Source organism: Amia ocellicauda, chromosome 3 (assembly GCF_036373705.1).
Source record: "Amia ocellicauda isolate fAmiCal2 chromosome 3, fAmiCal2.hap1, whole genome shotgun sequence".
Taxonomy (NCBI): domain Eukaryota; kingdom Metazoa; phylum Chordata; class Actinopteri; order Amiiformes; family Amiidae; genus Amia; species Amia ocellicauda.
In genome coordinates, this window is record NC_089852.1 from 30930745 (window position 1) to 31000092 (window position 69348).

General features: G+C 49.8%; 3 protein-coding genes across 10 annotated transcripts in view; all 3 read left to right on the top strand.

Annotated features, from left to right (window-relative positions):
- sh3kbp1 (SH3-domain kinase binding protein 1) overlaps positions 1–11296 on the top strand; it is a 56057-nt gene extending 44761 nt beyond the window's left edge. For 2 of the 6 annotated variants that reach the window (XM_066699046.1, XM_066699048.1), the window contains exons 10-18: positions 322–373; positions 1853–1924; positions 3745–3910; positions 5348–5460; positions 7453–7562; positions 8878–9015; positions 9281–9552; positions 10025–10088; positions 10431–11296. In XM_066699046.1, coding sequence (XP_066555143.1) covers positions 322–373; positions 1853–1924; positions 3745–3910; positions 5348–5460; positions 7453–7562; positions 8878–9015; positions 9281–9552; positions 10025–10088; positions 10431–10472 — 1029 coding nt within the window. In that variant the 3' untranslated portion in view covers positions 10473–11296. The remainder of the gene's footprint in view (positions 1–321; positions 374–1852; positions 1925–3744; positions 3911–5347; positions 5461–7452; positions 7563–8877; positions 9016–9280; positions 9553–10024; positions 10089–10430) is intronic. The other 4 variants (XM_066699049.1, XM_066699051.1, XM_066699050.1 and 1 more) reach the window with 4 other exon arrangements.
- Positions 11297–14744: 3448 nt separating this feature from the next.
- map3k15 (mitogen-activated protein kinase kinase kinase 15) lies at positions 14745–42031 on the top strand. 3 transcript variants are annotated; one of them, XM_066699053.1, is made up of 29 exons: positions 14745–15689; positions 17317–17456; positions 18838–18861; positions 21362–21555; positions 21837–22005; positions 22759–22865; positions 26624–26794; positions 27304–27416; positions 28019–28178; positions 28372–28522; positions 28665–28772; positions 29222–29271; positions 29509–29604; positions 29710–29797; positions 30033–30166; positions 30396–30523; positions 30670–30800; positions 31307–31412; positions 33310–33467; positions 33933–34116; positions 35518–35695; positions 36613–36787; positions 37252–37437; positions 38042–38147; positions 38990–39218; positions 39321–39433; positions 39888–39994; positions 40428–40504; positions 40726–42031. In XM_066699053.1, exons 1-29 carry the CDS (start codon positions 15383–15385, stop codon positions 40829–40831), a joined length of 3996 nt encoding a protein of 1331 aa, XP_066555150.1. In that variant the 5' UTR covers positions 14745–15382; the 3' UTR covers positions 40832–42031. The 3 variants fall into 3 exon arrangements, with proteins under 3 accessions (XP_066555150.1, XP_066555152.1, XP_066555151.1); XM_066699054.1 differs by having other exon boundaries at positions 14747–15689; positions 40773–42031; XM_066699055.1 differs by lacking the exon at positions 18838–18861.
- A 1751-nt stretch (positions 42032–43782) lies between these two features.
- On the top strand, positions 43783–59168 carry cfap44 (cilia and flagella associated protein 44). The gene is made up of 35 exons (XM_066699056.1): positions 43783–44024; positions 44229–44354; positions 44614–44721; positions 45196–45430; positions 45553–45715; positions 45834–45936; positions 46308–46524; positions 47204–47318; positions 47418–47582; positions 48009–48164; positions 48254–48301; positions 48531–48630; positions 49050–49144; positions 49319–49528; positions 49853–49963; positions 50495–50647; positions 50867–51094; positions 51287–51435; positions 51560–51836; positions 51973–52028; positions 52277–52439; positions 52745–52875; positions 53194–53387; positions 53694–53862; positions 54083–54260; positions 54576–55067; positions 56011–56214; positions 56557–56752; positions 56849–56959; positions 57109–57239; positions 57560–57676; positions 57877–58069; positions 58185–58351; positions 58445–58579; positions 58808–59168. Exons 4-35 carry the CDS (start codon positions 45255–45257, stop codon positions 59066–59068), a joined length of 5364 nt encoding a protein of 1787 aa, XP_066555153.1. The 5' UTR covers positions 43783–44024; positions 44229–44354; positions 44614–44721; positions 45196–45254; the 3' UTR covers positions 59069–59168.
- Positions 59169–69348: the final 10180 nt, after the last annotated feature.

The window sequence follows — 69348 nt, forward strand, 5'->3', positions numbered from 1 at the left end:
GGCTGTATTCTGAGAGTGCGATGACACTCTTACTATAGTGACAGGGCGAGTGGGGTTGCGTTGAGCTCATACGGGGGGGGGTCTGGAGAAGAGCTTCCTGATCCTCATCGGAACTATTAGGGTTTCTATTGTTGGTACAGAGAAGTACACCGTGAAATGCTTTTCTTTTATGCGTTTTTGCCATTTCCTCGACCACCTGCTTCTTACTTCCCCCACTCCCTGTGCGGGAAGTCGGAGAGTGTGTGTGTGTGTGTGCGAGTGTGCGTTGGTGCGTTGGTGAAAGAGGATGTTAATCTCTCCAGTGTTCTGTTGCCCTTGCAGAGACCGAAGAAACCACCCCCCCCTGCCGCGCCCACAGGTAAGCAGAGCACAGGTAATCCCCCCCTCCCTCACTGCGCCAGACTCCGCTGCAGAACCGCTTGATTGGCATGATCAAGTTATACATTTATACAGATGATGTATTCAGAGTAAAGGGATTAGGCAACAAAGTGTTCTCTCTCTGTCTCTCTCTCTCTCGCTTCCTTGCCTCTGAACTGAATGTCCTCCAGTACCATCTCAGTGGTACTTCTGTAGCTTATTGCACAGGGAATCAGTTTGGGTGTTTATTTGTAAATGTAGTGGGTCCTGATTGTAACTGTTCCTCAAAGGAGGCATTCACTGATAGCATTTGTGTGCGTGTTGTCATCTCTATAAATGTTCATAAATCACTGTGTGGACTCTTCTCTAAATGTTTCAACAAGACAATGTGTTGTTGATCTTGATTTTTTTCCCTGTCTGTACTAAAACAACCTCCCCCTCTTGTGCAACTGGCGTTTGTGAGCCTCATGCATCGAGCTGCACTGTGATTCAGACATGCATGTGCACTTTAACTCGTTCCCTGCTCCTCCACCTTGCGGCTCTAACCCCCGTGGGGATGGTCCTCATAGTATATCCAAAGCTTTGGAATGGCACCCCATCTTCACCCATCCCCCCCGAGGAAAGGAAAGCAAATCAGCTGCAACGCGATCACTCCACATGCCCGCCTCCAGCTCCGCAGCACTTAGCATGCAGCTACGGTGAGAGCAGGCACCCAAGTCGGCTGACGGCTGACCTAAATCACTGGGAGCACAATTTGCATGTTAATTTAGCTCTGGGTCCGGGAGACTGCAGTTGCATGGTCGACAGAGCAGACAAAATGCAGTCCGTGCTCGCTGCACCATCCCCAGGGCCTCCGCCTCCTCCTGCAGAATTGCTCTGTAATGACCTCCTGGCTGTTCCTGTAATTGCCTCATAAAACAGAGTGTAAATTCCCCCGTCATTTCATTAATTCGATCGTTTTACATGCATAATAAATGGCCGAGCAGCCTGTTCAGACTGTCAGAGTTTTATTTTATTTATTTTTAATTTTTTCCCCCTCGTTAATCCCCAGTGCAGGTTCTCCTCTGCACTGGAAAGGCTCCTGCGGTCACTCTCGCCCCCTGGTGCTGATCTTTGCTCTTCCTATCACCCTCCCCTCCCATGCGCGGTTCGTATCCCTCAGCCACCTTAGGCAGGAGCGGAAGGGGGAGGTTCTGTCCTGTGACCATCAGCCAGCCCCTCGGTGTGTAGCAGCTGGCCTCCTGTGCGGTCTACCCCCTGGTGGTCCAGGCATCACCCCCCAAGTCTCTGCAGCTGACAGCATTTGAGAATCGCTTACCTGCCATGAGTTTTTAACCATCCCCCCCCCACTAACCAGCAAGCGGGGCTCAAGGGCAACCCTGCATGCGCACACTAACCTCCCTACCAGACTAACCGAAACCTCCCGTCAGTCTGTCAATCACCCCTCCTCCCCAGTTGACCTGCCCACTGATAATGCCGTTGTACCAATTCTCAGACAAAAAGACGGACGTTAGAAAGGTGCCCCCGGAGCGTCCCGAGTTCCTCCCGCTCAGAGTAGAGGACAAAGGTACACCCGCAGGCTCTGCAGGTTTCTTGTTGTTGTCTGTATGTGTGTCCGGCTGCAGCGTGCCGTGACCCGGCTGGGGCGGCACAGGACAGTGGCGTGGAAGGCCAACGTGCTGCCCCACAGCTCCCTGCCCCGCTGGAGTTATTAGATGATGACCAAGCAGTAAACATGAAGATACTTGGGAACTTTGAGAGTGTGTGTGTGGGCGAGTGGGCGAGTGTGTGAGGGTGTTTTGCGAGGGTGAGTGAGTGAGTTTACTGTTAGAGTGAGAGTCAGAATCAGTATGGATATATTCATAACAATCTAAGGTGCTCCGTTAGATTGATATTAGAAACAAGTGTGTGTGTGTGTGTGTGTGTATATATATATATATATATATATATATACACACTCACCTAAAGGATTATTAGGAACACCTGTTCACTTTCTCATTAATGCAATTATCTAACCAACCAATCACATGGCAGTTGCTTCAATGCATTTAGGGGTGTGGTCCTGGTCAAGACAATCTCCTGAACTCCAAACTGAATGTCTGAATGGGAAAGAAAGGTGATTTAAGCAATTTTGAGCGTGGCATGGTTGTTGGTGCCAGACGGGCCGGTCTGAGTATTTCACAATCTGCTCAGTTACTGGGATTTTCACGCACAACCATTTCTAGGGTTTACAAAGAATGGTGTGAAAAGGGAAAAACATCCAGTATGCGGCAGTCCTGTGGGCGAAAATGCCTTGTTGATGCTAGAGGTCAGAGGAGAATGGGCCGACTGATTCAAGCTGATAGAAGAGCAACTTTGACTGAAATACCCACTCGTTACAACCCAGGTATGCAGCAAAGCATTTGTGAAGCCACAACACGTACAACCTTGAGGCGGATGGGCTACAACAGCAGAAGACCCCACCAGGTACCACTCATCTCCACTACAAATAGGAAAAAGAGGCTACAATTTGCGCAAGCTCACCAAAATTGGACAGTTGAAGACTGGAAAAATGTTGCCTGGTCTGATGAGTCTCGATTTCTGTTGAGACATTCAGATGGTAGAGTCAGAATTTGGCGTAAACAGAATGAGAACATGGATCCATCATGCCTTGTTACCACTGTGCAGGCTGGTGGTGGTGGTAATGGTGTGGGGGATGTTTTCTTGGCACACTTTAGGCCCCTTAGTGCCAATTGGGCATCGTTTAAATGCCACGGCCTACCTGAGCATTGTTTCTGACCATGTCCATCCCTTTATGACCACCATGTACCCATCCTCTGATGGCTACTTCCAGCAGGATAATGCACCATGTCACAAAGGTCGAATCATTTCAAATTGGTTTCTTGAACATGACAATGAGTTCACTGTACTAAACTGGCCCCCACAGTCACCAGATCTCAACCCAATAGAGCATCTTTGGGATGTGGTGGAACGGGAGCTTCGTGCCCTGGATGTGCATCCCACAAATCTCCATCAACTGCAAGATGCTATCCTATCAATATGGGCCAACATTTCTAAAGAATGCTTTCAGCACCTTGTTGAATCAATGCCACGTAGAATTAAGGCAGTTCTGAAGGCGAAAGGGGGTCAAACACAGTATTAGTATGGTGTTCCTAATAATCCTTTAGGTGAGTGTATATGTATATATATATGTATATGTATATATATATATATATATATATATATATATATATATATATATATATATATATATATATATATATATGAGAGAGTGAATGAAAGTACATCTGACTGCTTCTGTGCTCCTGCTTGACACTACCTCCCTCCCTCCCTCTTGCTCTCTCTCTCTCTCTCTCCCTCCTGTCCCGCCCTGGTCTCCTGGCCTAGCTGCAGATGAGAAGCCAGAGAAGGATACAAAGGCCGCTGACATCCCCAGACCTGCCCTGCCAGCAGTGCCTCCCAAGAAACCGCTCCCCCCCAAGACCAACTCGCTGGGCCGCCCCGCTGCCCTGCCTCCCAAACGCCCCGAGCGCCCCGCCGTGCCCAGCATCAGGTGGGTGCTTCCTGGGAGAGGGAGTGGCGTCACCTCTCACGTGTGTCACCCCCCAGGTGTCGCAGTAGAAATGTGTTTTCAGTTGTTGTGTTTTTTGGGGGGATTTTTACACTTCGGCCCTCGGCCAGTAGGAACATTCAGGAGAGGGGAAAAGACACAAAACAAACTGTGGATCGGACAAAACCAAACTTTGATCTTTGCAAATGACAAAACCTGAACTCGGTCATGGTAGTTTAGTTTATTCTCAGAGGCCACTTATTACTGCTTTTAAATAAAACCGTGAGGAGATGCAAGTTTGCAATTTGTCATTGTGCTGGTTATGTCTAAATAAAGCCAACAACACCAGACAGATTGTGAAGCTGAGCCGCTGGCCTTTCTCTGCATTCACCCTATTGGATTTTTGTATATTTTCTAATACTGGAGTCATTTATTTGAGACTGATTGTCTTCCCCCCTCCTCTCCAGTTCTCCAAAGCTGTGTGTTTATTAATGACGCTGGTATTCCCAGTGCTCCTCCCCCGCGAGCTGTTTGAACAGTAGAGTTTCAGCAGCCTGTCGCTCATGCTAATCAGTCTGCAACAGAGCTGAACTTCACAACTGCTCTGCTTCACTTGGTCGTTTTCATGCTCTTATTAATACCATGACTGACAGCAGTGCCGCTGCAAAGACAACCGAGAATATCTCTACAAGGATACTTATGTTTGGTTAATCCTGATTGGCTGCTGGGGCTGAGACCTGGGACAAAACTAGGACTGATGCAGGAGCTCTGGTGAGCAAAGTGAGGCAACACCAGTGTGGCCCCCGTGTACCTTCGCAGCGCAGCGGTGTTTCCTGTATTTGCATGGGCCCTGCGAAGCCTGCAAAAGATTTTGTATCATTAACAACACTTTCCTTCTCAGATTCGCTGCCATCGCTGTTTTTTATTATTTTTTTTTATTTTTTTTTTGTGTGTGTGTGTGTCTGTATGGGAGTGAGAGAGTGTAGTTGTGAAGGTGTGTGTGTGATTGTGATTGCGAGTGTCTGAGTATTTTTGGCAAGCTGTTTAGTGCTCTGAACTTGTCCTGCAACTGCCAGAAACACATTTTTGGAACCTAAGCAAGTTGTGTGTGTGTGTGTGTGTGTGTGTGTGTGTTGTTCCACACAGACACCCCACCGCCTGTTTTTGCATTTGTGGTTCCACCCTGACTGCAGGCCGGCTCTGTGCTCTCTATATGGAGTGTGGAGGTCAGCTGCAGAAAGGTCTCTCTCCGCAGAACAGAGGGAAATACAGCCGAGCCGCAGCAGGGGGCTGGGTGAGCTGGTAACCCAATAGCTGCTCTGAGTGGAGAACAGTGCCCTGTTTTTGTTGTTGTTTTGATCCTCCTCCTGGATGTGACAGTCACACAGGCCTGATCCAGAGGTCTTTTCTCTGCATTGTGTATGTGTGTGTGTGTCCCAGGTGCGAGAGCCCGAAGACGGACGGCGGAGGGACGACGACTGCTGACCGCGGCTCCTCGGACAGAGTCAATGACATCGGGGAGAAGCCTGGCCGCCCCAGCGCACTGCAAGTCGGTAAGGTGGCCTAAAAATAACTTCACACTCACCCTGCCAGCTCCCCGGCTGCTCTTCCTCAGTTCTGGGCTTCCGTGGTTGCCAGCGCCAAGGTTATCAGGACCCTCTCCCTCCCTCACTCTCACTCACTCTCCCTCTCTCTTATGGCAGTGAAGCAGTTTGTTAGTTCCCTCTTCAGTTCTTTATACCTACTAATAATAGAAATCTTGTAGATTGCATGCTGTCTTCACACATTTTTTGTTTTGTTTTAGTTTTTGTTGTTTTTAATTGTTTCAAAGTGTGCCAGGAGAAGTGAATGCCTCTTGTTTGCAAGGAACAAATAAAAATAGAAAAGCGAGCGACTGTGACAGGTGGCCCAGCCTCTCTGGGACACTCGGGGGCAGCTGAAGGAGCCAAGGACAGAGTTTCAGAAAAGGAAAATGACAACTACATAAAAGTAGCATTAGACTCCCTACTTCGTGTGCCAGTGTGTTTAGGTACCAGACCTGCACTGCTCCTGTGCAGGGGAAACCTGTCTGTCTCCTTCTCCTGTAACCTGCCAGAGCCTCTCTCCTGCTGTGTGCTTTCAGTATTGTGTTTCTGTGTATATATGTATTTGTGTGTGTGGAAGGAGGTGTGTTTGTTTGGGGGGGCGTGGGTGAGCTGTGACCTTTAACCCCTGCCAGAAGGATGATTAGAAGTCAGATACATCCAGTCAGTGCCCTCCGTGGCTTTCTGGTTTCCTGTGTCAAGCGTGGGCTCACAGTTCAGGGATCGTTGTGGAGGCCTTGCTCCTTTCTTTTTTCTTTCTGCTTTGTTCTTTGGAAGTGGTCAAAGGACAGGACAGAGAAGTACAGCACAGCCCTCACGCTCAGTCCAGTTGTGTTGTGCTGTCTGTGTGTTCCTGCCACGCTGCGGCCAGGGCTGTGTGGTAACTGTGTTCTTCTGTCGTTGCTTCCAGACTTTTCTTTCTTCTTGTGCCGGCTTTCTTTTCCTTCCATCTCTCATCCAGCTCCTAACACTCTCTGCCCTTTACCATGGGTAACTACAGCTCTGCATTCACCGCTGGTAAGGCCACCTCCTACTGCACCCCCACACACCCCCTCTCTGCCTCTCACCCCTCTCCCTTCTCTTGTTCTCACTTCCCCCATCCTTTCCTGTTTCTCCCTCTCTGCCATCTGACCTCCCCCCCCTCTTTCTGTGCCTCTGATTGCCCCAGTCTTTCTCTCTTCTCCCTGGCTCCTTCAGTCTTCTCTCCTCCCTTCCTCTCTCTCTCTCTCTCTCTCTCTCATCCCAGTGTCTTTCCTCCTGTTTCTCCCCCTTTTGCTTTATGTCTCCTGTGTGTCCTGTGCATGCTAAAGCATCTCATTCATTTTTATGCTGCGTGTGTTGCCATGAGAAGCCTGTGTACGGGCCAGGTGGTTTAATGTGGTGTGGTTTCGCTTAAGCAGTTTTCTGACTGCTGTAGCGCTGTAGGAAACTAAAACTATCAGGTGTGGTAATTGTCTTATTTTGTACTGCGTTTTGGAATAGTAACATTGAAATTTGCTGTTTATGTATTTAAAATTGCATTGGACTACACTGAGGACAGGAACTAATAGATCTTTACTGTTTCAATTGTTCAAGAATAATAAAAAAAATGTAATTGATTGATTTGATTGATCAATGACTCGGTCTCAGTGCTCTCAAAGCTCGAGTCTGCAGGGTGCTGTCCATGTCCCATGTCTCTGATTTCCACATTGCCATGCGCATCTTTTCTAATCCCTGTCCTTCACAGTTCAGGTTTTCTCCAGACTTTATTCTTAAAATCAAAGAGGATTTAAAGGGAAAAAAATTACTGAATGTCCCTGTAATGTCGGTGTGAATATCTCATTGAGGTGGGCTGCTGGATGTATCTGTTTTCAACCCAATTTTAAAATTATTTTTAGTTATTTTGCAGATATTTTATTTCCTCATTTTAGAAACTCCCTGATCACAGTCTCAGTAGATTGTTTTCTTTTTCTCTCCTTTCAGATATCGAAGACTTCGACTCCATAGTGTCGACTGCGGAGAGGCTGAACCACCCCACCACGACCAGGCCACGTGTGACAGACAGACGGCCTCGATCACAAATCTTCACCTCGGTGAGTGAGTGTCTGTCTGTCTGTCTGTCTGTCTGTCTGTGCGCTTGATACAAAAAATGCCAGAAACCTGGAAATGGGATTCATTCAGTCCAATTAAGGCAATATCATACCCAATTAAGTAATCAGCTCCACTGGAGTGAACTGCACTGATCATAGGACCCTCATAGCACTGCTGTTGGCAGCAGAAGGGTAACACACCTTGCGCTTATCAGCCTGAGCCTTCCTACACACCAGCCCCTGTGGCCCCGGGGCCCAGCCCTGCAGTGCAGTGTGTTAGCGTGGGCCAGGGTGCTCGGGATGGGTCTGTGTGTCTGGTTGTGTGCAGACTGCAGTCAGGCTAGCTGCTCGTACCCAGCTCCCTTTCTGAGCGTCTCCTCCCACCCTCCTCCAGTACAGCTGCTCTCAGTGGGCGGGGGGAGTTTGCTGCCCCAGGAGCTGCTGCAGCGGGCTGGGGGGGGCGGGTAGCAGCAGTGTTTGAAGTTAGCATTTCAAGAGGCCTTTGTTTTGAAGTGTCCTGGGAATACTTGGTCCTGCTCCCAGGATCGAGTGGGCATGGAGGGGGGGATGGATTCCTCACCCCAGCCCAATTCCCACTTGCTCCCCGGGCTCCTTGCTCTGATTGGGACCGGCTGGCCTCGCTGTGGGGAGGCAGAGCTGCTGCCCGTACTGCGCAATTCTCACAGGAACTGAGAACACTTTTTATTTTTGTATTTTTTACGCGGCTGAAACGATCCTGAGCTGTACCCAGCGCCACTTCTCCAGCCTGTCTTCAGGTTTTCAGACCCCCACCTAGTATCTGCCCCCCCCCCTCCACATATCCATCCCTACCTGGTCACATGTCACAACATGGCTGTCGTTATGAATGTGCTGATGACTCAGAGAGCCACCACAGCAGCCATGCCTCCTGATGGGCTGCTCTGTCATTCCCTCAAAGGTGTGGCGGAGTTATTCTGGTGACGGTCACCCCCGGCACTGTGGTGTGTAACATGTAAACCGGTGTAGGGTAGCTGGTGAGGGGCTGGTGAGACCTTAGCGCTCCTAAGCTAAACAGTCGCCTCAGTCGAGACCTCAAGGAAGGTGTGTGTAGAACATTTGTTTGTTTTGTTTTATTTTCATTGCCACTACTTGAAAGCCCTTCAGTGTCTCAAACAACACTTTATTTGTGTGACCCCGGCTGACTCGGGGGCATCAAAACGCTGGAGCGATAGAGGTTCCTGCTTAAAGAGGAAATGACAAACAGGTCTCGCCAGCAGGCCGTGTTGCTGTTCTTGGTCATATGCAGCGCAGTCCTCTAATGCTCTGTCTGTCTCCGCAGTCCTCCCTGTCCAGCCCTGACCTGCTGGACTCCCTGAGCCCTGAGGATGAGCGGCGGGAGAAAGAGGAGCAGGACTCGGCCTCTCCCAAAGCACCGGACACCGCCAGGAAGGCCCCCAAGCCCGTCCCAGGCCCACCAGTAAGTGAGGCTTCTCACTCCCATAGCTCCCGGGAAAGGGAGGCCCAGACCCGGGCTGGGTAACTCCAGTTCTCAGAGGCCGGATTCCTGACGTTCCTAATCATGTGGCTTCCAGTGAGCAACTGCCTGCAAAATAAGTGATTCGACTTAACATTAATCAATTAAATAATTAATGCCTGGATGGTCTCTATCTGATAATTTTTTGTGTGTTTGTTTTTCATTGTTTCTTCTGTGTTTCCCCTCCCCTGTTGTCTTGCCTCTGCAGGGTTTGGAAAGCAAGAGCCCCCCTCCCCCCAAACCAGGAGCGCCCCCCTCGTCTTCCAGTGGCCCCTCTCCCCCTCCCTCCTCCTCCTCGCTGCACCCGGGGGGCCCTGCCCCCGGCCCCGGCCCGCGGCCCGCCTCGCCCTCGCCCTTCGCCCCCGACACCAAGCCAAAGAACGACCTCGCGGGACAGGCAGGGCCCCCCACCATGGAGGAGCTGCGCACCCAGCTGCGGGACCTGCGGGGCGTGATCGAGCTCATGAAGAGCCAGCACAAGTACGTGCCACTAAGGGCCACAAGTACAAGAGGGGTGACCCTCCCCTCTGTGCCCTCAGCACAGGCTCAGGGGATTGTGGATGTGTTGCTAAAAAACCCTTGGCAGCTGCCAGGGAGGGTGTGCCCTAATCTCCTAATCAAAGCTGGGCTAATGAATTATGGACTGGCTGCTGGGCCTGAGTCACTCAGAGAAAGCCTGTAAAAAGACATTCGATCCCGACGAAGGGAGCGGCGCCGCCCGCGCTGTGGTGATTTAGAAGCTCTGTGTTTATTCTAACAGCCAGATTCCATCCAGATGTGCTCCTTTTTGCTTTTGTGCAGCGCCCAGGGTGTAATTAAAACGAATTAATTCCAGGACTCGTTAGCTTTCGTACGTAGTGGAAAGTCTGCACCCCTGACGCAGGGCAGCAGTCTCTGTACTCTCCGGGATATTCATTACCATCAATGTGTTTATTTTTTCCTTGTTTCCTAGGAAGGAGATTAAGCAGCTGATGAATGAACTGGATGAGGAGAAGAAAGTGCGCTTATCATTACAGGTAAGGCAGTAAGAGTAGCAATGACAAAGCACTGGCTCAGGGACTAAGCACAGAGAAGCATCTCACATGATTGCTGCTCACAGTATTTCTACACTGAAGAATTCTGCTCAGCTTCTCTTCAGCGATCTGCAGTGTCTGAGTTACTCTGTTCTGGAAGCCCTTTGTGATGCGGCTCCCTACTCGTTTCAGAGAGCGTTGCCGAACTGTTGCAGTGTTAAAGAAGCATCTGCGCACCAGGCACGCTGCTAAAAGAGTGAAATACATAGATGGATGCACAATAACACCAGATTTGATGCCTGAAATAATGCGATTCATTCTGTGTCTTGTTGTTGTCTTTTATAGATGGAGGTAGAACACATAAAGAAAGTTCTCCATTCAAAGTGAGGAGCACAGGGATGGATGCGTTACTTCACAGTACAATAAGACCCAGACTTGAAATCACGCCACAGCCAAATTAGTTTTGTGCCAAAAAAGAAAGGAAAACAAACATGAAAACAAAACCTTTTTCTAATAGTTTCCCACTTTCCCCTTTTTATTTTTTATTTTTAAGACAACCAATCTTTTTGTAATGCATGAGTTTAAGAGGTGTGAGTGACGGCGGGGGGGGGGGCTTGCTGTCTCCGTGTGACAGCGGGTGGCTGTTGCCGTGGAGATTGAACCCGAGGCTGAGACAGGCAGGCTGTCCTTACTGGTACTATTTCAACGATATTTTTTCATAAATAAAAAGACAAACTGTTGCATTTCACAGTGTACATTTGCACAGTACATCATTTACTTTGCCACCTTAGTGTGGGATTTTGTTGTGCTTTTTCTTTGTGTGTGTGTGAGAGAGAGAGAGTAACTCGGAGAGTGTGAGTCTGTTGATGAAGCACAGAGGGGCGAGACCAGGCAGGACACCGGTCAGGGCTCCAGGAACTGGCAACACGGCTCCAGACTCCAGCTCTGCCCCCTCAGGATACAGGCGCCTTGGCTTTTTCTGTTTCTCTTAAAAAAATATTGTAATATTCAAATTGTTTATTTTTCTTGTGTGTGTGTGTGTGATTTGTTTTGCTTTTTTTTTTTTTTTTTTTTTAAGAATGAAGAATCCCATGTTTTCTAACTAGGTTATTTCCTTTACAGAAATCTTTTATATATACTTTTATATTTTAATGTACTAAAATGCCATTATGTGTAAAAAAAATATTAAAAACATACAAACAAACAATATATATATGTATATATAACAGACTCCTCCATCAGTGATTTGAAGTTCAGTGTCTGAGTCCCGTTTCAGTACCAGAGCCGATGGGCACCTTTGGGCACAAGTGTCATTCTGTGTTTCATCCACCAGGTGTCAGCCTCTGTCCTACAATATGCGAAGGCACGGTGCCACAGTGTGTCGATAATCAGTACAAATGTCAAGAGTCACGGAGGGACATTCTGCTTCTGGAGACGAAATTGTACAATCTGATTCTGCAAGCCTGAACCCTTCTCTCTTTTTTAAAATATAATGACCTGGAGATTAATGGACCCTGAGAATGCAAAACAGACATTTATTTTGTTATTTATTTATTTATTTAGTTAGACAAGATCCTGATTTATTTATTTATACCTGAGATTGCATGCAATGTCACACACACTTTGACACACACACAGGAAAGCTGCAGTGAGCTGAGGGACAGTGTTTATCTTGGTCTACCTCTCTTCACTGCCTTTAACTGCGATGACAGGGGGCGGGGGGGTCCTGTGCTGCCATGTGGAGCGGGCGGTCTCCATGGCAATATGAGCACATGGAAATTCAGAGCTTTACGAGCGGCCGGTCGCACCATGACGGGCGAAGAATTCGGGCTTTAGAGACATTCAAGAGATGAGTTTACAGCTGCACTAAATCCCTGCTCTTTGTCTCCCACAATGCAGTGGGAAGCACCTGGGCAGAGTGCGCCAGGTGGGCACTTTTCTCAGCTCGCCAATTTACGCAGGCCCCTCTGAGACGTATTCATTGTAACACCCTAACGTTCCCAAGGGACTTTGGGTGTTTGGCATAGGGGTGGTGAAGTGAGGTACTTTAATGTACAGCCTGCTGGATCGGCTCAGCCTGTCCTGGGGACATGATGGCCAGCCTGTGTGGGCTGAGGGACTCCAGCAGGACGATTGAGTGATTCTGCTGCAGCGCTGTCCCGGGTACAAACGGCAAGGCCTTCTGCAGGCGGCACTGTGCCAAGCTCTCCGCCACATAGTTGCGCTGCACTGGATTTTGTTCTTTCCATTAGAAAAGTTGCACCTCCCTGACATTAACCCTGGAATCCCAGTGATGCCACCCCGACCCCCCGATTGCCTCTCACTCACCAACCGGACACAGCTGTGCTACGGAGGGACTGGCAGCCATGAGGCTGATGAGAGGTTCCTGGTCAGAAGGGAACTTTAATTTGCTCGCTGGCTTTGGTTCAGGGCACTCAACCTGTGCACCATTTATCAGCCACCCCCCCCCCTCCAGTCTGACAGTCAGCATAGCGGCCCGCCTTCAACAATCACAGCGGACAGGGCGGTCAGTGTGCACACTCCTGGCCAGCAGGAGAGTGTGATCTTCACTGCAGGCTCGTTGATGGCCTTGACCGCCATGTCACTAGTACAGTCATGTAAACAGACTGAAGCACGCTGCCTAGGAATCCCCCCTCCTGTGCTATGTGAGGTATCCATTAGACATGACATGACCTCACACCCCCACACGGCCAGCCCCAGCTTAGCGCAACGCGCGGTCTTGGAAGAGTCTCAGGAGAGAGAAGGCCTCTTCTTGGGTTTCCCAGTTTCTTGATTTTGGCTCCAGTTCAACTGGTTAATTAACCATCTCTCTACACATGCATCTCTTTCCAGGAGATATGAAGCATTTATTTACCAACAGTGCGATCTCTAGGGGACATCGAACTGCCCCAGCTATTTCGAGGTCACATCTAATAGGGCGTCATGGAAAACTCCCTGTTATTGTTCCCAGCAGAGGCCGACCATCTTGCTGTTTAAATGGGGCCCCAGTGCCCAGAGGGGTGGATGCTGTTGAGTTTAGGTTTATTTTTGGACACATGACTTAATAATGCAATTGGCTGATGTTATACGGCAGCAGCGCTGTTGCCACAGGGAAGGGGAAAACGATTGCCCACCCTGGTCAGACATTAAATAACATCCAGACTCTCACAAATGCTCAGGCAGAACTATATTGGTTGGTGCCGATTTTCTGATTAGCTCTGCTGAGTACGGTCAGTGCTGAAGTCGACTATCGGTGGACAGTGTCACAGACTGTGAAAAGGTCTGCTTTGCTTTTTAAACTGCCACATCACAAGTCACAAATCAGGACCCAGCTGCTGTTTAAGGTATTGCCGATTTCCATTACTAATAAATGAAAACAGGTTTGATTTGGTCTAGCTCCGGGGTTAGCTGGGGACTGCCCTGACCTGAGCTCTGTGGGTGGAAATGTTCCCTCAGACAGACGGGCTGTGGTGCTGGAGAGCGAGTGAGGCTGGAGTGCCTGTCTGACCCTGCATTCTCCCGGTGCCTAGAAACCGCCACGGCCAGGCTGACAGTGAGCGAGGCGCACACATCACAACATCTGAGCCTTTTTACTATTATTATTCTCTTTGTGTGATGGAAACAAATAAGAAAATATCGTGGGAAAAGGGAGTGCGACCTGACAGCTGACTCCATGGTTTCCTGTCGTGCCTGATTTAGGAATCCATGGAAAACACTTTGTTCTGCTTATGATTCTTAAAAAAACAATAAAACCCATTTTAGGAATTTCCTTGTTTGTGGAGATTCAAGATACTGTTCCACAGTCCAGACAGACGATGCAAATGTAAACTCCTACACACATGCTAAGGAAATGCAACAAAGGGCAATGTTCATTACATTTATTCATGCTATATAGGCCGCTTAAAGAAACAGCAAAGTTCTTTGAAGGTAAAAATAAAAAGTAAAAAGTGAACATCCTGTAACACTTCAAGAAAACTGGGGTACTTGGAGAACACTGACACAATCAAAAGACAAACATAAAAACAATCAAGTTAAATGCTTTTTAAGATTCAGCCTTTTCATTTTAACCTCTGTGTACTATAGCACAGTGGACAGGACTGCTGGATGCCACCGGGACTTTCAGGAATTATGATGTTAACTATATTCCTGTCCCTGTTTTGTGTATTGGGGGTGGGGGTGATGATCGATCAATCAATGAATCAATCAACTTTTATTTTGTATAGCACCCTTCACTGGGTAGCCAGAGAGTGCTTTACAGATTGATTAACAAATAAATAAACCATAAACAATGAATAAAACCAACTATGATAAAATGAATCCAAAAGCATTAGGTATTAGATGTATGCTTTGGTTCAGTGGGCATAAAAAGGTGTAAAAGTGCACCCGTGCAGGCTGACTGTGCATGTTCTCTTCTGCATGTGGTGCATCAGACATACAGGGACATGTAAGTGGGACTGCAGGTCACAGAGACACACTTCACCCTGCATGTCCAATTGAGCGTCTCTGCCATCCCAGGCTTACTGGCAGCAGGAGGCGCGGGGGTTTGAGTGTCCTGCGCTGGGACAACAAAGCAAACAAAGCGGCAGGTCTAGGACAGTGTCTCCGGGCCCGCAGCTCGCAGTCACGGCGTGTGGAGACGCACTTCATATGTAGCCCGACCCCCAGACACAGGGGGCGGCGGCCCTCAGAGGTGCAGTGGAAACACACGCACCCTTGTTAACCTGCCTATTATGAATATTGGATTGTCGTTGTTATTAATGTGAATGAATGCCGTCACCGGCCTCGGGGCTTGACAGGCGGCTGCGGAGCTCTTGCGCCCCGAAAACTGCGCACATCTGCGGAGGAATGAGGCGCGCTTCCGCATTTCCCACGGACGTCACAGCCCGGAGCTCCGCAGGCAGGCGGGCAGCGGACTTCAGTCACCTTAGCGGTCGCGCTGCGTCGTGGTGAGCCCGGCCGCAGCCCCGCACAGGAGCGCAGCTGTGGTCCCTGGTCTCGGCTCGCTTTGTGCGTGTGAGCGCTTATGCAGCCTCTGCTTCTTTGCGCAATCGCGGCGCCTTTCAGTCCGCAGACTAGATAGAACTGGATCAGACGGATGAGCGCAGCCGGCCACCTGAGCCGAAAGTAATTGCGCCGCGCAATGACGGCTCCTGAAATACGCAGCGGCGCCGCGGGCAGGGGACACTGCTGAAGGGACGGGTCCACGGACAGAGACGGGCACGAAACACAGCTAAACTCACACACAGGGACGGGAACCGGGGGCAAGGAGAAGAGCCACTCGCTGTTTGGAAAGCGTCATGGAGGTCTCTCCCTCTCAGCCCACTGCGGAGACCGGGGGCGATCATGCGGCCAGTGTGGTGGCCGGCGCCGGGGCGGACAGAGCGGACATCCCCAGCCCCAGCCTCCCGTCCAAGCAGCGCTCTCTGCGGGCGGTTTATGTGCTAAATGACGGGCTGAAGGCGGTGGCCGCGAACAGCCCCGAGTCGGGGGCTCTGCAGTGCCTGCAGCGGGCGTGCGACGCCGAGAGCGCCATCCTGACCACCCTGACCTTCGGCCGGCTGGACTTCGGGGAGACCACGGTCCTCGACACCTTCTACGATGCGGGTAAGTTGCAGGGAGAGAGAGAGAGAGAGAGAGAGAGAGAGAGAGAGAGAGAGAGCTCGTTGCACATCAGTGGGCAGTCTGCACTTTCTGGGAATAGTTGGTGTAACTTTTCAGTTTGTATCTTGCATGAAGATACACACACAGCACCTCAGTGACGCTGCAGCTTATTGGCAGGTCAGAGTGAATGATAATCTTCATAAGGACACATTCACATTTACTTAAATAAAAGCTATAGAGGATGGCAGTGCGCTGTGCAGTGTTGAACGGTGTGCTTGCTTATGCCGTATGACTCTCACGGGCAGGACACACTGGCCACACGCAGTGCCCATTATCTTGGTGAAACTGCAAGTGCAAATGGAAAAGTTACATTGATACATATTTATACCGTATTATAACAATATAGTGCGATTATATGAAAAGGGTGTATGTGCATGTGTGTATATATATATGTGTGTGTGTGTGTGTGTGTGTGTGTGGCGGGGGGGGTTCCATATGGACAGGGGAAAGCAGTCAGACTGTCTATCTTGTTGCATTCTTGTAGCGCAGATGTCCGCAGATCTGCAGAATTCAATATGCTAGATCCTGAACAGCCAGATTCTCCCTGAGATTACAAAAGTGGTTGCCCTGGAATAGGAAATGTTTGAAAAGAAACACAGAAAAGCCCGTGATGTGTAAGAGAAGCATTGTGGTGTCAAGTCGCTAAGCACCTCGAAATGCAATGCCACTCTGGGAGCCGCCAGGTGCCTTTCCACATGGGAAGACGCTCCTGCCTTTTTATAGCCTTGCTTGCATTGCTTTGTAGGCCAAACCCCCTTGTTTGAATGGTGTCTATTTATATGCGCTGCCAGACTAATTTATTTATTGCCACATCGCATGGTGGTGGCTGGATGCAGCCCTGGTCCACAGCCTGTGGCCATTCAGGAAACTTCCCCCAGCGTGCTGAGGTGTTTCTGTTACCCCAGCTTGTCGAAGTTACCTGGCAGTGGTGCAGTGTGACATTGTATGTGTGAGGTTGTTTCTTGAAATAGTTATATAGTGGATTTCCAGAGTTTGTATACCCATATGTTTCCTCGGTAGTAACAGCATAGATCTCAAACACACCTGCAAAATAATCCAGCCACACCTGCCCAAAAACAGAAAAATACGCCCCCACCCAACCCACCACAAAAATGAAGTCCTTGCTCCCCCTCCATTGGTCTTTAACGCAGGAGATTCTGATTATTAAAGGTGCTACAGGAAAGCAATGTACGTATCAAATAGCATGCTGCAAGTCTTTTCAAACAGTGCTGTTCCTCAGAAGTCTGATTCATTCCAGGTTTAACTACCACCTGCAGGCTCACGGGCCACAGCTACTTGCACACACACACAGACGCAGACGCAGACACAGACACAGACGCACACAAATTAAGATCGTTAAGATCTGTGCTTCATCTCGCCTAACCCCATGTAAAACTGACATGGGTCAGATTGCAGTGCTATGGGAAGCTGATGTCCTCCCCTCTGTGTCTGTATGTGCATCTGCTTGTGTGCACTTTTGTCTGTGTATGTATGTATGTGCATGGGCACGTGTGTGCGTGTACATGCGTGCATGCGTTGAATCTGTCTGTGTTCTGTGTGTGTGTTGCAGACATCGCGGTGGTGGACATGAGTGACGTGTTCCGCCAGCCCTCGCTCTTCTACCACTTGGGCGTGCGGGAGAGCTTCGACATGGCTAACAACGTGATCCTGTACCATGACACCGACCCCGACACAGCGCAGTCGCTCAAGGTCAGAGCCCGCCCTGCTTCTGTACACCCTGTTTGCTGGAATTGAAGTTTGCCTGAGGCTTTACAGAGATCTTTTTGTTTTCTGCAAGGCCTACATGCATATGTCAAACCCTGCCTGCCTGCCTGCCTGCCTATTCCCAGTGTCCTGCAAAGACAATCCAATGCAATGCAAAGCAATGCCGCACACTACAGTGCAAACACGGCACAGATTTACAGAGTCTTGCACAGGTTTTAGGATGCCCTCAGAAATGAAGTGCCCTGAGGTCTCTTAGTGTCTCCGATCGAATTGCATGTATATTCACTGCAGGCCTTGGGTCCCACACAGCCTTGTGCTTGTTGACATGCCCTGTGTGGAGAGAGAGCAAAACGGTGCTTTCCTTTACACCCCCATAGTGCTCTTGGCATCTGTGAACCACTTCCTGTGTCCCGACCACCTATCATGGTGGTTGTTAGTGTGTGTGTGTGTGTGTGTGTGTGTGTGTGTGTCTATATATATACAAAAATGTTTCCTAGTCTCTGTAGTGCTTATGTCCTGCATGAAAGGGTTGCACTGGGCCTCCTGTCATATGTGCATTGAGGAAGACCTGCCTAAAGGTGGGACAGAGTACAAATATCTTGGGCATGTCACGAGTGGTCAGATGACCATTGCTGAGGGCCGTCTCAGGGCAGCACATGCCATTCCAGCCGCCTGAACAAAGCCTGTCTGGGCTATCAGTGTCAGTGTGAATACCTTCCCGTCAGCCTGGCAAGGACACAGAGTCACCTTGAGGATGAGTGTTGCTCACTTGACACCTGATCAAAAGCAAAGGGCAGCCAGCCCCAGACCTGCAGGACCTCTGACCAGTTCAGCAGGCTGACAACAATGCCACAGATGGCAGGCTTCAGATTCGGCCTTTCATGTCTTATGCTGTACTCTCTGTTGCTCACGAGTCAAGCTTGAGCCGAGCTGTGGACTGGAGCCTGGCTGGACCACAGCCATGCCATCCCACGGGCAGCTTTGGGCTTCGTCATTCAGTAGGCTGCAGGGAGTGTGTCCGCGCCACACCTCACAGAGCAGTGTGTGGGGTTTTATAGTATAGCGCCTTTCGCATGGACATAGACATCCCCGAACCCAGTCCTGTCCACTGGCAATCTGTCCTCTAATATGTCATAGATGGCAAAGCTACAACAGGCATTTTTACTTGATCTTTATGGCGACTTTGTTTACCTTTACCTAATTTAATTGCTCAATAGACGTTACAAAGCATCTCGCTGTGCGTCGGGTTGTGAATGCATGTGCTCTTCTGTCTGCTTTACTTATTGTTTGTTTTAAATGCACAATTCACGTCGACTCACATTTTCATTTTCTTTTTGTTTGTGTTTTTTTTGTTTTGCATTTGCAGGATATGGTGACTCAAAAAAACACAGTAAGTATTAAATGTGTGCAGTGTGGATGTTGGTGTTAGTGTGGCCGGGTGCAATGGTGCTTCTCTCCTGAGCGGATCCACCCTTTTCATAGGCAGCTTGTCATACACAGCAGATTAGCGGCGTGCAGCCTCCCCAGGGCCGATTCACTTAGTGCCAGAGAGCCGTAGAGCCGTGTCATAGGAAGCCTCTGTCTGACACCCTTGCTGACTGAACTCTGAAAGAGCAGATGTTTTCCATGGAACGTAGATGATATCTCAAGAGCAGCAGTATGTCTGCGTTGTGCTGGTCTGTCCAGGTTTTTAATGCTAGAACACTGCCACCCTGCTGACTTCTGGCCTCTCCTGGGGGTGAATCAAGAAGGAGCCAGAGCCACAGATAAAGAAGCGCTGGCTGCAGATTCATTGATCGATTACTTAAATAAGTTAATTATTGTTTTGAGAGTGTCACAGTGTTTAGCGGTGTTGTCTGTGCGGCAGCATAACTAAATAACTCTCTGCCAGGCAGCCTTTTTACTAGCCAGCAGCTAGAATCGATTTCTTAATGAAACAGTGACTGTGTTGTGCTGTCAGGTTAAAGTTCTAGAACTAGAGATTTGTGTTATTCCTTTTCCTCCCCTTGCCTCCTCTCCTCTCTCTGTGCTGTTCATGTTGTATCTCCTGTTTGTCATATTTGGAGTAGGCTGCAGGAACAGTAACTGTAGGATTCCCCTGGGTGTAGTGGCCTTCTGAGGAGAGGAGATAAGACTGCAGGAGATGCAGCCCTCCTCTCCCCTCCTATCCTCTCCTCTCCTCTCCTCTCTCTGTGCTCTTCATGTTGTATTTCCTGTGTGTCTTATCTGGAGTAGGCTGCAGGAACAGCCACAGTAGGCTTCCCCTGGGTGCAGTTGCCTCCTGAGTACCGGGGTAGTGGTTTACGAAACAAAGTAGGTATCCTGAGGATGCCCAGTGGTGACCAGTATCCTAGTGCAGTGCCAGAGTGTTGAAGAGTGTTGTGCTTCACTCGGTCTCTAAGTCCCCCTAACACCACAGCTGTGCTCTGTGCCGTGTGCTCTGTGCCGTGTGCTCTGTGCCGTGTGCTCTGTGCCGTGTGCTCTGTGCCGTGTGCTCTGTGCCGTGTGCTCTGTGCCGTGTGCTCTGTGCCGTGTGCTCTGTGCCGTGTGCTCTGTGCCGATTTTTGTGTTATGCCAGAACTACACAGATGTTAAACCTTCCCTTCGTGTACTGATACTCTTGGCTTTTAATTAATAACTGAATTGAATCAATATTTGTCTTAACACTGTCTCTGGGTCTTTAGCTAAGTTCCCTGGCTGTGGCCCTGCAGGAGCATGTGAAATTCCCAACGGAGAAAGGATCCTGTGGTGTCCTGACCTCCTGTGACCCTGCGTCCATATTGCCTGTGTTTTATGCACATATTGTTTTTACTGCATTTCAGCGCTGTTTCTCATTAACCCTCTCTGTTCTCCAAGCGTGTTTGAATGTGTGTGACCTCAGCTCTGATGCAGGGGTCACAAGGGGTTGGTTTCTAACTTACAAAAACTAAAAGACAGCAGAAGTGTGAATGAATGTGCTTTTCTCCTGACACTGAAAGAACAAAACATAAGACCCAGTTGTTTTCCAGCTCCGAAAAGCACTTAGATCCGTGTCTTTGGCAGCCTGTGTGAACTGAGAACAATGCACTATGTTTGTTCCTAATTAGTAATAAGGCTCTTCTGCTGACCACAGTGGGAATATCTTGCTGTTGTTTAGATTAAGGCAGGAACTGGGAGGACCAGATTTAGAGAAATAGCTGTAGATCTCTATCTGCCTACAGTCAGGTGCTACATTAGCCTCTGTTGCCATGGCGGAGGAGGTGTGCACTCAACACAAAGGGGATTGTCACCGTGTAATAGTGCTCTGTAGGGGCTGACTTCTGTACCAGCCATTCGATCCCAGATATCGGATCTCCTGAACTCCTGCCCTGGGCTCTAGCCCTGCTCTCTGTGGTTTTAAATTCTCTCCAAGTGTCCAGCAAAACAAAGAGCTTAGAAGAGACAAATAAACAAAAAGAAATAGTGCATTGCTTCCCTCCCTGGTCCTGCAGAGCTACAGGCCACGGACCCTCAGTAACCGAGCTCCATCAACATGTTTTATAGACTCTGATTTAAGGACTTTTAAATGTGATGTGGCAGGGGCTGGAGACTGCTGTGCATGTCCTGACTTTGCCTCCAGCCTCTGTAAACCAAAAGCAGGCCCAGACTGGAGGAGCTGTGGTCAGTGTTGAAGTTTCTGTCTCAACATCACATCTGGTTTTCCAAATTTTCCACTGTGGGCAGACCTGGCCGGCTGGTCAGCTGTGGAAAATGAATCCCTAGGAGGTGTGGTCTGACCCCCGAGAATCCCTGAAACCTCAACAAAGCAAGTCCAGGGAGCTGTAATTGCGTGCACCATTCCTGTTTGCGTGTTTGCTTGTTTGTTTCCTTGTTTCTTTCTTTGATTGGATTTGATCTGGCCTCTGCTCCAGGCCTCCAGTGGTAACTACTACTTCATCCCATATGTGATGACACCCAACAACGAGTACATGTGTTGTGAGAACGACGCACAGCGCCGGGCGTCCGAGTACATGCAGCCCAGCTGGGACAGCCTGCTGGGGCCTCTGTGTGTGCCGCTGGTGGAGCGCTTCATCAGCCTGCTGAAGGACATCCATGTCACATCATGGTGAGGCTCCCGCTGAGTTGCAGCAGCCCCACCCCCCCTCCAGGACCTGGACAGGGAGGTCTGGCAATGTCTTTCCTTTTAGTGCTGAAGGATGATCCATAAAGCTGCAACATACAGCCCAACTTTGTACTGGTGTGTTATGCTCAGTTCTCAGAAAACACATAGGAAGAAAAAAATGTATTAGAAGTATAGAATTGCGATAAGCAGTGACAATTCCTGTCATTCCCCAAGTTTAGGTCCTGCAACATCTCAGTCTTTCTTTCTTTCTTTCCTCTCTGCAGTGCATCTTACAAGGACACTCTGCTGAATGACATCCGCAAAGCGAGGGACAAGTACCAGGGTGAGGAGCTGGCGAAGGAGCTGTCCCGCATCAAGCTGCGCATCGACAATACAGAGGTCCTCACCCAGGACATCGTCATGAATCTGCTCTTCTCCTACAGGGACATCCAGGTATAGAGAGCACTGAGAAGGGGGGGTTTGGGCAGCTTTGTGGGCTTTTCACGGGACCCCTCCCCCAGTCACAAAGCCTTGGTGTGTTTAGGACACCTATGACTCTGGGATTTCCAGTGATATTGGACACATTTCTTCAGATGAATGCAAGCTACACACAGCACAGAACAGGAGCAGCCTGCCAGTTTCCTGTCCTTGACCCCCATCTCTCTCTCTCTCTCCATGGCAATAGCAGTTCCTCTTCCTGTGTTGCACAGTTTCAGTGCTAGAAAGTACGTCTGTGGTGCGGCTGCAGGTCTGGTTCCCCTTTTGCTCTGTTTTTTTATAGCTCAGGGGGTAAACAATTATGCGTTTCAAAGCAGCAAAAGGATTCTGTTCTGCCTTCAAGTGTCATCTGGGCCCTGGAAGCCGAGCTCCAGAATGTGAAAAATGTGCACAAAGGGACAAAGGGTATGAAAATAAACCAGAATGCTCAAGCTGTAAATTACAATGAGACATTAGCTGTGAGAGGTTGTTGTCAGATGCCTATGCCCTCTGTCCCGTTTGCCCTCCTCCACAGTCTTGAACTCCAGGTCTGCTGCCAGCTGCTGAGTCATTCACTTGAATTCCTGACCTGCCTCCGCTCGGGCCGCTTGCTCGTTGCAGCGTTCGTGGCAGTGGCCCTGACTGGACGCTGCTGTATCTGTCTGACTGGTGTTCCCCTCCTCTCTCCCTGCTTCTCTGCCTGTCTGTGGTCTGTGTTTGTGCTGCCAGGACTATGATGCCATGGTGAAGCTGGTGCAGACCCTGGAGATGCTACCCACCTGTGACCTGGCAAACCAGCCAATGATCCAGTTCCACTTCGCCTTTGCTCTCAACAGGTATAGAGTGGGAAGGAATAGAGGGCCACAATGCCAATCTCTATTAACTTACTCCACTAACACTAGGGCTGTCCTGAAGTGTTAAGTGTTACCTTCGAAGGTTTGAAGCTTCATTGGTGCCAATTTGCAAAATTTACAGAAGACGTCACATTAGCTACAACTGTAAAGATTTGTAAAGTTTTTTACAGGTCATCCATTTTGTAAGTTGCCCTGGACAAGGGCGTCTGCTAAGAAATAAAATAATATAAATAAAATGAAACATCTCCATGTAGTTTAAAATAAGTTATCTCGAACAGTAATCATGTATTTATTTATTTTTACAAGCACTCAGTTTATGTAGAGGTATTTGATTTTACTGGCGTGAAACATGTTAACCTTCCAGTAAAAGCACCTTTACTCATAATAAACTGTATGTGCAGTGACGTATGCATGTTAACTTTAATTTGTACTTGATTCAATACAGAAAAAGTGTCAGAAATAGCTAATCATATCCCTTGATGAATATACCTGGTGTTCAGTAAATTAAAAAAAACACAACTATACTGAAAGTAGTAAATACTAAAGACACCAGAACACAGTAACCTTAACAGTTTGGTAAACTGTACTAAAAAGACTCCCTTCTACAACTGAGTTCGTGTCAAAATTGTTTATTTCTTTAAATTTCTCTAATAATAATAAGCCTAAAAAATAATTTAAACTTAGGCTGGTCAAATGATCCTGGAGATTAGGTGTTCCTCTGTGATGTACCCTACACATTTTCTCACATTCAGCGTTAGGGTGTGCATTTAGCCAAAAAAATCACAAACGTCGGATGTTTTGAAAGACGTATGTTCTGTTACGTTTCCATTTATATTGCACAACGCTGTAAAGATTGCAGATCTGAAGTGTGGTTTAGCATTCAAACATTGTCAGTTTCTATTAATGAGGGGGAAAAAAATGATTGTCACGTGACAAACCTTTGAACATTTGGTAGTTCTGGAGACCGAACGAACCTTCAAACCCTCGAAGACAGCCCTAATTAACACTGTCCAGCACCCACACAGATGTGCACTCTCTCTCCCCTTTCTCCTCCATTACTTGCTTTAATTGGCAAAAATACAGATGTCTCCGGTATGATTAAGTTCACTGGGTGTAGGAATAGACCTGCCGTGTCAGCGCCTTGAGTGTGATCGAGTAGAGGCTTGATTCATTCTTCACTGGGACCCCTTTCTCTCTCTCTCCTCCACCCTCTCCCTCACTCCCTCCCCCTCCCTGTGGCATTTAATTTGCTCAGCTCCTAACGATGTGTTGTGTGTGTCAGTGGTGTCAAGGAACCCTATATCACAGTTTCAAATTACTAGATAAAGACCGTTTAAAGGGCAGGCATTTGCAGGAAGCCTGGAAACAAACACCATGTTAAAACCTCTGTGAGATAATAAATCAGAAAGAAACACACGGGTGCGAGAGGGAGAGATCTACGATAGTGTTGCTCCTCCATCACATCCAGTGATAGGGGAGCTCGGGGGCCGTGTGTGCGGCTCCTGACACGCACCTCTTCGTCTTGCCTGAGCTTGCTTGCCTCGCCTGTGCCTGAGGGAGCTGGCAGTGGAAATACCGCGTGTGCTCAGCCAGGCAACCTGCAGGGCGGGGGAGGGGGTGACAGACTGGTTACAGGAGGCTCAGATTAATAATAAATACAGCTCTACTGTAATAACCTACAACCCGATTAAAGCACAATTCTGCTCTCGGCGGGAGGATGGCGTTAGAGGAGCCATGCGATTCCCAGCTGTGCGGCTGCCCCATGGTTACGCCGTGTGGCATTTGCCGCTGTGTTGTACCTATGGCCTTGTTTGACTGTTACAGCATGTCTCACTGAGCTGCATGTGTGACTTTGTCAGCCCTGTCACCCCATGGGCCTATTCTTTCTGTTTTCCTTTTATGTGTGTATGTTATAATAAATTATGTAATTATTTATTATAGATGAATAAAACAGCTGAAGAATCCTAAAAAAACCATAAAACAAAAAAAAAACATATAATTACTCTATTACTTTGTACTTGTTTGTTGTTTTCTTGTTCATACACTTTAAAACAGTGGGTATGAGACGGTGTACCTTGCAGTGCTGTGCTGGGTACAGCGAGCCACACAGCTCTTTGAGACTCCTGGTGCCATGGGTACCTCTCGCACCCCAGCGCCGGGCTGTGGCGAATGCCTGCTCTTGCACGGCACTCTGTGGGTTTTCAGCTGTCCTTCTCCGGGTTGCAGTACCAGCTTGTCTCTACCTGACACTCTGTGTGGGGGAAGGTCCGCAATGCATGAGCGCCACATTCCACAGACAATTCTAACATGGCTGCCTGCCTCTGGAGAGACCGCCCCCCCGCCCCCTCCTCATCACAGGCGGACGGGCACCAGCGGGGAAGGCTGCTCATTTCTCATGAGGGAGGCCTTTCACTGTAGCATTTTGCTTTTTGTATTATTTTTTGCTGCTGCTGTAGGTCCCACCAGAAACTAAATCAATAAATAAAAAGTTAATTATTTTAATAGTTAAAAAAAGCTTCCTAAAAATTCTGTGCTGGAATTTTACATCTTCCGATCCCTCGTGCAACACGTGTATTGTGCTCCGCAGTCTGAACGCAGTTTGGGTTCCAGCTCCTAGTAACTTCCCTGGAGACTCGATTGAACTAATGTGGCTCTTTTGCAACCTTTGTAATCATCTTCAGCTGTTGAGAAGGTTTTAGCTCGGTGAATGATGAAGTTTGGCCCCTTAGATCGCAGCTGGTGCAGAACCCGGAGGATTCGGGGCCACTGCACGGCCCGGGCTGAGAGACCCATTCATAAGCCGTGAGCGCTGCGCTGCTTCTGCAGGCTCACTGTACATGTTTTCTGTACTCACAAAAAGCTTTCATTAAAGATTACTGCCCTGCTGTGAGGGTTTCTTTTAATATCCCAAGAGGCGAGCGACACAGCGCTGTCTGAGTGCCAGGCCCACGCTGCCCGTCTGCTGATCCTGTGTCTGAGCGCGGGCCATGGCTGTCCAGAGCTGTTACACGCTGTTCTGACTCCGCTAATTCTGTGTGCACTGAGCGCCCTTGTTGTTCTGGTGGCGCAGCTCCAGGGAAGCATTCAAAGATATTTCTGCAGTGCTGCCCGCCGGACCTTTGTTTTGCCACGGTCACATGTTAGTGCCTTTCTCATGTTTCTGTGCAGAGCTTTGTTGCGTGTGAGTGTGTGTGGTGCTGAGCTGGCCCGGTACATGGGTACGTGGGTGTGTGTGTGCTCTGCTGTAGTGTATTGTGATGTGAGTCGGAGGTCTCGGTTTTTGTGAGATGGCAAAGAGCGCTCTCTCTCCCTCTTTCTCCCCCGCTTGGCGACCCTGGCCGGCCAGCTGTCTTACTGAGCACAGGCAGCGAGCTGTACAAACACATGCCTCAGAGACAGGTGAATGCACATCAGCATGCGCCCACGCCCCGTACTGCCTTTGAACAAATAGTGTCTGCGCTTTCTCCCAGGCCTGAGTGCTCTCGCGCAGACCGCAATAAAACATACACACAGACGGGAAGAGCAGGCAGCATTGGGGTCCAGCATTTATCAGTGAATCTGTTGTAATTCTGTAGTGATGCCGTTTCCGCGTCCTCTCTAAGTGCTTCCCCTGTACAGCTGGGCAGCTCGGAGAGTTAGAAGCTGCATTTTAAAAACATTTCAAGAACAAATCTACAATTTCAGAAATATTAACGCAGGCTGGGACCTGTGTCATGTCTGTGTCTGTCTGTGTGTTTCAGGAGGAACAGTCCAGGAGACAGGGAACAGGCTCTGGGCGTGATGCTGCAGGTGGTTCAGTCCTGTGATCACCCCGCCCCCGACATGTTCTGTCTCTGTGGACGCATCTACAAGGACATCTTCCTGGACAGCGACTGCAAGGACACCAAGAACAGGGACAATGCCATTCAGTGGTAACTGCCCCCCCCACAAAAGCTTCCTTTGGGGAGAAAAAGCAATAGCACTGTGTCCTCATTGCGTAAAGTGGAGGTTGGCTGGGTGTAGAGGGGTGAACTGCCTGCCAGCTCTACCCTAGTGCTGGACAGAGACTTTTCATTAGCCCTGTGATCTTACAACACCCTAGCAAACTGTCAATCTAGTAAAACTATACAATAAAAGAAACGCACACTCCCACACAAACCTATAGTCTCGTATTCATGTGTGTACACATCTGCACCAGTGTGGCGTAGTGGTCAGGGCTCTGGGTTATAGACTCTTGGGAGGAGGGTCCTGGGTTCAATCCCAGATGAGGGACACTGTGCAAGGGACTGTACCTAGATTGCTCCAGTAAAAACCAAGCTGTATAAATGGGTAACTGTATGTAAAAATGACATGCTATATTATAACATTTGTAAGTCGCCCGGGCTGATGGTGTCTGCTAAGAAATATATAATAAAAATGTGTCTGTGTTCTGTACCTGCAGGTATCGGAAGGGGTTTGAGCTGCAGCCCACTTTGTACTCGGGCATCAACCTGGCCGTGCTGCTGATTGTCGCTGGGCAGCAGTTTGAGAGCTCCATCGAGCTGCGGAAGATAGGTGAGGTGGAGTCAGTGTGAGACAGGAGTGTGTTCATGAATGTGGCGTGCTGCAACACTGTGGGTTGCATTTGTAACACATCTACCATTGAGAAAAAAAGAAAGGGTCACACTTTACAATAATGGGCCCCAATTCTTAATGAATGAATATATGAATCCACATGAATCACATGAATGGATGCCTCGTGCACTTCCTCTGAGCTCTGCTGTGGATCACATGCATAATCACTGACCTCAAAACTAGTCGATCACCCTGTTTCTGACCCTGACCCCGTTATACATGTGACTAAGAGCACAGTTCATTGTTTGTGGTGTGAGACCAAAACAGGTTGAGAAGGAGTCACATGGGTGCTTATGTAAACAAGTTTTTGTGCAAAACATTTGCACCCCTGGCTGGGATGTTTTTCATCTTAAAATGAATATATAGGCTTGGACTGGGAAACCCCTTTTCCGCTGAACCACGAAGACAGTCCATCAATCGCAGCAGAAAAGAGAAATCGGTCCCATGAGTTTGGGACAACTTTGTTTTTTACAATTAAATATTTGAAATTTCTAAGAATCCCTCTTAAAGTGTCCCCCTCCATGCACCCCTTCTCTCCCCAGGTGTGCGTCTGAACAGCCTTCTGGGTCGGAAGGGCAGTCTGGAGAAAATGAACAACTACTGGGATGTGGGCCAATTCTTCACCGTCAGCATGCTGGCCAATGATATCCCCAAGGCCGTGCAGGCAGCTGAGAAACTCTTCAAACTCAAACCCCCAATCTGGTACTGTCGGCCTGTCGCTATCTGTCGCTCTCTGACTTTGTCTGTCTCTGTCCGTCTCTCTGTCTCTGTCTGTTTCTCTGCCTCTCTCGGTATGTTTGTGGCCATCTCTCCTTGCCTATGTTTATGTCTCTCTCTCTTTCTTTCTCTCTGCTTGTGTTTACTGGCCCATGTCTGTGTCTTGTCTGTCGGTCAGGTACCTGCGCTCAGTGGTTCAGAACCTGCAGCTGATCCAGCGCTTCAAGAAGCAGAACCTGGAGCACTCGCCCCAGCGGGAGCGGCTCAACTTCTGGATGGACATCATCGTGGAGGCCACTCGAGAGACGACCAACGGCCTGCGATTCCCGGTACGCACAGTCTGGTGTCCACTGCTCGGGCAATGCTGACCCCTGATCCAACCTTTGCCCCAGTACAGTCCTATAGTCAAAAAAGTCCCTTGTGAGGGTGACCCTCTGACCCGGCTTGTGTTGGTGCTGCTGTCTTTGACAGGTACTGATACTGGAGCCCACAAAGATCTATCAGCCATCCTACGTCTGCATCAACAGTGAAGCGGAGGAGAAGAATGTCTCCATCTGGCACGTCTCCCCGTCAGAAACGGTACCCCACCCAGATCCTACCCCTCTCTCTCTCTCCCCTACCTTCCCTTTTCCCACCCTCCCTCTCTCCTTCTCTTTCTCTCATTCTTTTTCATCTCACAACCTCACCATCTCCTCACTGGCATCTTCAATCTCCATATCTTCTCTCTCTCTCTCTGTTCAACAGGCTTAGTATCCTGAATCCCAATCTGTAGGGTGCCCCTTAACCTTTAACCTTTACCCTTAGTTGTTGTTTATAGCTGCGATTCATACACAGGAAAACATTGCAACCAGTCCACCAATACAATTATTCGTAAAATTTCATTTTGATTTAATGTGGGCTTGTGGCTGAAGACTGGACTGACGTTCTGCCATATGACACCTTGCCTCTTCAGCCCGGCACTAATCTCTTGGTTTGTTTTGCTTTTGTTTTCTCCTGTCTTCTCTTTCTGTATGAAAACTGTGTTCTAGAAAGGGATCCACGAGTGGAATTTCACAGCCACCTCTATCAAGGGAATAAGGTGGGTTTGACAACATTGAGCTCAATTGGTTTGATTAATCTCTATGCTCTCTTGAACACTGTGACTCTTAAAACCCAGACCTCTTCCTTAACAGGGTCTTGCCCACCTTGTCTATAGGTCATTGGTAATCTTGTTGAAGTTCATATTGATGTATTTGATGTACATTCTCCCATGTGTGTGTCTGCCGTAATAATGGAGAATTGAATTGCCTGACTTCCTGCTCTTTCTGTGTTCCAGTATATCCAAGTTCGACGAGCGCTGCTGCTTCCTGTACGTCCACGACAACTCGGATGACTTCCAGATCTACTTCTCCACCGAGGACCAGTGTGGCAGGTGAGGTTCTCGGTGTGTGTGCTGGGTGTACATTGAGGTTTTCTCAGTGTGTGTGCTGGGTGTGCGTTGAGGTTTTCTCAGTGTGTGTGCTTGCTGTGTGCTCAGGTTCTGCTCCATGGTGAAGGAGGTCATCTCAGACGGCTCGGGGAACGCAGTGGAGCTGGAAGGGGAAGCTGACGGAGACACACTGGAGGTGAGCGGCAGCGCAGGCGGGATTGCCCACATGCACAGATCACTCCTCTTTCTCAGTGCCTGCAATGGGCATCTGTTTGGATGTGCTCCCTGAACATCTAGTCTCTCTGGAGAGTGCTGTAGCTCAAGCTTCCCGGATTCCAGTTTCTATCTTCCTGTCTGTCTCTCTGTGTGCGCCTGCTTCTCTGTCTGTCTGTCCGTCTGTGCCTGTCTATCCATGTGTGTTTGTGTTCCAGTATGAGTATGACTACAATGAGAATGGCGACAGAGTTGTCCTGGGCAGGGGTACCTATGGAGTGGTGTATGCTGGGAGGGACCTCAGCAACCAGGTGCGCATTGCCATCAAGGAGATACCTGAGAGAGACAGCAGGTGAGCAGGGAGAGATGTTTACTGTTGTGTAGTGCTTTGAGTTTCCTGCACATTGTTCTCACGCACTTTCACTGCAAAACTTTGGCTGTAACGGGATCACGAGCGATTTCAATAAATGAATATCAAGTATTGACTCACACCCTATTCACACACACCACTCACACACTGCTCTCACACTACTACGGTTACTGGTCAGGGTGTAACCATTTATATGGCCTGTCCTTTGAAGGTACTCCCAACCCCTGCATGAGGAGATCGCCCTGCACAAGTACCTGAAGCACAGGAACATCGTGCAGTACCTGGGCTCTGTGTCGGAGGATGGCTACATCAAGATCTTCATGGAGCAGGTCCCTGGAGGTCTGACTCTGCCTCTCTTCTCTCTACTTGTGTGTGTGCCAGGGTGTGTGTGTCAGAGTGCCAGGGTGTGTGTGCCAGTGTGTGCCAGTGTGTGTCAGGGTGTGCTGGGAACTGTGTTCAGTTCTAAGAGTGTGTCTGTGTGGCAGGGAGCCTGTCGGCCCTGCTGCGCTCCAAGTGGGGTCCCCTGAAGGAGGCCACCATCATCTTCTACACCCGGCAGATCCTGGAGGGGCTGCGCTACCTGCACGAGAACCAGATCGTCCACAGGGACATCAAGGTGACCTCCCCCTCCATGTACATCAGTTCAGGGAAGGGCTGTAATGACATGTTTCTTTGGAACTTTGGAACGGAAAGTTGGGAATACCTTCCACTACAGCTAGATGTTGGACTTTGTCCTGCATGCATTGGGCAGTTCTATACCTGCTTCCTTGTGTAGAAACCAAACCAAACTAATAAATAACATGTATACCAATAATATCCACCATTCCACACCTCTATCAAAAAGCTCCTTCACTTCTTAAGGAAGTCTCTGCACCATAGATCAAAGATGAATGGATTTATTATGCACCAGTGGATTCAGTGTGAAAAACCGAATATTTTTTCTTACTGGACAAATCTTAAAAGCATGGAAGTATTAAACACACAAACCCACCCTAATGCATCTCAGTGCTAGCCATACTTTCTCAGAGAGGCAGGGTGGTGGGGGTCTGTCAAATTAAGACAAAATAAGCTGGTGATGCTGCTGCTGATGAGGATGAAACTGAGTCAGACGTCTCTCCCCAGGGGGACAATGTGCTGGTGAACACATACAGTGGGGTGCTGAAGATATCCGACTTTGGGACGTCCAAGCGGCTGGCGGGGGTCAACCCCTGCACTGAGACCTTCACCGGTGAGCTCCTGACCGCCCCTTTCCTCCCTTCACCACCACCTCTCTCTCCCTCCCTCAGCCCAGCGAGAGGGAAGTAGTGAGAGAGAGGTGTGGGGGTGGGTTGTGTTTTTGTCTGTACTTCGTCTAATTTTTTATTTGGGGCGGCAGTGACAGTGCTAATAGTTTTAATGCCGCTCTGATGTTTACAGGTAGGGAGCTGCCATGAACGTGTCTTTCCACGTGTGCGTCTGTGTGTGTTTTGCTAATCATTGTTCTTTTTTATATTATTTAATTTTGCATTAAGCCAGATGACTGCCTGTCTCCCCTCCCCACACATGTACACAGACGCACACACAGATACACCCATCGATTCTGCTCCATTTGAATTCCGGTATTTTGGTGTGGCTCAGTGTGTGCTTTGTGTGGATGTCGTGGGTGTTGCAGATGTATGACATCCTCTGTGGGCCTCAGGCAGTTCTGTGTGAAGCAGGGCTTCTTTGGGGCGGGGATTCACTTTCAGGGTTTACTCAGGCTGGGTCATGTCTTCTGCTCCAGGACGACACCAACCTGTTTGCTGTTTAACGAGGTTTCAAGATCATACTCATGATAAACTGCAGAAAACGATCAATCCTCCCACAAGTTTCCCAAAGTGCATTGTGAAATCATGGAAGGTGCCGTGTCGTAACAGTGCTGATGAGGATGGGGAGTCAATCCCCAAATCGATGTGTTGTTTGGATCTTGGATTTTCTGTAGGAAGTATGACAAAACTTTCACTAGACAACTCTCAGTACCTGTACTGTGAATATCATACAAAATTACTGATTAGCAATACAATACTCGGCGAATCACAAAAATATAGCATTGTTATTTAGCATATAACACTTCATACATCGAAATTCCCACTGTATAATTTTTATTTTTTTTATCTGTGAAAATTAAACCGATTCTTTGCTAAGACCTCCCTCACCATCATTACTATAATATTCACAAGTACGTACTGTAGCTTTCAGAGTGATGACATTCCACATTTGGCACAACACAGCGCTTTGGAGAAATGGGTGAATCTGTCAAATATTTCAAGTATTAAACTTGATCTCTCCAGTCAACCTCTCATGACTATTACTGTACATTTCAGGAATAGGTACAGTAATATGTCCCAGTTATGACACCCCCAAATAGGCACATGTAATAAAAGAGCATTGGTGACATCTGTGCTATTTTCATAAATCATACCCCCCCTGCTATTCTCATAGTAAGCTTCCCTGACCAGCATCCCCGTAAATGTCATGAAACATTACTGTAGCATTTTACAGTCATGACACCCCACAATGGGCACACAGCATATTAGCAGGGATATGTAGGCGCAGTGTGGTGTACTTTCACGGCCCATGACTGTCCCAGACCACTCGTGAATGTATGATGCCGCTTATAAATGTTTTAACTAATGATGATGTTTAGGGAAACGCACCAGATTTGAAACGCTGCTCTCACAGTGATCTGACAATGCTCGTTTGGCTCACAATGCTTTTGGGAAATGGACTCCTGGGCTCTGTTTCCACTGATTTCATCTTTGCTAGCCAGGTGATGCTTTTTGTATTTACTCAGGGTTGCAAGGCGGCAGTTCCAGCTGCCACTGTGTGTACAGCTACACGCTCTGGCGGTGAAGGGCAGTGTGGGTGAGCTGAGGCTGTGCTCAGCTGGAGCGCCAGGCGATCGGCTTCATCGTCACCTCCTCCTGCCTGTCCTCTCGCCCTGCTGTCTATCACATCTCTCTGTCCATCTCCCAGGCTCTGTCTGTCTCCCCCAGAGGGGCTTCTGCCTCTCGGTCTCTCTGTCGGCCTTGTGTGTCAGGTACATCGTAGAACATGTCCCACAGAGATCACCGACCCTGTTTTCCTGCTTTCTGTCTGTCTCGCAGGCACGCTGCAGTATATGGCCCCAGAGATCATAGACAAGGGCCCGCGGGGGTATGGCGCCCCGGCGGATATCTGGTCCCTGGGCTGCACCATCATTGAGATGGCCACGGGCAAGCCACCCTTTCACGAGCTGGGGGAGCCGCAGGCAGCCATGTTCAAGGTCAGAAATTCTGGAGACTTGGAGGTGGGAGAGGAGGAGGCTCCTCCTGCAGGGCCTCCTGTTCTGTCCGCTGTCTTTTATTACGCGCTGCCTCTTTCTGTACACCCTACCACTACACTTACTGTCATTCCACAGGTGTGCTGGAAGACATTTTTACTGCAGTAGATAAACACACTGCATTTTTTGTTTGTTTTTGCTTGTTTTATTGTTGGTTATAAAGGTGTCTCTTAGTTGCAGGTCAGTTTTTGTCTTTCAGTGTGTAGACTGTTATTAGGGGCAGGAGTGGTGACCCATCAGGGTAGTCCTGCTGTCAGTAAATCCGAGGCCAGGGCAGAGATGTACATGGTCCACGGGTGCAGTCTGAATAGAGGGGCTCGGACCAGGCCCTTGAAGGATGACGGTCCTGCGGTTCTGATGTGACCCGCCCCGCCCCGCCCCGCCCAGCTCACTCACGCTGTGTTGCAGGTGGGGATGTTTAAGATCCACCCGGAGATCCCAGAGTCCCTCTCTGTCGAGGCCAAGTCCTTCATCCTGCGCTGCTTCGAGCCCGACCCCAACAAACGGGCCACAGCCACTGATCTGCTGAAGGACTCTTTCGTCCGGCACAACGTCAAGGGCAAGAAGAACAAGATCGCCTTCAAACCCTCCGGTATGAACTTCCTCGCTCACGCCCCCTTCCTTCCTCCTATTCCCTCCTGCTTCTCTCCCTCCCCCTCTTCCTCCTCTGTCTTCAATCTCGGGGCTTTTTCTGCTCAGGCCTATGGCTTTGAACATCACAGTGTCTTGTACCTGTGATAAAACTCCTGATCTAAACTACTGGGTATGAGGCTGTGTCACACCCCCACACACACAACTGCAGACTAAGGGGCAGTTATGCAAAGGCTCCCCTCTCCCTCAGAGTGTGGCTGCCTGGTAGAACCTGAACTGGGGGCACAGCTTCCCTTATACAATATTATCCTGGTAAACGTACCCTAGGATCTGCGTTTTGTAACATGGCGTCATTGAGCTTTACTGCAGTCTAGCGTGAATAAAGCAGGTACCACAGTAAACACTGCAGAGTGAGGGCATGCTGGACTCATTGGAAAACACTACAACAAAGGTACACCCACAGTAAAGCCATGGTAAAAGTGCAGTAATCCTGTGGTAAATTGCCCAGGGGAAACTTGCATAAGGGAGGCTTTCCTGTCTGTCAGAGAACTTTAAACAATAACAAAAAAATCCCTTCGACTGCACATTCCTATTGCTGCCCATTACCAACACAAGAGCACAGCCAGAGGGCTTCGCTAATTAAACAAGCCCCTCCCCCTGAGCACCCCCCCCTCCCCAGCCTGACTGCAGCACGGCCCACACTAGCAGCTGCTAGGACATGGACCGGGCCCAGTTCTTGCCAGCAAAACTCGAGATGAGAAGGGGGACCTGGACGGCTCTTGTGTGCAGTGTTGGTGTCGCCGCAAAGACTGGGGTGCTAACAAGTCTGTCGCTTTCTCTCCCCTCACTAACGACCCGGCTGGGACGCTGTGCTGGGATGCGCTGTGTGACAGTGTGGCAAGGTTTGTGCACATTCATCGTTCTTGTCCTCCCTGCTTCTCTCTCTGCACTCTGACTTTACTATTATTAATATGACTTTTGTATTATGGTTATTTTTTAAATATAATTTTTAATATCTATTCTTTTCTCTCCTGTGCTTCTGGCCCAGTTGACATGATCACTCCTTTCATTAAAAAAATTAAACTGATTGTAACATGTCAAGCTGTCAATCACAGATGTTGATTCCAGCCTTATTCCTTCAGTTTAGGATAGACTGAGGCCTAGAGTCCCATCCTAAGGTGACACATAACTGTTATACAGCTGTATTCTTCAGTCAATCAAAACAGTAAAAGACTTGACAGGTCTAGAACATGTAGCTTAGATCCCTAGAACCCAATTATGAATAAACTTGCACACGTGTACACACCCACACAGCACACACGCACCAGTGTAGAGTGTTCGTACTCTGAGAGTGACGGTGCTGGGGCTGGGGGCGGGGGGGCTCTGGCGTGTGTGTTTGCAGACTACATCCGCAGCGTGTCGCTCCCGGTGCAGATGCAGGGCGAGAGTGCGGGCAGCAGCAGCAGCGAGCATGGCTCTGTGTCGCCTGACTGCGACGTCAAGCACGACGTGTTCTTCGACAAGAAGAAGCGCTCCAACTCGGAGAACCTCATCAAGTCGCCCAGCTCCAACTTCCTCAGGTGAGCTGGACCTGCGTTGGCCCACACTGAATCCCCTCTGCACATGGGTCCAGACCTGCTCCTTACCTGCAATACACTTCATCCACAACCGCTCCATAACTGCTTTCTGCCTGGTCTACACCTGGGCCTACACCTGGTCTCCACTTCTCTATACCTGCTCTGCTCCAGCTTGGTCTACACCCCACCCTCATCTACACCTGGTCCACACCTGCTCTTCACCTGCTCTTGACCTGGGGCTGCTCTTATACGTGTACTCTGGTGACCTTCAGGGGGCCACAGGTTCGGCACCAGATGCATTGAGAGCTCTCGGGAGATTCTAACCGGCACATTATCTGTCCTGGTAACAAGTGTTCCACTATTAAGAGCAATTAGTGTGCGTTAATTGTGGTCAGTGCACTGCTCACTGGCCATGGCCCTGATCTGATAATGCATTTTACAGTGGGCCACTCTTTGCAGTGCATCGCGCTTCATTACTCCTGGGCATCTCAGGCCATAAAATAACCAGGCTTTATGGCTTTACAATGCCTAAGGACCCCGGCCGCTGTCTGAGTACCAGAGCGGATAGGCCTGCTAACCTGGAGACCCACGCATGTGTCAATATGCCTGGAGTGGCGGTGCTGGGGGGCTTCATCAGCAGGACTGGGGCTTCAGGAGCCGTCTGATAGACAGAGGTGTAAATACTCTGAATATGTTTGATTAGAAGCACAGTGCAGACATCTTTAGGCTGGTGTCCCAGTGTTGTCTTAACCTTGCGTAACCCTCCTGCCCCCTCCCCACCCCCCCCCGTTGGTCTCTCTCAGCTCTCTGGCAAGCAGGACCAGGCAACAGACATGCGTAACTCTAACTGTGTATGTATCTTGTGAAACGTGGAAAATAAATATTCTCCTTTTGTAACCCTATCCCACCATGCCCCGCAGTGTCCCAGACGACGGCTCTGTGTCGGAGGACCGCAGCGCCCCCCCCTCCCCAGAGGACCGTGACGCCGGGCTGTTTCTGCTGAAGAAGGACAGTGAGCGCAGGGCCATCCTGTACAAGGTCCTGAACGAGGACCAGGACAAGGTCATCTCCAACCTCATGGAGAATCACATCCAGGCAGGTCCTCCACCGTCTCGCACTCATGCTCTCTCACTTGACCTCTGACCTTCACGAGCCCTGCTCAATGCTGAGGATGTACCCCAGGCAAGAGCTAGTTGGCATCCCAGCGTGACATATATGGGGAAGAAAGAATCTTATGACATGTGCATTGATAATAACATTGTTTTTATAATAGGACACTATACCATGTCAGATAAACAATAAATAAAATAAAATGACAATGGAGATCATAGTGTTGGCAATCACCAGAGCACCCTCAGACTGGCTTCACTGAAGAACAGCCCTGTGTTTGGGCCCACCTCCTGACAGAGCATATAGCAGTCAAAATGCATGGTTGTGCCAAAGAGCTGTGATGTACTGTGATGCAGTATGATAGGTTACGTTGTGCTGGGGTGGGATGGCTGGAGGAGTGGGGTGGGTGGTATCTGCTGTGCTGAGTGTCTCTCGTGCTCGTCTCACAGGGCAGTGAGGAGTTGAAGCTGTCGGTTGACCACATCAAGCAGATCATCTGCATCCTGCGGGACTTCATCCGCTCGCCCGAGCGCCGCGTCATGGCAACCACCATCTCCAAACTCAAACTAGACCTGGACTTCGACAGCACCTCCATCAACCAGATACAGCTGGTGCTGTTCGGTTTCCAGGACTCGGTACGATTGGGAGTCGGGGGGTGATGAGGTGTGGAAAGGGGAAGAGGGTGAGGGGAAAGCGCGCATGGGACATTGAGTCTAGATGTGTATTTGGCATACAGGGGGGCATGTGGTGAGGTGCAGGCAGGTCACAGTGGCTTTAGGTGGGCGGGGGGCTTGCAGTTGCCGCGTCCACCACCCAGCACCTGCTGAGCCATCACTCTCCTGCTCACCAGGGCAGTTCAATATGCAGTGCGCTCTTCTAATTTCCTCTCGCCTTGCGCTGGTTATTCATTTTTAAAAATAACCCACCTGCTGCAGACTGATGCTTATGCATCCCATTAACCTTCGACGCTTTTCTTCTTTGATCATAGTTTAATGTTTTCTAATGCAGGGTGTTATTGGAGATGATTAGGAGATAGGGAGTGAAATAGAGACGGAAAGGAAGTCAGAGAAGACAGACCGACATACATAAGAGACAGATGGATAGTACAAGATGGGAGGATTGTGAGAGTGTGTGTAATCTACAGAGAAAGAGTGCAATGTGGGCCAGCTGTAGGGGCACATTCTCAGGTTGAGCTTGTTTTCTCTCTCATCTGGCTCTCTTGGTGTTGCTGTCTTGCAGGTGAACAAGGTCCTGAGGAATCACCACATCAAGCCCCACTGGATGTTTGCCATGGACAACATCATCCGCAGGGCTGTACAGGCTGCAGTCACCATCCTCATCCCAGGTACGCCCCCCCCCCAGCTGCTCCAAAACCAGTTGAACCAGTGGACTGTAATCGTGCAGCATGCTGCTCTTGACCTCGGTGTTGTGGGTCAACTGAAATTGGCTGCAGTTCGGGCTGTATGTGCAGCTGTTACCTTGCTATGGCAAAGCTTCCAGCTACACACTAACACACAGGACTCCATTTTCCTCACTGTGTCGACTGTAATGTTTTGCATCTCAGTGTAAGTGTGTCGGTGGTTTGATGAACTCTCTCTTTCTCATTTCTCTTTCCTGGTCCTCCTCTCTCCCTCACCCTCTCTCTCTCTCTCTCTCTCTCAAGAGCCCGTTGACCTCCGCAAAGTATCGCTGGAGTCAGTCTCTTGCCCAGGGTCTGCCAAGAATGGCACAATGCTGCCATCTGGCGGAGGTGCCTGTGTATAACACCTCAGTCCTCCTGCCCTGTTTAAACAAGGCCTTGAACTTAAAGAGTGTGTGAGCATGACATTAAAACCACAAAATGTCAATGTACTCTGCTTTCAGTTCTGGGGCATGAAGTACATCCCTGGGCTATTCTTTCACCCCATCAAAATAATAATTTACAAGTAAATAAATAGAGGAAAGAGTGCAGAGCTATTTCATCGCTCGTATTCCTCCCCCATAACAGCAGATTATTCTCTACCCGATTTCACAACATTACTTTTTCCAGATCCAAGAACCTCAAATCTGATGCAAAGGGGCCACATCACAGGTCCAGCTGTTCCACGGTGTGTGGGGGCCCTGCGGCTGAACGGTGTGTGTCCCAGCGCTCCCTGTCCTCGCTGCCAGTGCTCACTCTCCCTCTCCCCTGCCTGTGCGTTCCTCCAGAGCTGCAGACTCACTTCGGCCCGGCGTCGGAGAGCGAGGGCGTGGACAAGGACGCAGACGATGTGGACGTGGAAGACGGGGAGTTCCCAGGCAACGACCCCGTGGCCCCTGAGGACCCCGGCCTCACCTCGGGCGTCAGCACCCTCAGCTCTGTGATGTCACATGACTCCCAGCGCCCGCACCACCCTCTGGGTGCCCAACTGGGCCGGCTCAAGCAGGAGACCAGCAGGTGCGGTGACAGTGTGTAAGCGTGTGTATGAGTATGTGTGCTGTGGTGCAGTGCCGTGGTGCTGATGGAGGTGGTCTGTGTGTGTTTGTGTATGTTTTCCAGGTTGCTGGAGGACCTGGTCCAGAAGGAGAAGGAGTACCAGCTGGTCCTCAGACAGACACTGCAGCAGAGAGCCCATGAGCTGGAGCTCATCCGGGTCAAGTCCAGACCCACCGGTACCGGCCTTCCTGTGTCTCTGTGTGCCTGTTTCCTCTGTCTCCGCATGTGTCTCTCTCTGGGTCTCCGTGTCTCTCTGTGAAGCAGCTGCCCCGCTGCAGTGCCTTTCCCACACACCACACACAAACTCACACTGACCTGCGCATTGAAAGAGAACAGGGACACAGGAGTGAAAACACCCACGATGGTGAGATCCAGAACGTACTGCAGACAACCTTCTCTAGCCGTATTGCTCTGCCTGTGCTCACAGCACCTGCAGTGGCCCTCATGCAATTACACATTAAACATGAGGCCTTTCCTTTAGGAAGCTAACTGACATTAATGAAAACCTCTGTAGAGCAGAAGCACAGCAGGGCCCATGCATGCACTTTAGCAGATGGCAGGAACAGGCAGGCGGCTCTAGAGTGCAGTGCTGAAGAGGTGGGCTTTTGTTGTTTTTTTCCCCAACCCCAGACATCCCAACTCCCTCCATATTCCACATCCCTGCGGATCTGGAAGCAGACAAGGAGCTGTCGGCCTGGCTGAAGGAGCATGGAGCTGACGCTGACACCATAGAGAGGGTAGGTGTGGACATCCAGAGGGATTGTGGTTGTGTCTGGGAAGGATCCCTTCTTCCTCCTCCTCCTCCTCTTCTTCCACTGTGAGACACAATTCCCACAATCCTGTGTGTGCTGAGGCCCAGCCATCAGTGTCAATGGGATCCTCTGCAGGAGAACTGAAGGACAGGAGACGAGGGAGAGCATTTGGCTGAATGTGCATTTGTTATATTTTGTCTGTAGCGTTTGTTCACACTGGCCATATTTTTACACCTTTATATGTAGCCAGGTAGGTCAGTTATGGTCAGTTTAGTGAAAAAACAAGTCCTGATTTACACCGTACTCCCATTTGCAAACATACAGGGACTTGAACCACTGAGAGCAGAAAAGAACAGGACCACAGTGTAACACACTGCCTTGCCAGGCTGTAACTTGTCCTGTGTTTCTTACCCTTCAGTTTGTTGTGGAGGACTACACGCTCAATGATGTTCTCAATGATGTCACCAAAGACGACCTGCGATACCTGAGACTGCGGTGAGCCCCCCCCCACACAACCAGACAGGGTGTCACACCCAGCCTCCTCTCCTGCTTCCTGCCTGCAGAACAGGCCCTCTCAGAAACACTGCCTTTCAATAACAATTATAAAAAAATGGCAATATATATTTATATAATATTATTGTAATTTCCTATAGAAAGAGGCAGAAGCCATTTAATCATTATAATGATCATTCACAAAGTACTCCTGATTATTCCAGAGGTGCTGTGCTGAGTAATATGACACGGGCTTGTGTTGTGCTGGCAGGGGAGGCGTGCTGTGCCGGATATGGCGGGCCATCCAGAAGCACCGCAGCAAGGCGCTGAGGCTGCAGCAGAAGACTGTGGAGAGCATGGAGGTGTGAGAGCTGCCGGGAGGGCAATCCCCGAGACCGCAGCTGGGAGGACGTGACTGCAGCTGGGGGGCACTCCCATAAGCAAACACACACACACACACACACATGCACATGCACACAGATAGAGGTCCACACGCTCTCAAATGCGCACACACCTGATCCCAAGAGACATGCTACAGCATTGTTCTTTTATTTATGTCATTTTGTTTGTATTTTTATGATGTTGTGGGCTGTGCCTGCTCCAATACCTCCCACTGCTCCCCTCCTCCACCCCCGAGCCCCACATCCGCTCTCTCTCTCTCTCACCCCTCAGCCCCGTCTCTCAGTACTTGGGGACCGTGGTACCCTTGTTTCTTCACTCATACCTGGTCCATGATTGTGCTAAGATCCTGCGGGCTTTACAGAGAACTTTAAGATCTGCATGGGAGCTTGGCGTAGTGGGTAATTTGGACCAAATAAGTCGCCGATTAAATGATTTGGCTCAGTCCCTAACTTGACTGCAGAGGAGCCCAGAGTATGATGAAACACGAAAGGAACACACGGAACATCCTGGACCAGAGCTGAGGACCCCTCTGGCATCGGAGGACTGAGGACTGTGACACCGCCCAGTCAGAGAAAGACAGAGCAAACAGTGCAAAAGGGTTGCGTTGACTAAGCTGGGCTGACACGCTGATTGCCTCTGGGTCTGTAAAAGGACAATCGCTGTGGAACCAATGTGGCTGCAGCTCGCGCTGGCCAGTGCGTGGGCTGGACTGTGGCTGTAGGCTGCCATTCCTCGGACAGAAGACCAAAAGCACATCAAAGTGAACTCTGAACTCTGAATAAATGTGCCTTGAATTTAATATAAATATATATATTTTTTTCACCTGTCACTTTACACCCCTCTAGTGCCTAGGAAGAGGAGAGTTGTATTGCAATCTTATGGGCTTGTTGCTATTGTTGTTGCTGTTGCTGCCATTGAGTTTTCTTCTCCTTGTGAAGTCCACTGCTTCTGTCCCAGCAGTGTCCACAGACTCCGCACTTAAAAGACTGAGGCCAGACCAGCACTAATGTTCCTCATTAGGTCATAGGAGTATGAGGTGATGTAATGCAGGATATCATTCCCTTTTCTCTCACTGTGTGTTTTAAATTTGTACTAGTTTGTTATTAATAAAATATATATATATATGAATTACAAATCTGAACAGTGGTTCCATATGTGTTGCACGGGGCACCCCGTCCCCTTTCCAACAAACAGAATCATGGCAGCATCTCTCACCACCTCAGTTTTTAAGATTATCTGTCAAACTCAAACTTTACATATTCAAAAATAAAAAGTATCCACTAATATGGAAAAAGTCACATGCAAACAAAGTATCATCAGATACTTTAAATTCTAGTTGATATTATTATTCAGCTAATGCCTTAAACGAAAGCGACTGGCATAGTTTTGCCAACACTGACACACACTGTTCTACACACACATTACAAGGGCAGCAACATCCTTAATACAAATACAAAATATGTAAAATGATTATAGATAGAGTACAGTGTAGTGTACTATATTACGCTATACACCGATCAGCCATAACATTATAACCACCTGCCTAATATCGTGTCGAGGCGTGGACTCCACTAGACCTCTGAAGGTGTGCTGTGGTATCTGGCACCAAGACGTCAGCAGCAGATCCTTTAAGTCCTGTAAGTTGCGAGGTGGGGCCTCCATGGATCGGACTTGTTTGTCCAGCACATCCCACAGATGCTCGATTGGACTGAGATCTGGGGAATTTGGAGGCCAAGTCAACACCTTGAACTCGTGATTCATCAGACCAGACCACCTTCTTCCATTGCTCCGTGGTCCAGTTCTGATGCTCACGTGTCCATTGTAGGTGCTTTTGGCAATGGACAGGGGTCAGCATGGGCACCCTGACTGGTCTGCGGCTACGCAGCCCCATACACAACAAACTGCGATGTGCTGTGTGTTCTGACACCTTTCTATCAGAACCAGCATCCACTTTTTCAGCAATTTGAGCTACAGTAGCTTCGCTCCCCACGTGCATCAATGAGCCTTGGCCGCCCATGACCCTGTCGCCGGTTCACCACTTTTCCTTCCTTGGACCACTTTTGATAGGTACTGACCACTGCAAACCGGGAACACCCCACAAGAGCTGCAGTTTTGGAGATGCTCTGACCCAGTCGTCTAGCCATCACAATGTGGCCCTTGTCAAAGTCGCTCAGATCCTTAAGCTGCCCATTTTTCCTGCTTCTAACACATCAACTTTGAGGACAAAATGTTCACTTGCTGCGTAATATATCCCACCCACTGACAGGTGCCATGATAACGAGATTATCAGTGTTATTCACTTCACCTGTCAGTGGTCATAATGTTATGGCTGGCTGTATAGTAGTATAGTGAGTGTATTAGTATGTCACAGTTCTGTTGCGTCCTGCCTTTAACCCAGGCACTGTAAGGGCGGCGCGTCTGCAGTGACAGGTCTGGCCGCAGTGCGCAGGCGCGCCTCTGACCCGCCCCGGGGGCCTGGCGATGGTTGCCCAGCAACCACACACAACGACATGGACCCGCTGGCGCAGCCGGACCCGGGTAAACTGCACAACAGCAATAAAGCAGCCTCGAACTATTTCCAAACTGATTTAGGCTATTTTCCGTTCCCTAGATTCGTATATCTTAGCGTCGTGTCCTGTATTTAGATGTTTCTGTGTCGATTGATGAATGTGTGTGTAGTAGGTGTAATTGATATTAGCACAGCTCCGGCACAGCGAGCAGCTTGAGTTGCTGCGTAAGAAACCGACACGACAACAAACAAAGTGTAGGAGCGCACCGGTGTGTCTGCCGGTGTTATGGTGCGGAAGTTATCTGTTGATGCTCCGTCTGTGTCCCATAACGTATACGTTTGTGAAGTAACTTTGCTAGTCGAGCTGTGGAGACTCACGGGTTTCCGACCTCGTTGATTGTGTGACGAGACCTTCGTGCACTAGAGCAGCAGATCAGTGTCGTTTGCTTCCCTCCTGCTCCGCGTCACTGCTGGTGGTAGTAGCGCAGGCCGAAGCGCAGGGGGCGCCGCTGGCAGCGTCTGACAGCACGGACACACAGCCGGCCTCTGCCCCGGAGCACTCGGAGCCCAGGGAGCCCACACCGCCGGCCAGCACGGCAGACACTACAGACGGTATGTCTCTGTCCGTCCATCCATCCATCTTCCTCGCCATGACCCTCTCTCTCCCATTGTATTTGATATGACTGTTAAGAGGCCTTTATACAAACAATATTCTTCACCACAAGGTGTGATGTAATGGAGGAGGCCAGTGCAGGTGAGGTTGTGGAGAGGATGGCGCCACAGGTAGCCTAGTGTTTGACAGTTGTGTGGTTGTAGGAGCGGAGAGGGAGCAGCCGGGCGAGAGGGCCGGGGATGCCACGGAGGGCGGTGAAGGGGCCGCCCCAGGGCAGACGGGCAGTGACGCCCCAGGCGGACCAGGCCAGCCGGAGAGCCCGACACCAGGTGAGGCTGCCTCTCTTCCTGCCCACAGGCAGGGCCTTCAACACCTGAACAGCTGCATCATCATTTCTGGTTGGATTATTGTCACTTTGTATTGTTATATATTTGCAAAAATACAAAGGCCAGGGAATAAGGAAGTTTAACACAGGCTAACTCTGAGGTATCTAACATGGCAAACAACCAGTGGATAATGTGCCCCACCTATAAAGGACAGGAAAGGATTCAAAAATAAAGGAATAAAATCAGTTTCTTACATGTGCAGAAGCTGCCGTAGAGGAGACCAGTGAGGGCGCAGAGAGTGGAGAGCCAGAGCCGCCTGCTGCTGCTGCTGCACAGGAGGATGCTGGGACGGTGGCGCAGACAGGAGAGGGTACTGTTTCATCACTGACGTGCCCTGTGTCAATCAAACAGGGAACCTGGACCCATAGGGACAGAACAGGGCTTTGGGCCTTTGTTCAGCAGGCATACGAATATCAAGAGCTTTGAAGCTAGACACATTCGATTATTATTATTGTTGTTGTTGTTGTTGTAATTATTATTTTTGTAAGCGTGCATATATTTATTTTGTTATCACTCTATTTTAAGTTTGCAGTGTCTTCCTGGACACGTGTGGTTCTAGACCGTGTGTTCTCATTTGTCTCCCAATGGTAAATACTCCCGTTACTTACAAGCCTGGAGAGGGAGGCTTAAACAGAGGCGACCAAATTTTCGTCAGGAGAGATTGTGGGTAACTATGCCCTGGGACGCCCAGAGAGTCAGCTGATGTGTTATCAGGTGATGGCAGATTTGGTTTTTAACAGCCCTGTGAGAGCTGTCCTGCTTGCTTCATGTCTTCCCGACGCAGCTGCTGCAGACGCTGATGCAGACGCTGATGACGCTGCGGATGGTGCCGAGCCCATTGCGATGGAGGAGGCCCAGGAGATGGGTATTCAGCCAGCAGGGGAGCAGAGGGAGGGAGAGGACAGCAGCCAACAAGCCACGCACATCCCAGAGGACTTCTACTACGACTACGAGGAGCTGCAGTCACGGCCTTTCGTGTCCCCGGACTCTGGCATCCCCCCTAACCTGCTGCGCCTCATGTATCCTTCCATCATGTATCGATGTAGTAATGTAAAGTACATTACTGCCACAGGTGCTGTGTGTTTCTGTGCTAGGAGTGGATGTCTGGGCCATGGAGCGGTCCTTAACAGTCATGCACCAGACACTCGTTCGGCTACGACTGCAACAGGAGAGCCAACCTGCAACTACTGGACGAGCACACGCTGGGGTTCGTGGCCGGGAACCTGGTGGTGTTCCTCGACCTGCGCAGCAAGGAGCAGCGCTACCTGCGGAGTTGCAGCGGGGGAGGAATCGGCATCATCATGGTACAGCACATTCACAATACAGTACAGTGTGTTTGAAAGGCTGGGAATTACTGCTTGGAGAATGTGCCACAGCCAGATGTCAGCTGTATATATTGTATTTTGATTTCTCCCCTTTCAGGTCCACCCCAGTAAGGAGTTCTTGGCAGTTGCAGAGAAGGGCAACCAGCCAGACATCATTGTATATGAGTATCCCTCGCTCCGGCCCTACAGGATTCTCAGAGGTTTGTACCTGTGAAGCCTTTAGCGCAACCATGCAGCGACACAGGCCAACAAACACAATAATCTCTGCATATAGCGAGAATAGGACATAGATAATCAGGACCACTACCTGCATTCCAGTTTTCACTTTAATTCATACTGCTACAGAGAAAGAGGAAAACAGAAATTAGAAAACAATTTAGTCTTTTTATTTATGTATTTGTTTGTTTATTGGCATTTGTTTTTTCTTTTGAGGGAGGGTTAAGTAGACTGGGACTGAAATACTAACACACCCTGATTGTCCCTCATGGGTCCTACACTGGGGTCTGGGATTCCACTTCATCGGGCTGAATTAACCTGCAGCATCTGCATGTCTTGTGTGCTGTGCTGCCAGGGGGCACAGCGGAGGCCTACAGCTTCGTGGACTTCAACAGCGCGGGCTCCCTGCTGGCCAGTGTGGGCAGTAGCCCGGACTACATGCTGACGCTGTGGGACTGGAGGCAGGAGCAGGTGGTGCTGCGCTGCAAGGCCTTTTCCCAAGACGTGTACAGAGTAACCTTCTCCACAGACAACCCCGGGCAGCTCACCACCTCCGGCTCTGGGCACATCAAGTCAGTACAAAGCAAGCAGCCTCTCCCCACCCCCCCGGCTGCCAGTGCACTGTTTAGTCTTGCCCAGTGTTAGTGGATTTAACACGTTTGGATTTAATTTTAAATGCATCGGACCGTTTTGGTTTGTTTTTATTTTTATCATTTTAATTGTTTTTTTTATTTGTCCGGTCCAGTTATTTTCAATGTATTTGACCTTTTTTGTTGGTTTGCAGTTTTTGCTTTAATCACTTTTGTTTTATTGTTTTGTGCACTTGTTTATTTGAAGTTCAGTATTTTTTTTACGTTAATCACTAAGATTTTTAAAAATTTTAAGTGATTTTACGAATTGATTTTTATTAAAATTTGTATTGATTGTTTTTATTATTGATATGTAAAATACTTACACCAAATAAAACTGTTAGTGGGATGGGCGAGAGCTGAATCGAGTCCGCGGCAGCTCTCTGCAGGAGGGATGGGTGTCATTCTTTCGGGATTGCGTTGCTATCCTAGAACTTAATAATCAAGTGAACATACTGTCTAATCTTTTGTGTCATTACCTTTGTGAAGTTTGGGTATTGATTGATTTCTTCTATTTTGTACTCGTGACCTCTTGCCACTGGTGCACACATTTCCAGTGTCTTTCGCTGGCCACTTTCTCAGTTTTGCTGTGTCTCCAATGATATCGTTGACTCCCATTCAGATTTTGGAAGATGGCCAGCACCTTCACTGGCCTGAAGCTGCAGGGGATGCTGGGAAGGTTTGGGAAGACGACTCTGACTGACATCGAGGGCTATGTGGAGCTCCCTGATGGCAAGGTCTGTTTGCAAACACAGGCGCTGATTTTGTGTGCAGTTAGCGCCGTGTGACGCTGGCCCTGTGGGCGGGGCAAGAGTGATGCTGTTCCCTCTGTGCAGGTGCTGTCAGGCTCGGACTGGGGCAACATGCTGCTGTGGGAGGGAGGGCTGATCAAGGTGGAGATCTGCAGGAGGGGGGGGCAGCCATGCCACGCGGGGCCCATCCATCAGTTCGTCCTGGATGAGGGGGAGCTCCTCACCATCAGCACAGATGGGGCAGTGAGGGTGAGACCCAACACGCTGCAACGCGTTCCCTACTACAGCACTGCACCACACTCCCTACTACAGCACTGCACCACACTACACCACCATATTCCCTACTACTTCACTACTACCACAGCACAATCCCTACTACAGCACTACTACACACCGCACCACACTCCCTACTACAGCACTGCACCACATTCCCTACTACTGCACTACTATCACAGCACAATCCCTACTACAGCACTACTACACACCGCACCACACTCCCTATTCCCTACTGTCACACTAAACCAGACTCCCTACTACAGCACCACAACACACTCACTACTACAGCACTGCACTGCCATTCGCAAGTGAAAGCCGTGTGGATACGGGCGGCCACAGGTCGTCCTGGGTCCGCGGGGCGTGCTCTCTGCCTGGCTCAGGGCTCTGTCTGTGACACAGGTGTGGGACTTCGAGGGCATTGACACTGCGGACGCGGAGAGCGACAGCGGGCTGTTCGAGATGGAGCCCATGAACGAGCTGGTGGTGGGCAAGGACGTCAGCCTGCTGTCCATGGTGAAGAGCTTCCAGCCAGACTCCCCCATCTGGTTTGCGCAGGTAGGACTCGAGAGAGGCGGTTCAGTGTGATCACCCCCCAAGTTTTGACTTCCGTTACATTAATGATTGATTTCTTTATTTCCTTACAGGATGCCAGTGGGGCCATCTGGAAACTTGACCTCTCCTTCACCAACACTGTAAGTTTCTCTTGTTTTCTGGAGCAGATGCAATGCACAGAGAAGTCCGTGGCTTGAGTCCGCAAAACTACCATGAGGTTTAACATGTTCTGGTTTAGCCCAGTTGTGTGGCAAGCCTTCCTTTTAATGGCTGAGATCTTTGTGTGTGTGTTGGTGCCAGCCGGGTTACAGTTGTTTCGCAGGACTGACAGCTCAAACACAGCTTTAAAGAACAATGCCTTGTTTTCAGACGCAAGACCCCGAATGTCTCTTTTCCTTCCACGCCGGAGGCATCCAGAGCATGGACACCTCGACCACCTCTCACCTGATGGCCACCACAGCACTGGACAGTGAGAACCAGGGGAGGGCTTGGGGGTGGAATTTATCCCTGGACATTTGTCTCCCCCGGGAGGGTCTAGAATGTGGCTGTGTGGAAAATGCTTTGGGTCCCACTTTGTTAAGGTTGTTGTGTTTCAATGATGTCACCAAAGCCATGACTTGCTGAGTGCTGATTTGCACCTCCAGGTCATTGATAAACACACTAGATTCTAAGGACAAAGTTTCCAATTTTCCTTTTCACAAGTTTAAAAGTGTTCCCTGTATATGTGTACAAATACGTTCACAATGCCTAATTGTCTAGTTGAAAGATTGTCACACTATTTTTGTCTGCTGGCTAGAACATCTTTAATGCGAACCTTGAGAGAACCACAGCCATAGTGAGCTTGCCCTTTTCAGAGCTCCTCTGACTGTGTCCTGTTCAAATCTGCAGAGTCTGTCCGGGTCTTTGATATCCTCGCCAAACAGGAGCTGACCGCCAGCCAATTCAAACGTGGAGGGACTACGCTGACCTGGGCCCCTCGCCTGGTGAGTGATCCCATCGCACTGTTATTCAGTCTGCACCACTGTGCTTAACTGCAGGGCCATGCCCAGGTGCTCCTTTTACAGCCGGTGGTTCAGTTATTGACTGTCTGACAGACGGCAGTGGGGGTTGATGACCACATCTCCTGTTCCTTCCTCCCTCCCTCGCTGCCCCTGTAGGTGAACCCGAAAGGCGGCCTGCTGGTGGTGGGGTTCGAGGATGGCGTGGTGCGGCTGCTGGAGCTGTTGGACCCCCGGGGGCTGGCGGCAGTGGCAGGGAGGGGGCGCTACAATGGCGCAGAGTTGCGGCTCCTGCAGGTCTTCAAGCCTCACACGGCCCCAGTCAGCGCCATCGCCTACGAGAGGAATGGAGAGATCCTGGCCACTGGGGTACAGCGATAACAACACTAATCATAGCCAGAGAAGCAGTAAGAGTAGCAGTAGCATTAACAGTAGTTGTAAGAGTCGCAGTTACAGAAGTAGCAGCAGTTACAGTTGTAGTAGTAGTAGCAGTAACAGTAGTAATAGTAGCAGTAACAGTAGCTATAACAGCACAATAGTTAAAGCTACACTGCAGCACTCCTAGACACTGAACTGGGGCTGGATTTACCCAGTGTTTCGTCACAAGGTAACAAGTATGTTCATAATAACTATCTGACTGTCTATGCCGTGTGCTTGGTGTGTTTGTGTTATGTCTTGTTGTGTGTTATCCAGAGCTTGGACAGCACGGTGTTCTTCTTCACGGTTGGGGAGAGATATGAGCCGGTTGGCTTCGTGAGGGTGCCCGGGCCGGTGAGGGGGCTGGAATGGTCTCCTCCTTCACATGTACGTCCTTCCCTTCTCTTTCTGTGCTTTATGTGCTTTCTGTGCTCTGTGTTCTGTGCCTTATCTGTGTTCTGTGCGTTATCTGTGTTCTGTGCTCTCTGTGTTCTCCATGCTCTGTGTTCTGTGTTCAGTGCTCTGTGTTCTGTGTGCTTTGTGTTTTGTGCTCTCTGTGCTATCTGCTCTGTGCTCTCTGTGCTCTCTGTGCTCTGTGCCCTGTGCTCTGTATTCAGTGCTCTCTGTGCTCACTACTCTGTGCTCTCTGTGTTCTCTGTGCGCTGTTCTATGTTCTGTGTTCTCTGTTTGTGTTCTCTGTGCTCTCTGTTATGTGTTCTGTGTTCATTGCTCTCTTCTCTCTGTGCTCTCTTTTGCTCTCTGTTCTCTCTGTGTTCTGTGCTCCCTGTGATCTCTGTTCTCTGTGCTCTATGTTCTGTGTTCTCTGTGCTCTCTGTGTGCTCTGTGCTCTCTGTGCTCTGTGTTCAGTGCTCTCTGTTCTCTCTGTGCTCAGTGCTCTGTGTCCTGTACTGTGTTCAGGAGAGGAGCACGTTGCTGGTCCTGTGTGAGAACGGCCATGTGCTGGAGATCATGACCCCTGAGCCCAAGGCCCAGAGTTCCGGCCAGACGTTCGAGATCCAGGGCCTGCCCTCCCGGCACTTCCACTTCTGCAGCATCAAGTCCCGCATCCTGGTGAGCTCAGACTTCGACCCGCTCCGGCCTCTTCAGTTCTGTTTTATTGTGCCGCTGTAATGTTCTGAGATGTTCTCTCCTCCAATTCGGGCCTCTCGCCTTTTGTCTGGCCGGAAAGGAAACTGAACACTAAATTAAATGGTGTTTCATTAGTGTTCTCGGTGTCTGTCTTGTATTGTCTACGTGCCTCGCTGACTGCCTCCTCTCCCCTGCCCACAGAGAGATGCGGAGGTTGAGCGGCGGCGGGTGGCGAGGGAGCAGAGGCAGAAGGAGAGGGAGGCACGTCTGAAGAAGAAGCAGGAGCAGGGGCAGACGCTGACGGAGGAGGACCTGGCGGAGGAGACCGAGCCGGAGGAGGAGGAGCTGCCCACCCTGCACAGCCCTGAACCTCCCAGCCCCCTGCTCTGTGGTCTCTACTCCCAGCCTGGGGCCTTCTGGCTCTCTATGGTAAACCAGACACACTCACATACAGACTGACACACAGATGCAGCGTGGGGTTACTGCAGAAGAGTTCAAAAAGCAATTCAAATCAATAGATTCTTGTACCCTGGAACTGAGATGTGACTGTTTTCTATCCATCTCTCTATGTCTGTCTCTCCTTCTCCCTCGCCCTCCTTCCCTCCCTCTCTCTCTGTGCAGGGTGGATATGACTCCGGCTTTCTGTACCACTGCAAGTTCTCGGAGCAGCAGGGCGGAGAGCAGGAGCCGCTGCAGAGGGCAGACGAGCCTTTCAGCTTCCTGCCGGTTCAGGATACTGACCGTGACCCCATCTGGACCATCAGCTTCAGGTCAGTGCTGGGCTCCTGCTCCCTCCCCCTAGAAACCCCACTGGCACGCCCGTACACGGTCCGGGCGGTACGGTGTCTTGGGTGCGACTTCTGATCGATTGTCCCTCTCCCTGGTACGCCGCAGCTCCAGTAGACAGCTGCTGCTGTGCGGGATGCAGAGTGGCCAGGTGAGACTGTACCCCCTGCCGCCCCACGGCCCCGACCTCGCCGCCATGCAGGGCTTCTGGGCGCTCAGCCTCCACGACAACCAGTACGGCCGCCTGCGAGCGGTGCGCTGCAGCCACGATGACCAGTTCGTGGTGACCGCGGGGGAGGACGGGAACATGTTCATGCTCAGCCTGCTCCCTGCGGAGGATCTCCAGGCGGCGCTGGACAAGAAGGCCAGGGTGCCCTCCCCCCGAGTAAGAGCCACAGAAACTTTGCTCCCCTTTTAATCATGTCGCGGTTGTAAGACACAGCCGATCCGTGTCTGTTCCTGACTCTCCCTGCTGCTCTTGTTTCCTTGTTTTTTTCCCATACAATGACATCAACATCAAGGAAGGGCTGGAGAAGGAGAAGGTGGTGGAGGACATAGAGGATCCCAATGCTTACAGGTAAGCGAGGCAAACCATAACATCCTGCAGGGAGTCTGCAGAAAACAAACCGGATGCAAAAATGTAAATATGAAAGTGGCCCCAAAGAGGAACAGCAGGGAGGTGACCGGCCCGTCTTGCTTGTTGCCACAGCAGCTTTTAGTGGTGCTAGGGTCTCGTCCAGCTGTTTTAAGTGTGTATGTATGTGTGTGTGTATTTATGCATTTAAAAGCATCCTAGGCCATCCCTCACCTGTGTGTGTCTCGCAGCATCGAGATGGCGAAACAGAGGACAGAGCTGGAGCGCATGCAACGCGAGGCGGAGCTGCGCAGGGCGGGGCGGCGGCTGGAACTGGAGGAGCTGCGGTTGCAGTTCACACAGAAACTGCAGCTCAACCAGAGTCATTCGGAGCACGGCCGGCTTGACCGGGCGGTGAGGAGCCCCCCACTGTCGCTCACCTACACACACACACATGCTCACACACACGTGCTCAAACATACTGGCACCGTGGCAGGGGCGCACACACACACACAGGCAGCCGGGCTGGAGCAGACGCACTCTGGCACTGAAAGCTGCAAGGTATTCAAAGTGAAGCTTCAGCTATTCATCACTAAAATCTTACAAACTATGCAGTGTTTTCTTGTGAAAACCAATCCAAACTAACAGACGCATGTAGTGTAAAGTCCTCCTCAGCGTGCAGACACTCAGTCCTCTCGTGTGGGTGTGGGTCTGTGCAGGAGTTTGAACTGGACCCACGGATCGTGCAGGAGTACGAGAGACTGATGGGCCAGAGGGTGCGTGAGACGTGCAGGGAGCTGGCCTGGGACCTGGAGAAGCACAGGGTCAGGCTCCAGAAGCTGCAGCAATGGTACTGAGTGGCCCCCGGGGGCCAAAGAGGGGTGGGGAGGTCTCTGAAATTAACTAAATTAACCTATTGATTTCAGCCTACTGCTTTCTAGTAGCAACCCTAATGGTATTTTGGAAGACTGATATTCTTTGACTTTGATTTGGTAGTTATTATTATTATTATTATCATTATTGTAATCATTATTGTTATTACTTTGTTTCACTGGCTTTCTCCATATGCTTTATTCTTATGTGATTAGAATCTCTCAGTCTTACCTCCATAACTCTGCACGGTTATTCAAAGCCACCCCTCACCTGTGTGTCTCTGCCCTGGCTGCAGGTACTTGGACAACTTGGAGAGCAACACAGTGGCAGTTAAGGCCTTCCAGAGTGACCACATGGTGTTCACCTACCGCCTGCTGGCCCCGTCCCGAAAGCTGCAGCAGCAGAAGGATCAGGGCCGGAGACCCAGCCAGTTGGGCATGGAGCGCCGCCGCAGCCGGGTGGATTTCAGCCATGAGAGCAGCTATCCGGGTGTGTACCCTGACTCCCTGACACACTGCCGCAATGACATACTGAGGAACTGACACACTGAGGTTTTCTTATTGGCGCTTGGTGGTCAGATGCGTGAAGCCAGCCTCACATCCAGCCAGACCTTAGCTTTGCCCTTAACTGGCGTATACTGAGGTGGCCAGATCTGCAGAGTGACCCAGACAGACGGGACACTTACCCCGGCAACACAGACACAAAGGCATCTGAACAGGGAGGGGCGTGCTCAGGGGGCTGGCTTTTCTTGGGTTGTGTGAATGATCAGGTCTGTGCCACTACCTCCCCCCCCAGAGGCCATCCCAGAGGACGTGGACTCCGAGGACGTGCTGCTGCAGAGGCAGGGGATGCGAGGCGCGGGCAAGCTGAGTGGCCGCCAGGCGGAGAAGCTGCAGAAGGCCATGGAGAAGGCGGAGAGAGTACGGGCCAGGATCCAGAAGAGGAAGAATGAGTGGGAGGAGCTGTGAGTCGGCTGCTCTGCTTTCCAGTCATTTCATCTCTGTATTCATTAATTAATGAATTAGTTCATTCATTCACTCACCTCTTGAGACTCGCACATTCACAATCGCAAGATCCTCATACCTAACCCTACTCTAGCCATCGCCACATTTCCGAATCTGCTCCCCTTCTGTTCGGCTTTTACAGGCTAGACTCAACAACCCCCGCCCCGCTTCTCTTCACAGCTACTCCTCGAAGCCTGACGAGAACTTCGAGGACCCCCAGGATGTGCAGGCCATCCGCATGGCCCAGGAGAATATGGGTGACTTCAAGCTGAAGACGGCGAAGGACTTCACGGTGCCCGAGCACCTGCGCATGAACGCGGAGAAGAAACGAATGCAACTGGTGGCCCTGGAGGAGAAGGTGCAGATCCACAGCCTCTCTCTCTCTCTCTCTCTGTCTTTCTGCCCCCGCGCTTCACCTGAAAGTGGTACCGCTGTCTTCCTGACTGACCTCAACTGGGTTGTGAAAGATTTTTAATGATAAAACAATTGTATGATTAGCTGGGGCAGAGAGAATAAATTCATAAATAAATGGGAGAAGATAAAACAACAGAAAAAGTAAAAGCAGTCTTCTGATCTCACAGCCTTGTTTCATCGAGTGTTTCAGTTTATTTCTGCCCTTTCTTGGTTTCATTATAACTCTGACCCCGGTGGTATAAACACGTTCCCCTTTTAGATAAATGAGCTGAAAACGGACATGAACGACAAGATCATGGCCCTGCGCGACTTCAAGAGCCTGTCCATTGCGCACATCAAGGACTGCGTGCGCCAGCTCAGGGCAGTGCAGAGGCATCTGCCCCCCGCCAAGCGCCAGCCCTTGCCCAGCGTGCCCCGGCTGCTCCCAGAGGAGACACCCGAGAACAAGCTGCGCTGCACCAGAGCCAAACTGCTCAAGTACAAGGAGCTCAGAGCCAGGCAGGCCCGCACTGCGCAGCTGGAGGAGAGAGAGGGAGGGTTCGGGGGGCTGGGCAGCGAACTGACTGCAAGCCAGGAGGAGGAGCAGGAGGAGGAAGAAGAGGAGGAGGACCAGGAGGAAGATGACACCGGTGTCCCTACCCAAGACTCCCAAGGCCCGTCTGAGCAGCACGCCATCACCCCCTTTGACATGGAGGAGGAACAGCAGCAGGAAACCCAGAGCCTGTTCCTTCAAGGCCACCTGCTGAAGCAGGTAGGGATGGCTGGCCAGGGCCAACGTGGCACGTGGTACCTTCAGATTCCTAATAGATAACCACCAAGTAGGCTGGACCAGGTGCAGCTGTGTTTGCATTACACAGTGTAACTTTTTTTTTTGTAAATACAGTATAATTGTAAATCTCGAAAAACTACTCGCTTCTAAATCTTTTGTAGTCATTTTTGTATTACTTCAGTATAAATACATGTTAATTTGGATTCATATGTTGTTATTTCTGATTTTATGTGAACGAAAAGACACAAAGTTGCCCGTTTCCTCATTGGAAATGGTTACATTTCAAAAAATCACTGTCCTGGTCACTAAAGCAAAGTTTGTGGGGAATAATAGACATTTTATATACTTTTGAGGCATACGCAATTAGGAAATAACACTTACTACCCAGGAACAAAAATTGTGTTACATAGTGTTATTACTTACCTGCTTCCATTGCCACATGCCTAAGGTTGTTTTCCTTTCCATTGGGAGCTTTAGGATGATTTATTTATGTTTTGTTCCCCTTTTCTACTCTGTTCTTCATGTGTGCTCGTGTGTGTGTGTGTGTGTGTGTGTGTGTATGCCTGCATGTGTGTATGTGTGTCTGCGTGTGTGCGCCTGTGTGCCTGCATGTGTGTGTGTGTGCCTGCGTATGTGTGTTTGCCTGCGTATGTGTGTGTGCGTACCTGCATGTGTGTATGTGTGCCTGCATATATATATGTGTGTGTGTGCGGCTGCGTGTGTGTGTATGTGTGTGTATGTGTGCCTGCGTGTGTGTGTATGTGTGTGCCTGCATGTGTGTATGTGTGCCTGTGTGTGTGTGTGTGTGTGTATGTGTGTGCGCCTGCATGTGTGCCTGCATGTGTGTATTGTGTGTGCACCTGCACGTGCGTATGTGTGCCTGTGTGTGTGTGTGCGTGTGTGTGCACCTGGGTGTGTGCGAGAGGTTGAGGAGCTGGTGCAGAGTTTCGACTTGAAGCTGTATGAGCTGCGGAGCAAGAAGCTGCAGCTAGACAGGCACTTGAAGCAGTCAGACCTGCAGCACATCACACTGTTCGAGGAGCTGCAGCTGCTGAAGGAGTTTGAGAAGAGCGAGAACACGTTGCTGGAGAGGGTCAATGCCCGCAGCCAGGAGGAACTGGAACTGCAGGTGGGACCCGGCTGTCAAAGAGCCAGAGAGGACCGCCTCTCCCAGCCTGTGAGGCTTTCAACAGGCGCTAGATAGACAAGTAGATAGAGAGACAGAGAGATGGATGCAAGGCAAGGGTGCAACGTGGGTTCAATGTTTAAGTTTCAAAGTTCTATATTTGGTGAAAATGAATTAATTTCCATGCAATTCTTGGTTATACAGATTGTTGAGCAGACAAATCGGGAAAGAACATGCTATTGCAAAAAATAAATCAGTATAATCTTTAAGAAATCCAGGCACTGGCAAACCGTTGGTGGTGCTGAGGGTGTGCCAACTTGTGTCTATCTCCCCCCACGGGCACAGGGCAAGTACGAGGAATGTCAGCAGCAGCTGGAGGCCAAGAGGAGAGACATTGCCAAGCTGCAAGAAAGGGACCGAGCCCTGACCACCACCTTCCAGGCCTCCCTGGGGGAGAACAACAAGTTTGCCGACTTCCTCACCAAGGTCTTCAAGAAGAAGGTGAAGCGTGCGAAGAAGAAGGAGAAGAAGGGAGAGGAAGGTGGGTCCCATTGCTAAGAGTCCACAGACTGCTTTTTTATACTTGCTTGGCAGTGTACATTCATACCTGTTGTGTTGTGTTCCTCTTCCCACACAGAGGAGGAGCTGGAGAGCGAGGAAGAGTCCGAGGAGGAGTCTGAGTGGAGCGACGAGGAGCTGGACTCGGGCTCCGAGTCAGGGCCCCTGGACGACAGCGTGTGCCCGCCCTGTGAGTACTGTCCCCCCACCCCGCCCGGCTTCACCAGCACGGGCTCTGACACTGAGCTGGACTAGCAGCCTGGTGGATCAGCCAAATTTAATAATACCCCCGTCTCCTGTTGCAAGTCATTTGATTCTTCTCATTGTTTGTGTGGGCAGACTGTGACCCTGCCCTGTTTGAGAACACCATCCAGCTGCGAGAGAAGCGCCTGGACCTGGAGGAGGCGCTGCTGGAGGAGAAGAAGGCGGCCGACATCCTGAGGAAGGAGTGCGATTCTCTGACCAAGAAGGTGGGTGGCCCCTGGTCTTTGACCTGCGGGGCCCTGGCACTCTGCCTTCACACACACTACAGTCACAGGGCTCGGGGGGCAGGGGTCGTCCGCAGTGACATCATACCCCTGAACTCAGTAGCATATCCGCTCCTCTGCCGTATCGGAGTTCTGCTGGTAGATCAGACAGACAGACAGAGCAAGGGGGCTGCTCACACACTCCACACCTCTATTGAGAAAGAGAGAGATGTGATTTGAAAGGTATTTCACATTGACGATCAGATAGGTGTGTAGTCATGTCCCTGTTGTGCTGAAAGAGTGCTCTTGTTCTGCTGCTGCAGATGAAAGTGGTCAGTGCCAGCCTGTCGACAGCAGAGGGCGACCTGGAGCTGCTCCAGCGGGAGAAGCAGCAGAAGCTGAACGAGCTGGACGTGATGCTGACCCTGCAGCTGCACCAGGTAGGTCCCCGCGCCGCGCCTGACCCGCTGCGGGGCTCTTAGTGCCGTCTCTGGTGGTGAGAGGGGATTGATGCGTTAGTGGGTTGGCATTGGTTGGTCCTGCGGGGTCCCCCTGTTGTCTCCCAAGAGTCCAGTCAAATTCAAATGTTGTTTATTGGAATGACTATTTGACGAAGCCTGTTCTGCTCTCCCTGTTACAGATGGAGTTTGTGAATTATAGGTCGATGCTAACCCAGGCGCTGGTGTTGGACAAGTCCGCTCTGGAGGCGCTGGAGCGGAGGATCCAGGAGCTGCAGCAGGAGAATAGGCAGCAGAGTGAGCTGTACCGCCAGGCCCGCCAGCAGCACGTCCAGCTCCTGCACAACCACAGGGACATGGAGGCCAAGATCCAGGGTGTGCACCCCGCTGTCCCCACCTCCCAGACACACACACTCTCCCCTTCCTCCTTCTGCTCCTCTTCCACCGCCCGCTTGTTCCGCTCCCTCATTCTCCGCCCGTCTCCCTGCAGAGCTGGAGGCCAGGTGTGAGAAAGTGATGCTGATGAAGTTTGGCCGGCTGCTGGACCTGGAGGCCCTGCAGATGCAGACCCTGTCGGTCAGCAGGAACCTGGAGGAGCTGAAGCAGGAGAGCAGTGAGAGAGAGGCCATCTTCACCCACCAGCTGCAGGAACTGGAGGTACGCCGAGACGCAGCGCTCTCTTGCTAGCCCACTCTCTCTCATTTGCTCTCTCCCTTGCTCTAATAATGCTGGCTCCTGTGTGTGGCTCAGGATGAGGTGCGCAAGGCTACGGAGGCCCAGACAGAGGTGATCCGGCTCCACACCGACCGGCTGTGGCGCCTTGACCAGCTGATGACTGAAAACAAGGAGCTGGAGGAGCGACTGGACAGCAGGCAGAGGAAGATGGTACTGACTGTCTGCGTGTGTCTGCATGTGTCTGTGTGCGTCTGCGTGAGTCTACCTGCATCTGCATCTGCGTTGGTCTACGTGCGTCTGTGTGTGTCTGTGATTGTGTGTGTCTGCGTGCCACTGTCTGCGTGTCTGCCTGTCTTCGTTCTGCACATGTTATTTTATGAGCTGTGCAGAGCTGTCCTGTCCTGTCCTGTCCTGTACCGATGGGTTCTGTGCTGGCAGGGTGTGCAGCTGCCGGGCCGGCGGCTGGCGGAGCAGGACGAAAGGCGTCGGCTGATCCAGCTGGTGGAGACACAGGCGCAGGAGTCCCAGGCCCTGCGGCAAGAGATCAGCCTCCTGTCCCGCAAAGGGGGCCACATCCTGCCCCCCGCCCAGCCCCCCCAGCCCCTGCAGGATGGCATAGGGAGGCCAGCCCACAGGGGAGGGCATAGCAACCCACTCAGCCGCCACTCGGTGCCGGCCACTGGACAGAGCCTCAGCTAGGCCTGCCTGCTGTGGAAAGATCACAGCACCGGTCTGTCCAGAGGTCTGGACGCTGGATAATATCACCAGAGAATTATCATCATAAATAATAATAAATAATAAATAAAATAATAATTTAAATAATTAATGTCATGCATGTTGTCTTTTTTGTTTTGTTTGTTTATCCTGGTTCCCGTGTCGGTGGCTGCATGTTTTTGCGTGGTGTGTGTTTCAGTGGAAATCGTCTTGCTCCATTCATTAACAGCTCCCTGTCCTATTCCTTGCCTCTGCTCTGAAGTCCTGCCTGTGGTGTGACAGCAGGACAGGATGTCCACCTGGTGGCGCTGTTGCCTTGTGTGCATTAACTGGTGAGAACTCTTCATTCAGGAGGCAGTTGGCTCTCAGCACTGTGCCGATGTGGGAGGCAGGTGTCCGGTCTGGCTCAGGGAGTCATGATGGAGGCTCTAGTAGTAAGCATTATTACATTTTCAGAAACTATAGATTCTTGACATTGATTTTACTGAAATCTGTGGCCATCTTTCTTACTTTTTCTTTCTTTTTCTTTTTCTTACTTTCTTTCTTGCTTTGTCCACCTCAGGATTTGGATGTCCTGACAGTGTGGTGACCGCAGTAGTGCCCCTGTGCAGCTCTGTGCCTCTGGGGCTGCAGTTTGCAGCGTGTTTTCAATGCCAGACAACACATCTCTAGTGCCACTTAGACTTTCAATGATGCTGCGAGTGGCCAGATTGTTGCAGTGTTTAAAGGGTCCTGGTGGGAGCGGTATAGTGTGTGTGTGTTCAGGAATGGCCTGAATCCCCCTTCATTGCAGTTTCAGTTTCCTTACAGAGACAGAGTATTGTTTCTCTCACTTGGTTCCAGTTCTCAGGGCACAGCCACACCTGCACACCTGGCCTCTCTGACCTCTGACCTCTTTTGTGGCCAGCAGTATTTGTGGTTCAGCACACCTGTTGTATGTTTTTCATCAGACTCACTGATGCCACAAGGTGATCGGGTATGGTATCCATTCGGGTCTCTTTATTCTGTTGTTGTTGTCTCTTAATTTGACCAAATTCTGACTCAAAAATATCAGAACATCACATAACTGGATCGAAAATCAAAATCTATAATTCAGAAAGAAAAGAAGACAAACTCAAAACATGAGCATGAAGCTCTGTGTGTGAGAATGTGTGTGAATCTATGTGTGTGAGAGAGAGAGAGCGAGAGAGAGAGAGAGAATGTGTAAGTGTGTGTGTGTGAGTATGTGTGAGAGAGGGAGAGAGAGAATGTGTGTGTATATGTGCACTTATACTCAAGAATCAGGGTGTCACACAGGTGATGTTGCATGATGTGTCGGAGGAGACGCTGTGCCGGGGTAGCAGTGGGACTGAGGGCTCTTCCTGCCACTCTCATCAGAGGAAATGTGAGTGGAACAGGCTGGGGATGGGGGGGGCAGGGGGCTGAGAGAGGGAGCTGGAAGGGGGTTGGGGAGAAAGGAAGAGAGAGAGAGAGAGGTGGGGGGGTGCTTCAGTTTTCCTGGGGGGGACAATGGCCAGTAAGAATATCAAAAGGAGTAAATATTACACATAATAACTGTGTGCTCTTGTAAAGAGGCTCGGAATAGGCGAGGTAAATGCGGGGCGAAGGGTCGTCTCAGAGACTATTAATTATGAGGCCCGGGCCTTTGTGCAGCCCTAGGTACAGCTGATGAGGGCCTGAATGGGGATTTAACCTGATCCAGTGATTCTGAAAGGGCCCTGAGCTCACTCAACGGCCACAGCAGCGCCGGCTGAATGGCACAGGGCTACCAGCGAGGAACAGGATAATAATGGGGAGCAGCGACGAGGCCATCGCTCCCTCCATCCCGCCGACATTTCCCATGTGGTCCTCTTTATCTTCCTCATTCAGGAGTCAATAGAGCCTGCCTTTTTCTTTTCCTTCTGCTGCTGCACCCCCCCCACCCCCCCACTGTTTTCCCTCTCTCTCTCCCTCTCTCTATCCCAACCCCCTCCCCAGAGATTTTTGTCTTTTTTTTTTTTTTTTTTAATGTAGCCCCATGACAAAAATAGGCAGCGGCACACGGGGGTGTTTGCTTAACTCGTTTAAATGTGCTTCGTCTGAACCCTGGGGAGGGAGTCGGCTGCTGGGTGGGGACGGCCCTGTTGACACACCTCTCCTCCCCTCTCGCTGGGCCTGATAAGAGATGTGACAGTCAGGTGGTTTGGCCCCGTCTACCTGTCTTAACATTTGTTCTCTCCAGTTGTTTTTTAATTTCAACAGATTTATATATAGATAGATAGATGTGCGTTTTTTCCTCCATGTCGATACTTTTCTGAGTCTGTGTATGTGTCATGTTGGAGTTCATCCTGTGATTCTGACAGGGGAATCTAAATAGTTTGGTTTCAGCCTTTTCTCTCTGTTCTACGTTGGCAAAAACACGCGCTGTGTAAATACGGCCTGTCGTCTTGGGTTTCCAGCAAAGTCTGCTAACGTATTCTGTTGTTTTCATGGCAGTATTTCTCCCGTTCAGTTGCAATCTGGACTGCATCATCCCTCGCTCCATACTTTCAGACTGTCGTACCTCGCATAAGTGCATAAAAGGTGTTATTTTTAATGATTTGCATATAGTGTTTCTCGCTAGTCTCTTTTTACTTTTACCAGATGGTGTGTCCTGTTTTCATTCGGCTGTCGAGAAGCTATGATTCATGAAGTGCCTCGAATTGTCAGGCAATCGCAAAATGTCTCTCCTCTGAGCTCATGCAGGCTTGTGAAAATAGCTCTCAGGTGTTTTTAAAGTGCTGGTATGTTTTATTATTATTTGTTTTTCTAAGTTCATTCTTCACATCGCAGGCCTTCATGTTGTCTGTGCATTCCTCCTCCTTATCGCCAGGGAGTGACAGATAATTAAATGTTAGATGTTAAGCAAAAAAACCAAAAAAACGTTTAATCTCTCTCCAACACCAGCAAGTCTCTTGTTTTAAAACGGTGTCCAAGACAACACTTCGAGGCGGGGGAGCCCGCAGCGGTTGGCACCGACCGCCAGCCCTGCCACTCTGACATGCCTGTACTCACACACACGGCCGGCAGCCCTGCGCTCTCTCCCCGGCCTGGAATGAGGGAATCGCTTTGTTTCATCTCGTTTATTGCCTCATTTTATTTTTAGACAAGGAAGATGAATGGGTTGAGGGTGAATCTGGGGAATGCACGTCTGTCTCTGTCCCGGCCGTCTGGGTTGCGAGGGCCCTGGAGTGCGGGCCCCGGGATGCGGCTCTGCCGTGCAGGAGTGTGGGCCGGCCCGGGGCCTGTGTGCACCTGTATACTTGTGCCTGCATGGGAACTGTCAGGGTTCAGATTGAGATTCTGGCATCTCTGCCTGCCTGTCTCTCTCTCTCTCTCTCTCTCTCTCTCACTCTCTCTTTCTCTGTTCCTCTGCATTGCCTGCTTATCAAATACATACAAAATGAAGAGCAAACTAAATACACCCTGCCCCTCAGTGCCGCAGTGAAAGGGGATCTCCTTAGAAGGGCATCTGTACAGTTGCTGTGTGAGTGTGCATGTGGGTGTGTGTTTCATTAAGTAAGTGTGTTTGTGTGTGTGTGTGCATTTTACCAAGGCCAGCGACTCGCCTTTTATTTACTGGACTTCTGCATGTCCGCCTTTAGCCTCAGTGAGGGGCCAAAGGCGGACCTGCAGAAGTCCAGCTGGAGAGGAGCGCTGCGATGCAATGCCAGCCCCAAGGGGTGCAGTCTCCGGTACAGAGAGAGAGGTAGGCAAATGCCGTCTCTACTTGCTTGGCCATTCCAGAGGTGTTCTGTGGTTTTCAAGGCTAATCTAATCCGAACCACCACGTTACACTCCTGGGGAGAGGAGTAGAGACTCAAGGTCATCATCCGTGGGATCACTGTGGTCAGGACAGAAGCTGTGAGGTGACCGAGAGGTGCCTGCTCCGAGTGTCCTGTGGAGTTTTACAGACTTTCTCTTGGAAGTCTTGGCAGTTTTATTTTCTTCGTGTTTGTTAAGTGAGGATGAGAGTTAAACAGGTACAGGCCAACCCTAAAGGGAACGGCTGACTCTGTCTGGAGAAAAGCAAGGAAACATGGACAGGAAATGACATCTGCGTCTCCCAAGAGTTCATAAATCTCCCCCTCTGCTGAAAATTGATCAGCCTGCACACCTGCAAACTCTCAGGAAGGATTATAAGTGAAGGTCAAGAGTGCACACACTAAAACCCCCTCTCTTTGTCTCTCTTAGCTTAGTCTGCATAGTATGACTTACACTATTATTATTAGTAGTAGTAGTATTATTACTACTCATATGCGGACAAGCATGTAGGTCCTTCCTACACTAAAATCTCAGTGCAGTGCAAAGATTTTTGGTTTGTCCCCCCCGCCTTTTTTCTCAGCTTATTTTTCGGCGTTGAGCAGGAAGCCGAGCAGCATCTTGCCTTGCCTCATTTACGAGTCAGACGTTGTGATTTGTACAGCTCCTTGACTATGTTTAGAAAAATAAAATAAAGAATCCTTTTAGCACCTTTGGTGTTTATTTAGGGGGTGGGGGGGCAGATTGGCACGGCCCCTGAGTCTTATTCAGAGTTCAAACAAGTCAGTGCAGGGAGGGTGAGAGCAGCGCCGATCCACACGCCGCTCTCCGCTCTCCCTCAGGAAGGATTGTGTTCCGAGATCCTTTCATTCACTTCCAACATGTCTGTGTGTGTGTTTGTTTTTCTTTTCTGCGCATTTCATTTTAAGCCTTCGTCAGGTATGAGCCCCCTGTTCAAACCGCAGTGATTAGTTAAATTAAGCTCTATGGAGGTATAGAGGTGGGGGGGACTGGGTGCAGGATGACAGTTCTGGGATCCTTTTGTGTGGTAGTGCAAAACACACAACCCCCCACGCTCCACGGCTCATATTTGTGTGTCTGTTTTTGTCGTTTTTTTTTAATGTTTTGGATGATAATCTATTTTGTTTCAGTTAGTGTGTGCAAACTGCAATGTCAAGGAGCACCACACAGTAAGAGCGAGGAAATACAACGAAGACAGTGTCCCTAGGTTTCCTGAACAGCCCGGGTCAATTTGTTTTGAACATTCAGATGGAGAAGCAGAGACATTCCACACCGCACACAGCCCCTCACAGCAGCGGCTCTGACCCCCTATAGAAACGAAGCGAAGCAGTTTACCGGTGCAGTAACGGGTGGACAAATCACCCTGCAGTGGAACAGCTACTCCATTAACAATGCTAAACTGTGTAGCCCCTCGGAAAATATCTGCAGTCATCTCCAATTAGTCTTTCTCTGGAGTTTAAAGGGGGGGCCGGGGGAGCAATCATTAAGCCGGAGTTGCCCGTTCTGCAGGGAGGTAATTAAAGGAAGGCGGTCGGGCCTGGAACAATGTTTTCTCTCAGCGAGGAGCCCTCTGGGAGCGCTGCTCAGAGCACTCTCATGAGCGCCTCTTCCTGAGTTTAAGTGCTGGCGTGACTGACCCGCGGGGAGAGCAGATGTGGACCCTGTCCTTGCTGACGGCTGGCCTCTCTCTGGAGCGCAGCCCCCTTGTGTGCCGCGTTGTTAGTTCATTCTACCCCAACACCTTGGACAGGGACACGCCCGTGCTTCCCATCCGGCGTCCGGCGGGCGTTGTGCGGAGTGTAGGTCGCGGTTAGAACAGGCACAGCTGCGCCAAAGCCCTGCTGTGTGACCTCTCACCTCTGATCTTTCGGCAGTGTGATGTCATGTGAACTCTGTGTTGCTCATATTTAAAAAGAAAACCTAAATCTTGATTCAGAAGGTTGAGCACTGACTATGTGAAGCAATTGCGTGGGTGGAGAGCACAATTAGATGGTGGAGGTTTGCTCTTAGCAGTGTGCGTCTCGCCCATCCGTGCCAACGCCACGTCTCAGAGAAACGTGGCTGCCAGAGAGATCCCCTGGCAGGTGGCCGCACCCTTTCTCACGTCTCCAGAGACCGAGGGGCCAGACCCTCTCCACAGCTTCCACTCCTCCCTCTGTCGCTCAGCAGACAGGCAGCTTAACCCAGATGCTACTCACCTGCGCCAAGTATCTCCCCCCTGGGCCAGGTGTGTGGAAGAGGGAGCAGCCCGGCGGCTGGCTCGGGGGATTTCCTGGGCTGTCCTGTGAGGATTTCCTGCAGGGACGGGTGGCTGTCTACCTCATGGGGAGGGAGGGGAGGCCAGTTTACAGCCAGAAACAAAACTCACAAACATCAATAAATACACCTTTACTGAAGCCTTCCTTCAACCAGCTTCCCATGTATGTATGTATTTTTGTGACAGTGGGAGTGTCTCAGTTTCTCTGGTTTCCACCTTCCCCTCACCACAAATTACCTGCTGCCTCTGGATCTATGCATTACAGGGGTTAGTGGCACCCTTTTCTTTTTGGGGGCATTTATCAGCATCTGAAAACTGCCTCTACACATCCCCACAGTCTGCATGTGAAAGTGTAGAGGAGAATTACATAAATACAGAAGTAATTTTCAGTGCACAGCTAGTTTACAAATCTTTGCAAAAGTCAAAACTGCTGCCCTAGTAACTATAACTCCACTTATAGTGTTGTGTTGTGTTGTTGCCCAGATGACTAACTGACTCATTGACTAACTAACTGACTGTATCTATCTGTCTGCCTGCCTGTCTGTCTGTCAGTAGTTTTCCCCACAGAAGCAGTATTCCTTCAACTCTGTGCGATTCAGGGACAGGCAGCACGGCTGTTGCGGAGCATGAAAATGTTATTGCAAGAGTTTATTATTTTATGGCGGCGCTGATGTTAAACAGAAGGGGTGTTGTGCAGCGGTGAAGGAGGGAGGAAAGTGTGGGGTGGGGGGGAGGGGTGGTGTTCAGCCCTTAGCCCCATGTTTTCAGTTCCAGCTCCCAGCCTGGGGTCTCCGTTCCCATAGTACTGCCCCCCCCCCCAACTTCAGCCCCGGCCCTGGCCCCGGCCCAATGCAGGCTGGGTAATAAGGGTGTTGTATTCCTGCTCTGGCTATTACTGCTGATTAGTTACGGAAGACCACTGGGATTTATCTGTGACAGCTCAGCCAAAGCACGGAAAAATGACCCTATCGGGAGGGAGGGAGGGAAGGAGGGAGGAAGGGGGGGGTAGTTTTGCTTTTCAAAGGGAGTCGTGCTTTTCTTCCCCTGAAATACCTTTCTCAGCATGCGTCCCAAACTCCACCCCCTGGCCGTCCACTCACACAATGGGGAGAGAAAGAGAAGTGCTTTTTAAATAAGTTTGGAGCACAGCATAGAGTCCGCAGTCAGCGTCTCGGCCCTCTGAGGCCGTTCCCCTGCTGCTTTTAGCGAGAACAATGACCTCGTCCACCGTCTCCGGCACCACCGAGGTGCAGCTCACTGACCTGGGCATCGTTGTCATTGCTGTTGTTTTTATTTTATTATTATTATTATTATTATTATTATTATTATTATTATTATTATTATTATTATTTATTTCTCGGGAGACGGGTTTCACGAGAATCCTTTTCAAAGTGTTACAAAGTGCAGTCAATACAATGAGCACAAAATACAAACTAGCACACATCCTGGTACATGAGCTAAGCAGTGCAAACATAAGAGTTAATCTTCTTCATCTTCTTCTTCTGCTTCTTCTGCTTCTTCTTTCCACAGTCAGGACCTGGTAATTTCCTATATAGTTAAAACAATGAAATAAAAATGATTCTGTTTGTGTCTGGAATGGTAATAATTTCATTCAATAATAATAATAGTCATATCATCCTCTTCATCATTTCTATTAATTTACTTATTTTATTAATGGTTTGTAATCATGAGCAGGCTTGTGTCTCCCATGAAACAGTGAGATTCCTCCATTCAGAGTGCTGCCACAGACCGGACGCCTCGCCCCGCAGAGGGCTGGAGAGAGCGCGGCTGTGCTGGAGAGATCTGCTGGACCGGATTCTGGGACGTTGGAAAACTGTTTTATTAGGTAATCTTCCTGGAATTTTCTTTCCGGCAGCTTTTAAAGTTCATAATCCAGACTCACCATCTTCTAGTGTGTGTGCATTTCCAGGGCCGAGACTGTGACTTGTCCTGTGGCCCCTGTGACCCTCAAGATCAGAATTACTGACCAGAGTTTCATTGACTATTCCGAGTACTAAGTGTCTGGTCTCTTAGTTTTGCGTTTTGTATTGTTTTTGTTTTGAAATTCATTTTCTGTGTTGGTGCCTGATTTTCAAAAAGAAATCTGGACCAAGACAGGTAGCCATAGGCTCCAGCAGCAACCGGGCCCCTGTGCTCTGACTCAGTTACACTGTTTTCTCACGCAGTGTCTGCGCCCCTCTCCTGTTCCTGACCCTGTTGTGTTCGCTGTCTGTCTCACATCTTGGCCAACTGTGTAGTTTTCACTTTTTTTATGTCTAGATTTATTATGTTTCTGCAATGGATACCTGTTAAAATCGTGAGAGAGAGAGAGCGAGGGAGCGATTCTCAGGGTGTAGTGCGGAGATGACCTTTGACTTAGTGCACATTTAGTTTCGTTTTTCTTCTTTGAGATCCGAGAATCGAACTGTTTATCCAGTTCTGACTGGATATCCTTTAGTTTACTGTGCTCAGGATATTATCGTTTAGGTCACGGTCGGGGGCCAAGGGCTGTAATAGCGCTGGTCTCTGGTTTCTGCATCAGGAACATGTGGCTGTGTGGGACAGCCCCTGTCTAGGCCTGTTGGAAGTGGGGGCGAGTGAGGAGAAATCCAGAGTAGGTTTTATTTGCCTCCATGGACAGGCTGCATCGTGCCAGCTAGTGTGTTCATCCATATTACAGCTTCATCAGAGCGTCGTTCTCCTCAACTCTTAAACCGCAATGGCTGGTTTTCAGGAAACAAAATTAAATATATATATATATATATATATATATATATATATAAAAAGAAAAGAAAAGAGCTGTACCAAATAGGTTTATGTGCTCTAATCTGATATGATGGATTTTGTTTTCAAAGCAGTCCTGACAAAAAAAAGCTTTTCTGTGGGAGTTGGAGGACATGCGGAGAAACCGTCCTGCTCTGTAGACTCATCTGACCTGAAACGCCGTGCTGCCGATCTCCGAATACTCGGGCCAAAAAGTGGGGGAGTGATGGTGTTTGTTTTTAATGTTACTGAGGACGAAGGAGTTACAGTATTGAAAGAAAAACAGACCACAATAAACTAAATAAAAAACAAGAATTAACAATTTAACATGAGCAGGGCTGGGGCCTGGGGGCAGGTATTGTGTGCCCCCAGCCGTGGCAAAGATTACTGTAGGTGGAAAAGTTAACAAAACTGCCAAAACATCCCACCACACACACACACACACACACAGAGGGAGGGAGGGAGGGCAGGGGGGTAGAACAACAAGCTGGGGGCTTCTGTATGCTGAAACCCCCTTTGAAAAGTGCTGGCACTTATAGGTGGAATAGACAACCTACTTAATGTACTTGATTTCATCTTTTCAAAGAACCTTTGAATCCCTGAAGAAAAGCCTCCTTCGCCGGCTCCCTCTGCCTGTGCTGTTGTAAAGGACCCTGAATAGGGTGTCACTTCAGTACAAGGCATGAGAATATTGCTCCAAGTATGGAGGCTTTTTCCATTTTTTTTTCTTTAAGCACATATAATCAATTAATGGCTGTTTCAATTCATAAATCAATTTTATATGGTCATCAGTCAGAGCTGAATGGAAATACCTCTCCCAGTAGGTTATTCTGAATTAATTGCCTCCTGCCACTGCATTATAAATGGAAGGAAAGCTCCCCCCCCACCACCAGAAAAGAAAAGAGAAAAAAAGTCGTGGGCACAGCAGGGGGGCCTGCGGGGCTCTCCTGAACGGCACACAATTCAAAACCAGAGAGAAGAAAAGAAACGCGGAGAGAAGATAAAGGGGCAGAGATTATTATTATTATTATTTTAAGGGCTTTGCTCCAGTGAGGGCCGGGGGAGCGGCTTTGTTGGGCCTGAACTGATCTGCCGCTGAGGCTCTGCAGGCAGGGACCCCTCTAAGCACACACACCGTCTCCGTGCTAACTTCCAGCGTTCCCCTCTCTCTCTCTCTCTCTCTCTCTCCTCCTATTCTCCATCTCCTTGAGTGTGTGGAGTTGAGCTGGGCAGTAGTGTGCATTCCCTGCAGAACATTGCCCCTCTCTCTCTCTCTCCATTAAGTTTCTTGGTATTTTTTTCTTGAATCTCTTAAAAGAAAGGGAATCTAAACCAGAAGGAAATAAATGTAGGATTCATGAAGGATTTTGCGAACTCTCATGCTCAAACGGGGAACAGTGATCTAGTTGTGTGTATAAATATGTACGTGTGCGTATGCATGTGT

Excerpts from the sequence above, each read along its gene's own strand:
- map3k15 (XM_066699053.1), top strand. The coding sequence starts at position 15,383 with ATGGAGGTCTCTCCCTCTCAGCCCACTGCGGAGACCGGGGGCGATCAT. Across the intron at positions 21,556-21,836 it reads GACATCCATGTCACATCATG|TGCATCTTACAAGGACACTC; the intron begins GTGAGGCTCCCG and ends TCCTCTCTGCAG. Across the intron at positions 28,773-29,221 it reads ACGTCTCCCCGTCAGAAACG|AAAGGGATCCACGAGTGGAA; the intron begins GTACCCCACCCA and ends ACTGTGTTCTAG.
- cfap44 (XM_066699056.1), top strand. The coding sequence starts at position 45,255 with ATGGAGGAGGCCCAGGAGATGGGTATTCAGCCAGCAGGGGAGCAGAGG. Across the intron at positions 51,095-51,286 it reads GGGCCTTCTGGCTCTCTATG|GGTGGATATGACTCCGGCTT; the intron begins GTAAACCAGACA and ends CTCTCTGTGCAG. Across the intron at positions 52,876-53,193 it reads CTCCAGAAGCTGCAGCAATG|GTACTTGGACAACTTGGAGA; the intron begins GTACTGAGTGGC and ends CCCTGGCTGCAG.